The 72,089-nt window shown below is 41.5% G+C and overlaps 2 protein-coding genes across 2 annotated transcripts in view; one reads left to right on the forward strand and one right to left on the reverse strand.

The window, feature by feature from the left end:
- Window positions 1-11,314: 11,314 nt before the first annotated feature.
- On the forward strand, window positions 11,315-55,367 carry trak1b (trafficking protein, kinesin binding 1b). Its single transcript, XM_036590220.1, has 16 exons — window positions 11,315-11,478; window positions 24,137-24,331; window positions 32,819-32,895; window positions 33,241-33,357; window positions 34,211-34,314; window positions 35,457-35,565; window positions 41,161-41,239; window positions 41,608-41,738; window positions 41,816-41,890; window positions 43,411-43,548; window positions 45,451-45,527; window positions 46,812-47,024; window positions 48,620-48,879; window positions 52,191-52,478; window positions 53,413-53,515; window positions 54,162-55,367. Exons 3-16 carry the CDS (start codon window positions 32,845-32,847, stop codon window positions 54,931-54,933), a joined length of 2,517 nt encoding a protein of 838 aa, XP_036446113.1. The 5' UTR covers window positions 11,315-11,478; window positions 24,137-24,331; window positions 32,819-32,844; the 3' UTR covers window positions 54,934-55,367.
- Window positions 55,368-65,017: 9,650 nt separating this feature from the next.
- The window catches only part of cckb (cholecystokinin b), a 13,936-nt gene continuing 6,864 nt past the window's right edge, over window positions 65,018-72,089 (reverse strand). Inside the window, exon 3 of the mRNA XM_036590405.1 lies at window positions 65,018-65,453. Within this exon, the coding sequence (XP_036446298.1) occupies window positions 65,317-65,453 (137 nt within the window). The 3' untranslated portion in view covers window positions 65,018-65,316. The remainder of the gene's footprint in view (window positions 65,454-72,089) is intronic.

Raw genomic sequence — 72,089 nt, forward strand, 5'->3', positions numbered from 1 at the left:
CAGACTGAACTTTGGAGGTGTGTCTGCAGATTCTTTGAGGAACTGAAAGTGAGTCTCCTGAAAAGCATTCTTGTTGAAATAGAGGGGTGGGGTGAAGTGTTGGGGCTACATGACCCTCCAAACGGAGGTTTTTCAGAGACTCACTCCATGAGTTATGAAACAAGAAGAAAACGGTAAGATGCTGCAAAGGACAAAAAAACCCACAAGTGTGAGAATTTTCTCTCTTAAAACTTACGATAACAAGCACAAAAATCACTAGTAGTAGCTGATGTTTGGGTAGCTAGCTAAATTTCCTGTTCCACCTTAAATGGTGCACTGAGAAGCTGTAGAATATCTGACTTCAGCTTCATATCACTGAAGAATTAGGAGTAGGTGATAATAAATAATAGTTCTTTTTTGAAGGCATATGATGCCCTAAATGTTGCTGAACTTTACCCTCCTCTGCTGTCACTGCAGACTGGCAGGGTCGCCTACAGAGCAGCGCTAGTAGCTGTTAATGAAGTGATGCTCTTTTTATTTGAGGGTCCCATTTCATAGAGAACAGTGGTGGACAAAGTACACAAACCATGTACTTGAGTTAAAGTAGATATACTCAAGGTAAAATATTACTCCAGTAAAAGTAGAAGTTCCTCCCTTTAGAGCTCCACTTGAGTAAAAGTACAAAAGTATTTACCTTCAAATGTACTTAAGTATCGAAAGTGAAAGTACTAAAAGATTAATTATGGCTCTGATGTCCTATTAGCATTTTTGTAACAAGACTCTTGATTCATTAACTCATTTTAGGTGAAAGTACTCCAGTGTCACTCTTGGTAAACCAGTCTTTTAATAGTCATTAATTAGTGACACTGATGTCTATTAAAATTATCATAAGCACAAAACACTGAAGGCAAACAATTTCCATTAGGTAGAACCAAGTGGCTCTGAAATAACTTTTTACAAACAAGCAAAGTTTCAGTTTAAGATTTATTTGCAACTTAGTTTAAATAAAAATTAGTTTAAATTTAAATAAGTTTAATTTTAATAAAAACGTGCTTTACAAGCAAGCTAACTCAGGTTCACAAATGAGTTTTCCTTTACTAAACTGCATCTGTAGGTCTCTGTTCATAAACATAAACTAGACGAAACAAATTTACGATAAAATGAATGTGTTTGTATAAATTCAGAAAAAAGAAACACGTCAGCCACAACTGCATATGTGCACATATTTCTATATTGTGGTCTATTTACACAAAGTTTGGTTAGAGTCATGTGTTTCTTCCATCATTTATGTAGGAATAGGCACTCTCAAACTTTTATGCTGTTACACTGTCGTTGAACCGTGTGCTTGCCCTAGGTAGCTATATCCAACAGGTCAAAACAAAGTGTGCGCTGTGCCCTGATTGGTGTTCTTGCTTTGCTTTTTTTTTGTTTTGTTTTGACATGTTGCATTTTTTAATGCACACATAAGCCAAAAGGAATGACAGATTCCACATAATGTTATGGAGTAAAAAGTAAGATACTTGACTTTGAAATGTAGTGGAGTGAAAGTAAAAAGTCACCAAAAATTTTTATATTTCAGTAAAGTACAGATACACGAAAAAACTACTTAACCACAGTAACAAATTATATTTACTTCGTTACTGTCCACCACTGGTAGAGGAAGATTTCAACCACTACCCTGTAACTTAGTTTCAAGGGGCAACACTCGAAAACAAGGGTTAGAAGTAAAAATAAAAAATGGGGCTGGGCTGTACTCTGTATTGTCTTTACTGTGAGTAAACGCAATAGATATGCATTTGTGTCAGTGCTTTTGTATGTTTTGTATCATGTGTGTTCATATTCATTTATAAATATGTAAATATGTAAATATAAGTGCTCTTGGCTCATAACGAGATTCTGTGTCTGTGCAGGAAAGCGACTCTGATTCTGATAAACCTTCACCATGTGGATATCCTGATATCAGGAGATCACAAGATTGACCTGCAGTGATGCTACAGTCGTCTGTGTCTGGGAGTCCAAGAGACAGTTGTACTTGCTCTCTCTGGGCGGGCAGCATGGCCCCCCTTCTCCCCCCATCACTCAGCGTGATGCTAGTCAGCGAAGGCGTCTGTTAGCTGATGTAACCGATCTGGTGGTTAGCGTCTTGTCCGAACGCGTTCAGCTGTCCGATGATGCTGCGTTGGTGGCAGTTTAAAAAGATGTGGTGGAGCTTCACAGAACTCAGAGGAAGCCTGTGTTTGCCTTTGCCGTCCTGGCACTGGTGGTATCATGTGACTGGGGGAATCTGTTCTCTGTAGCTTTTAATCAGTACACATGAGCCATGCCTTTATAAAGTGGTGTTGATGGTCAGTGCGTGTGGTGGTCAGTGAGTCTTTTTGTCCTCTGAACTGTAATGAGCCACTGAAACCCCTGTAAGTGTAACTGAGTTAGAGTAGCACTGATAGGACCTCTCTTTGAACTGAGTGGAATCTGGCTAATGTCTGCGCTGGACACTCAGAAAAGAAAAGACACAACAGTGAGTCCATTAAGGAAATGTAGATCCCACCTGACGGAGCAGTGATGCTTTTAATGATAACATCTGAGTCTGTGAAAGAGCCGGCCGGCCTCTCTGCTCTGCCACTCGACTGAGTGTGAATGGACTCTGTGCGGAAGCTCAAAGTGTATATAATAATAATAATAAAGACGGCTGGTTCATTCAGAAATATTCCCTTAAATATTCATGTTTGGTCAGTAGGAGGATAATAAGGACCCCTGGGACACCTCCAAGACTCCCAGGGGTCTTTAATCTGTCCCCCTCACTCTCTCACTCACTGGACGATCAGTAATAATGAATAATGATGAGGACCGTCTGCACACATACACAGGAAGACTACTGATCAATGAGCTGTCTGGATGATACTGAGGGTAACATCACAGTTTATATCACAATACCTACATTTAGTGTCGGTTATTCATTCAGCCTAATGAGAAACTGTAGAACAGACTTGGTTTATATCACAATACCTACATTTAGAGTCAGTTATTCATTCAGCCTAATGAGAAACTGTAGAACAGACTCGGTTTATATCACAATACCTACATTTAGAGTCGGTTATTCATTCAACCTAATGAGATACCGTAGAACTATAAAGTATGCACTTTGAACTATAAAGTATTCTATGAGCCTGCATTATTCTGGAATTATGAAAATGATGGAATATAGAAGTCTGTATTTTCTCTGCTGTATCTGTTGTTTGACTTTTCTGCCTCTTGTTATTTAGTGAATGAAGAACAGAGTAAATACACCCCAAACACAAACACACTCCCAGATACAGATTAAATATGGATTAAGCTAATTTGCATATAAATTGTATTATCAAATAATATTTCTCAGGATTAATGAGATTTTGGGTTTGGATGACAGATCAGCACACAGTGATTTACTGACAGCTCAGACACCATTAACACTACACCAACACACCACTGAGGAGAAATAGGGAGAAAGAGAAGAGGAGAAGAGGAGAGAAGAGTAAAGACAAAAAGGAGAAAAGAGGAAAGAGAAGAAAAGAGGGAGAGGAGAGAAGAGAAAGGAAAAGAAGAGGACAGAGAAGATAAAAAAGAAGAGGAGAGAAGAGACAAGAAGAGAGGGGAAGAGAAGAGGGAAGGAGAAGAGAAAAGAGGAGAGAAGAGAAGAAAATAGGAGGAAGAAGAGAAAAAACAATGAAGAGAGGAGAAGAAAAGAGAAAAAAGGGGAGAGATTTCTTAATTATCAGTGTACCACCCGGACTCTTTTATTACAGAGCAATGCTTCTGTAATATGTACAGAATGTGGTTTGACATTGTCTTGCTGAAATAATCAAGCCATTCCCTGAAAAAGACGCTGTCTGGATGGCAGATGTGCACGTCACCCATGCCATGTGCACTAATGCCCCCCTATACCATCACGGATTCTGGCTTTTGAACTGTGAGCTAATAACAAGCTGATGGTCCCTTTCCTTTCTTGTCTTTGATGGTGCAGTCTTTCACAGAGTGGTGAACCCCTCCTCATCTTTACTTCTGAAAGACTCTCTGCGATGCTCTTTTATATATCATGTTACTGACCTGCTGCCAACCAACCACCAGGTGGTTTTTTTATGTTTGGTACATATATTTTCAAATTTAGCAGGTAAGTATTCTAAAAGTATTCTCTAAAAATATAAAAGTAACTGAATTCTGAAAACTGCCTTCACAAAATATAGCTTGGACTGAATCCCGTATGCCCTGCGATGGACTGGCGACCTGTCCTGCCTTCCGCCCAATGACAGCTGGGATAGGCTCCAGCACCCCACCGCAACCCAGAAGGATGAGCGGTTTAGATGATGGATGGATGGATGGATGAATCCTGTATTCTGGATATATATTTGGATGGATATGGATATATACACAATACTTGTATTCCATTACATCTCAACCCTGCGTTTAAGTATAGATTCTCCATTACGTAATTTTTTGAGTTTCTGTGCTCAAGTATTTCAGTCACTTAATACTTTTTACTTTTAGTCACTATATTTAGAGAGAGATCTGCTCATTTTCATTTCACAGGTTCGTTAATCTACATATTTGGCTGCTTTCAGGAAAGCAGGAAATGAAAGGAGAAGCAGCAGATGAGACAGATGAGTTTCAAAAACACATCAAAATAAACACTTTTATGGCCTCATTTACAGGAACCATCTGACCTGCATGGTTCAAACCACAATTCTTGGCATCCAACATAAAAAAACAAAACAACAACAAAAAATATTAAAATCTGTCATTTGTTCTTCTAGACATTCATAACTTTACTAAAAACAACACATTCTGACTCTGACTGCATCTCCTCCTAGTAAAAAACTATTAATAATCAATGAAATATTCAGATCTCAGATATTTACAGTGATTCTGTTCTGATCTATTTAAACTCAAGGCATTAACAGATCTATTAATGAGCTAAATACATACAAAATCATCATTTATAGGGTTTTCTATTGGGAGGAGTCTGTCCAAAACCCTAACCTCTAAACTTGCACTTGTGAAAATGCTTTACTTTAGATTAACTTTTTTGTGTTTAAATATAAACATATGATGATTTTCTGTGTGAACAGCTGTTCAAAGCTGTGTTTGCTGGTCATGTACTGTCTGAGTTTCTGAGCTCAAAATGAGCTAAAATTGTCACCAAAACAGTCACTACTGAAACAGTCACGACTGAAACAGTCACTACAGAAACAGACACTACTGAAACAGACACTACTGAAACAGTCACGACTGAAACAGTCACTACTGAAACAGACACTACTGAAACAGTCACTACTGAAACAGTCACTATTGAAAGTCATTACTGAAACACACTACTGAAACAGTCACTACTGAAACAGTCATTACTGAAACAGACGCTACTGAAACAGTCATTATTGAAACAGACACTACTGAAACAGTCACTACAGAAACAGACACTACTGAAACAGTCACTACTGAAACAGTCACTACTGAAAGTCATTACTGAAACACACTACTGAAACAGTCACTACTGAAACAGTCACTACAGAAACAGACACTATTGAAACAGACACTACTGAAAGTCACTACTGAAACAGTCACTACTGAAACAGACACTACTGAAACTGAGGGGGTGGGGTGAGGAGACAGGTCTGAACATGCCTGACTGAAGTTCCCCCTCACCTTAAACCACTCTGATCTCTCAGTGACCTCTTTTAGAGAGTCTTATATATCAGATACACCCCCATACCCCCATGCACCCCTATACCCCCCATGCACCCCCATACCCCCATGCACCCCCATACACCCCCATACACCCCCTATACACTCCCATACCCCCACACCCCCCCACACACCCCTATACACCCCCGTACACCCCCAATACACCCCTATACACCACCCCCAAAAACCACAGACACTCACACACATCCACATCTGTGTGTGCAGATGATCAGAGAGATACAGAGAGAGAGAGAGACAGAGAGAGAGAGAGAGAAAGAGATACTGAGAGATCAGCACTGATTCTGATTTTCAAACTATTACACACCATCTGTCTCTCTCTCTCTGTGTATCTCTTTCTCTGTCTGTCTCTCTCTCTGTATCTCTCTCTTTCTCTTCCTGTATCTCTCTCTCTCTGTCTGTCTCTCTCTCTCTCTCTGTCTCTCTCTCTATCTCTCTCTCTCTTCCTGTATCTCTCTCTCTCTCTCTCTCTCTGTATCTGATGATGATGACCGTGTGTAAAGAATGATTTACAGTAAGAGACCCTTCAGCCTTCCTGAGAAGTTATATTAAATAAATAAATAAATAAATAATACTAATTAATAAAGTGGGTCATGTTTGATCTGAGACATTTAGACGTTTACAGCGTTCAGGGTTTCTCTCATCTGAGCGTGTTCAAGAAAAACATAGAAAATATGAAATATGATCATAAAAATAAAACCTCAACTAGTTAATAAAGCTCTCTATGGTTAAACATGCGACTCAAATCTGCTCACAATGGACTTTTTCTAAAAGAAACAGTGTGCGCCCTCCACTGGACAGGAGAGAAAAAAACACCCAAAAGGAAAAATCCACCAACTCTTCGAAATTCCTCTCTAGTTCAGTGGTTGAGATGTAAAGAAAGTCATTCGGAGTCGTTTACGTCTCACATTGTAACCCTTTAAATATGAACAAATTTTAAAAAATCAGTGGTCTTCCCCTTTAAGCCTAGTCCTGGGCTAAACTGCAGTGCCAATGAAGAATCACCATTAAAATATTCTTCAGCTTAATCTCTGAGAAACTCCGTCATAATGAGGCACCTAAACGCTGAATTCAACATCAGCTGGTAAAATCAGATCATCAGCATTAATCTAGGAATCATTTATTACACAGTGACCGTAACTCTGTCCAGTCTGGGATTTATTTAAAGCTATTTCTCTCTGACGGGTGTGATGACGGTGGTGATGTCACTGAGCAGATCTCCTCCTAGACACACAGCTTCACTGTACGGTCCAATGTTTACTCCCGTCAGTAAAACAGTCCGCAGTGTTTGATTTTTAGACTCAGACTGTTTCACAGCCGCTGTAATGAAGGCCTGGTGAAACTGACCCGCTGAAGGTCCGACGGTCTGAGGTGGAGTTTATGGCTGATGGTTCTCCTGGTTCTCTGTGGAATGTAGGCTGAGGTGAATCAGCTGTGGTGACCTTCTCTATGCAACTAGCGCCACCTGCTGGATATACGTGTGCTTACTGATGGACCTCTGCTCTGAAAAGCCTCCTGCTCTGATTGGGGTTCTGATCGGTGAGTGATATTTAATGGGGGGCGATATTGGGGCAATATGACGATATGTTATTGTTATTGTCATAAAAGGATACCGTTTTCTGAGGGGATCGTGTGCATCGTCTGAAAAAACAGCATGCATGACTAAAACAACAGCCAAAACAGTGAATATAAAAAGTTCAGTAAGTGTATGAACTGTACAGTATCTGTATGAACTGTACAGTAAGTGTTTAAACTATAGTTTATAAACTACAGTAAGTAAACTTTGGAAAATGGGTGGCATTTCCCTTTAAATGAACGAAAATGAGGTGAACCGTGTAACAGTGTAACAGTTCTACTGTGTAGCTCAGATGTTTATCTAGAACAGTAACCTAAAAGCCTGTAACACATTTTGACCACGCCTCCATCCTTCCTCCCAGTGGGGTCTGACACTCTGCAGATGGAGGTGACGTCACGCCCTGCGCTGCTGACGCTGTGTGATGAGAGAGGGAGAGAGAGAGAGAGGGAGAGAGAGAGAGAGAGAGAGAGAGAGAGAAAGAGAGGGAGAGAGAGGGGGAGAGGGGTAGAGGGGAGGAGAGGAAGGGTATGGAGGATTGTTCAGGCAGCTCCGCTCTGTGTTAGAAGGTCACTGTGGAGATCAGTGCGGACAGCGGAGGTTCAGCATCGCTCTGTTGCTGGGAGACCACAAGCAGCATCATCAGATCTTCAGCTCTGTTCTGTTCAGCATCTGGAGCTCAAGCTCTCAGCACGAGGACCCCAAAGAGCTGCTTCACTCCGTTATTTACTTCACTGATCTCCATCAGCGGCCCGCGCGCTGCCCCTGCGGAGACTCACAGCGCTGCACTCTCACTGCACTCACTGCGCTTCACTGCACTCACTGCGCGCTTTTCTGTGCAGGTCTCGGCGGGTTGCGCTCTGGTGAGTGATGGACGGGCGAGTCTCGCGGTGTTTTTGTATTTATTTGCGTTTTTATCGCCTTTTTGAGGCGCTCAGTTTGCACATGCGCACACCGAACCGCAGTGCCGCCGTCGAACACGCCCATTACGGCGAGGAGGCTGGTCACGTGATCGCAGCTTACCTGCTAGCAGGCCAGGCTGGGCCAGGCTAAGTGTTTACACTGTGTGGTGAGATGTAAGAGGCTGATTTTGTGATAAATATCAGAGACGATCAGTTTGTGATCATCTGTCTGAGTTATGAACCCCATAATCAGGATATTACAGCTGAACACAGTTTACAGAGCTAAACACTGAATATGAACCCTGAAAGAGTTTTTACGGTATTTGTTTTAAAGAAATGTTTTTAAAAATAATCGCAAGTGAAAATGTTTTGTTTTTGTATATTTCTATGTTTACAGGCATTTTACATGTTCCTGTAGATCAGGGGTGTCAAACTCTAAAAGGGCCACGTTAAAAAACCTCAGCTAATCTGTGGGCCAGCAGTGTTTTTATTTAATTTTCCCCTAACAGTTTGCCACGACCTGAACAGGCCATTATTAATTTAAAACATGCCAAAGCTGCAACAGAAAAATAGGCACTGAATACTTATTTTAAAATAATCCTAAATAAAAATAAATTGTTTTAGGTAGTTTTTTTTTAAAACTGCCTATTTGCTGAAACTAGACTCCAGGCATCGTTTCGTTGTGCGTAACCTCTGGCCTAGATATTGTTGTTGGGGGTCAGAATGCACACTGTGTTGCAGTGCATGCTGAGGACTGTAGTGCATCTCAGGGTGAAACGGACTAATAACAACAGAAAATTTAAATAGTTTCACAGGCTGAATAGAACTGTGTCACGGGCCTGACTTGGCCTTGTGTTTGACACATGGGCTGTAGACAATCATTGAAGTCCCATAAAAATATTACAAAATAAAAGCTGTCTCCGTTTTTACATGATCTAGCATAGCATCCACATCTTCTTTTTTATTCTTATTTATTTATTTAGTTTTTATTTTTTTTGTAGCATTTACAGAAAAGTAGTGAAGATTGCTGCTGAGAACCTTATGATAGAAACTCTAACCTGAAAAATCACTTTTTTTTGTGCGTTACTGGGTCAAACGTTACAAACAATTTATTAAGTTTTTGTCAAATTGTAGATGATTTCGAATCTGTTTGTGAAACATTAATTTTGGAGTTTGGAGTGTTTTGGTCTCTCCCTGTTCAGAGAGGAAATAACTGACTTTCCTATAGGGACTTTGGTGGCAGCCAGTTTAGCCTGAAATGTTCCCCCATCTCAGCACAGTGTGACGAGCCTGTTCCTCAAAGTTGTTTTACACAAAACAATACATGTGCTGGCAAAACCCATAGAAACCATTAGGCTTAGTGTTTCTGTTGGTTCTTTATGGTTTTGTAATGTGTTTTGTCTTTTTTAATGGGTTGATATCACAGTCTAAAGGATTCTAATGGTTTAACAGGAGACTAGTGGCTGATTCTAAATGCATATTATGGTTTCCTAATGGGATCTAAAGGTGTTCCCATTAGCAAGCAAAACCATTAGATAGATAGATAGATAGATAGATAGATAGATAGATAGATCACTTTATTAATCCCAGAGGGAAATTCCTGTACTGCAGCAATACAAAGTACAATAAAGAGCAAAATAAACAGGAGCAAAGTATTATCTTAGTGTTTACAGATACATAAATAGAAATCAGAGATAAATAACAGAATAAAATGAAATAAAAAGTATACTAAAAACAATGACAGTGACAGTGCAGTGCTGCACGTCCCCTCCAGTGACTGAACTACTGACTGTACTGTTAACAATAACCTTGTTAACAGTTGTGCAATATGACATTTATAGATGCATAAACAAAGTGGCAGTGAAATGTGGAATATGTATAAATGTATAATCAAAGTGGCAGTGCATAGTAATTTGAGTGGAGAGATGTAACGTAGTGTCCAGTTGGCGCCCAGTGAGTCTGTCCTGTCAGTGGCTCAGTATACAGTAATGTCCTGGCACAGTGACGAGGTTCTGTATAGTGCGATCACTGTTGGTACAGACGATCTCCTGTACCGTTTCTCACTATGTAGGAGCTGAATGAGGCTGTTGCTGAAGGTTCTCCGCTGTCTGACCAGTAGGTCATGGAGGGGGTGTGATGTGTTGTTCAGGACAGCAGCGAGTTTATTGAGTGACCTCCTTTCAACCACCACCTCAAAACCATCCAGTGAGCAGCCCAAGACAGAGCCAGCCTCCTTGATCAGTTTATTGAGCCTCTTTGCGTCTCCCCTTCTGACGCTGCCCCCCCAGCAGTTGCTGCAAAGAAGGCAGGGCCCCCAACAACAGACTAGTAGAAGATCACCAAAATCCTGCTGCGCACATTAAAGGACCTGAGCCTCCTCAGAAAGTAGAGTCTGCTCATCCCCTTCCTGTACACAGCCTCGTGTTGGTCCTCCAGTCCAGTTTGTTGTCAAGCATCACACCCACATATTTGTAGGTGTCTATCAGCTCAACATTCTGACCCGTGAGGGTAACAGGACTGGTCATGGTCCTCATCCTCCTGAAGTCCACTACCATCTCCTTGGTCTTGGCTACATTGAGGATCAGGTGGTTCCTCGTACACCACTCACCAAAACTTTCCACAAGGTTCCTATACTCACCTTCCTGCCCATCCCTGATGGATCTAACCACCACAGAGTCATCAGAACAGTTCTGAAGGTGGCAGGGGTCCGATCTGTATTGAAAGGTTTAGGTTTTAACCCTAATGGTTCTAATATTTTTTTCAGGCAGGGTAAAGAGACAAATATTTTTGTAAGAGAAATATGATATTAAAATTATGGAGGACTAAAAAGTGTGATTTCCTCACATGAATGACTCAGAAATGTCCTCCATCGTCCTCTGTTTACTGTGTATTCTGTCATAATGTCACTCACAGAGCTCGTCAAACAGAAATATATAAACGTGTTTGCATAAACGAGTGAATTAATACAGGCCTCGTGTTGTTTCCTCTGATAATGTGATGAGAACTCTGCGGTTCTGAGACTGTTCTGTTGGTTGATGGTGAAAATCTCTAACTTGTGTGCTCTGTGTCATTCAGGCTGCAGGAGGCAAGGTGTCCCATTCATGGCAGAAGTTGGTGTTCCTTGGTGAGAAGTTGCCAAGCTGGACGAGTCGGGCTCTGACGGGTGGAGAACAGATCCAGATACATCTGTCCACCGTGAGTCCACTCAGGAGGAGCAGTATGTAGGGGAAGGAATAGAAGAACCTAAAGCTCTGCCTCCACACGCCGCCTACCGGGACGCAGAGACCATCACAGGTCAGTCTGTGTGTCAGTGAATTTGGTGCTGTTAAAAGTCTGAACACCTACAGTCTACAAAATTAATACTGTTAATTAGTTTTAGTCTCAAAAATAAATCCACTGAATTAATAAACATCATATTCAGTTTAGTCACTGTGGGGAGGCAGCAGCTCCGAATAACAGGAGGATATCAGGCTCAGCTGTTTAACCGTAAAGTCAGTTTCACTAGAAAAGCCATGGACTGTGGACTGTTTGAGGAAACGCCCGTAAAACTGTATTCCTGTCTTTTACTATGATTTAATGATTTGGATCATTGACACAGTGTCCAGTATAACTGCATATGGGGCGAGACACAATCTGCTGTACATCCTGTAATACGCAACACCTTTCGGCCATGTTTCCACACTGCAAAAAATTATATGTAAGCAAGTGAAAACATCTTAAATCCAGACAAATCTAATATTTCTCATTATGAGACTGCTGTAAGAATGTTGTAAGATTGTTTAATTTATTTCTAGACATTTAATTAATTTGTAAGTAATTTGATCTTATGAAAGTGTTGTATTCCAGTAGAGTAGAGTTGCAAAAATGTACCTGAATCCTTCATCTCAACAGAAGAATGGTTTTACATTAATTAAGATCATCCTAACCAGAATTTTCATCCATCGTTAGCATTTAGCAGTTTTAGAGACTGAATTCAGGGCAACGTCTGAGAAATCGCGTCTCTGCTGTGAGCAGATGTTCTGTATTAAACTGTACAGTTGCAGTGCTGTAGTTCCAGGATCTGCCACAGGGTGCTGTTGTTTAGAATATAACAGAGACTCTGCAGAGCTGCACCAGAGCTTATTACTGTGAGCACATATTCATCACATATTATACATAGTTAATATTAATATCTCTCTTTCTGTCTGTCTGTCTGTCTGTCTGTCTCTCTCTCTCTCTCTCTCTCTCTCTCTCTCTCTCTCAATTTAATTCAATTCAAGGTGCTTTATTGGCATGAAAAAATATGCTACATGTGTATTGCCAAAGCTTGCCAGAGATTTTTAAACAGAAATCAACGATTTAAGGTGAACATATTAGATTCTAGGAATAAAAAAAAAAAACATTTGGTCTTAATATGTTAAACATTGCAAAATTGCTAAATTGTAGAGCTGTAATTTTAAAAAGACAGGATACAATAAAATAGCAATACCAAACAATAATCAATGTATGAAAAACAAACATGTATTCGTACGTGTGTGTATATGTATGTGTGAGTGTGTTAGTGTGTGGGTGTGTGTTAGTGAGTGTTAGTGTGTGTTAGTGTGTGTGAGTGTGTTAGTGAGTGTTAGTGTGTTAGTGAGTGTTAGTGTGTGTGTGTGTGTGTGTGTGTGTGTGTGTGTGTTAGTGAGTGTCAGTGTGTAAGATAAGATAAGATAATCCTTTATTAATCCCACAACGGGGAAATTTGCGGTGTTACAGCAGCACAGAAGACAGAGCAGCAGGAAATATACAAACAATATATAAAATAGAATAAACAATAAAAATATAAAGATATATGTATATGTACAAAAATTACAAGAAAAATATACAAAGTATTAAATTTAAATTTAGAAATGTAGAAATGTATGTATTGTAGTGAGTATTGCACAGTGAATAAAATAGCAAATAAATAAACAGTAATAAATGGAGAAATATTGCACTTGACATAATTGCACATAATGGTGGTAAACATATTGACAGTGATCCGCAGTGAATATACTACGCATGGTGGACTGAGATGTTGCACACAGTAAAGTGCTGTGGCAGTGATGTTGAGAGTTCTTGCACATGGAAAGTAATTGTAAACTACTGTCTACTGAGTGCCGTGACTGTTATAGAGTCTGACAGCGGCTGGGAGGAAGGACCTGCGGTATCTCTCCTTCACGCACCGCGGGTGCCGCAGCCGGGCACTGAAGGAGCTGCTCAGTGCTGTCAGAGAGCAGTGCATGGGGTGGGACAGGTTCTTCAGCATGTTTGTTAGCTTAGTCCTCATTCTCCTGTCCCCCACCACCTCCACTGGGTCAAGAGGACATCCCAGGACAGAGCTGGACTTCCTGATGATCTTATTCAGTCTCTTCCTGTCAGCAATGGAGATGCTGCTACCCCAGTACACCACTCCATAAAAAATGGCTGATGCCACCAGAGCGTCGAAGAAGGTCCTGAGAAGTGCCCCCTGCACGCCAAAGGCCCTGAGTCTCCTCAGGAGATGTAGCCTGCTCTGGCCTTTCCTGTAGAGGGCAGCTGTGTTGTCAGTCCAGTCCAGCTTGTTGTTGAGGTGAACACCCAGGTACTTATAGGACTTCACAATCTCAATGTCCATTCCCTGGATGTTCACAGGCACTGGAGGAGAATGTTTGGACTTGCGGAAGTCCACCACCAGCTCCTTGGTTTTTCCTGCGTTGATCTGCAGGCAGTTCCTCTGGCACCATTCCACAAAGTCCTGCGTCAGTTCTCTGTACTCCCTGTCATCTCCGTCTGTGATGAGGCCGACGATAGCAGAGTCGTCAGAGAACTTTTGCAGGTGACAACTGGCAGAGCTGTACTTGAAGTCCGCAGTGTAGAGGGTGAAGAGAAAGGGAGCGAGGACAGTTCCCTGTGGAGCCCCCGTGCTGCAGACCACCGTGTCCGACTGACAGCCCTGGGTCCTCACATATTGCGGTCAGTTAGTGAGGTAGTCCAGGATCCAGGTGGTGAGGTGATGGTCCAGGCCCGTGCACTCCAGCTTGTCCTTCAGCAGTGTGGGTTTGATGGTATTGAAAGCACTGGAGAAATCAAAAAACATGATTCTCACAGTGCTCCCAGCATTCTCCAGGTGAGAGAGAGAGCTGTGTAGGAGGTGGATGATGGCATCCTCCACTCCAATGCCAGGTTGGTAGGCAAACTGCAGTGGGTCCATTGAAGAGCTCACCAGGGGGCGCAGGTGGACAAGAAGCAGTCTCTCCAGGGTCTTCATCAGGTGAGATGTCAGCGCCACCGGCCTATAGCTGCTGAGGTCTTTGGGGTGTGGGGTCTTTGGCACTGGCACCACACAGGATGTTTTCCACAGCTGTGGGACTTTCCCTAACCTCAAGCTGAGGTTAAAGATGTACCCGACCACGTCACACAGCTCGTTCGCACAGGTCTTGAGAAGCCTTGAGCTGATGGCATCTGGACCTGCAGCCTTCCTGATCTTCATCCTCCTGAGCTCACTTCTCACCTGGGATGATGTGAATGTGAGGCTGGAGTAAGGGAGAACAGTGCTGGGATGTATGTCAGCAGGAGAGCCGTCTGATGGTGGCTGTGTGTTGAGATGAAGGGGGGTGGGTGCAGGAGAGGGGGGAGGGCCAAATGCTGGTAGTGCCAGACAGGGAGAATTCAGCAGTGATGTGCCTGTGGTGGGGGGAGCAGGCGAGTGATCAAACCTATTAAAGAATAGATTGAGTTCATTCACCCACTTGTGGTCCCCCACAGCCCGGGAGTCGGGCTTCTTGAGTCCAGAAATAGTTTTGAGGCTATTCCAGACTCCACTGACATTATTCTGCTGCAGCTGGGCCTCCATCTTTCTCCTGTAGCTGGCTTTCCCCTCCCGGATCTTCCTTCTCAGCTCCCTCTGCACAGATCTCATCTCCTCCTTGTCACCTGATTTAAAAGCCCTTTTCTTCTCTTTCAGGAGGGCCTTTATATCAGGATTAATCCAGGGTTTGTTGTTGGAGAAACACCGAATGGTCTTGGTGGGTACGGTATTCTCCACACAGAAGTTGACATAGTCCGTTATGAAGTGTGTGAGGCCATCAATATCTTCCGCATAAGGATCACACATCTCCTCCCACAGTGTTGTGCTGAAACAGTCTTTCAAAGCCTCTTCAGACTCTGCAGTCCATTTCTTCACTGTGCGGGTGATGGTTGGTTCTCTGTGTACAAGTGGTTTGTACACAGGCAGAAGATGAACCAGGTTGTGATCTGATCTTCCGAGGGGAGGGAGGGGTAGGGAGTTATATGCCTCCTTTGTATTGGCATAAAACAAGTCCAGTATTTTATTGTCTCTGGTGTGGCAGGTGACATACTGGGTGAAGGTAGACAGTGTTGAGGATGGAGAAGAATGGTTAAAGTCCCCAGAGATCAGGAGGAGGGCCTGTGGGTGCTGGGTCAGAATCCTGCTCACAGCTGAGTGCAGGACGTCACAGGCAGCATCAGCGTTAGCAGACGGAGGAACGTACGCAGCTATCGCGATAGCATGCGAGAATTCACGTGGCAAATAGTATGGCCTCATGCTAACGGCTAACAGTTCAATGTCCTTACAGCAGATTTGCTCTTTAATAGAGATGTGTCCAGAATTACACCATCTATCATTCACAAATACTGCCAGTGTGTGTGTGTGTTAGTGTGTGTGAGTGTGTTAGTGAGTGTTAGTGTTAGTGTGTGTGTGTGTTAGTGAGTGTCAGTGTGTGTGTGTGTGTGTTAGTGTGTGTGAGTGTGTTAGTGAGTGTTAGTGTGTATGTGTGTGTGTGTTAGTGAGTGTTAGTGTGTGTGTGTGTGTGTTAGTGAGTGTCTGTGTGTGTGTGTTAGTGTGTGTGTTAGTGTTAGTGTGTGTGAGTGTGTTAGTGAGTGTTAGTGTGTGTGTGTGTGTGTTAGTGAGTATCAGTGTGTGTGTGTTGGTGTGTGTGAGTGTGTTAGTGTTAGTGTGTGTGAGTGTGTGTTAGTGAGTGTGTGTGTTAGTGAGTGTCAGTATGTGTGTGTTAGTGTGTGAGTGTGTGTGTGTGTGTTAGTGAGTGTCAGTGTATGAGTGTGTGTTAGTGAGTGTTAGTGTGTGTGTGTGTGTGTGTGTGTGTTAGTGTGTGTGAGTGTGTTGGTGAGTGTTAGTGTGTGTTAGTGAGTGTTAGTGTGTGTGTGTGTGTGTGTTAGTGAGTGTCAGTGTGTGTGTGTGTTAGTGTGTGTGAGTGTGTGTGAGTGTGTTAGTGAGTGTTAGTGTTAGTGTGTGTGTGTGTTAGTGTTAGTGTGTGTGTGTGTTAGTGAGTGTCAGTGTGTGTGTGTGTGTTAGTGTGTGTGAGTGTGTTAGTGAGTGTTAGTGTTAGTGTGTGTGTGTGTTAGTGGGTGTTAGTGTGTGTGTGTGTGTTAGTGAGTGTCAGTGTGTGTGTGTGTGTGTTAGTGAGTGTCAGTGTTAGTGTGTGTGAGTGTGTTAGTGAGTGTTAGTGTGTGTGTGTGTCAGTGAGTGTTAGTGTGTGTGTGTGTGTTAGTGAGTGTCAGTGTGTGTGTGTGTTAGTGTTAGTGTGTGTGAGTGTGTTAGTGAGTGTTAGTGTGTGTGTGTGTGTGTTAGTGAGTGTCAGTGTGTGTGTGAGTGTGTGTGTGTGTTGGTGTGTGTGAGTGTGTTAGTGTTAGTGTGTGAGTGTGTGTGTGTTAGTGGGTGTCAGTATGTGTGTGTTAGTGTGTGTGTGTGTGTTAGTGAGTGTCAGTGTGTGAGTGTGTGTTAGTGAGTGTTAGTGTGTGTGTGTGTGTGTGTTAGTGTGTGTGTGAGTGTGTGTTAGTGAGTGTTAGTGAGTGTTAGTGTGTGTGTGTGTGTTAGTGAGTGTCAGTGTGTTAGTGTGTGTTAGTGTGTGTTAGTGTGTGTGAGTGTGTGTGAGTGTGTTAGTGAGTGTTAGTGTTAGTGTGTGTGTGTGTTAGTGAGTGTTAGTGTGTGTGAGTGTCAGTGTGTGTGTGTGCGTGTTAGTGTGTGTGAGTGTGTTAGTGCGTGTTAGTGTTAGTGTGTGTGTGTGTTAGTGAGTGTTAGAGTGTGTGTGTGTGTTAGTGAGTGTCAGTGTGTGTGTGTTAGTGTGTGAGTGTGTGTGTTAGTGAGTGTCAGTGTGTGTGTGTTAGTGTGTGTGAGTGTGTGAGTGTGTGTTAGTGAGTGTTAGTGTGTGTTAGTGTGTGTGTGTGTTAGTGAGTGTTAGTGTGTGTGAGTGTGTGCGAGTGTGTTAGTGTGTGTGTGTGTTAGTGTGTGTGAGTGTGTGCGAGTGTGTTAGTGTGTGTGTGTTAGTGGGTGTCAGTATGTGTGTGTTAGTGTGTGAGTGTGTGTGTGTGTGTTAGTGAGTGTCAGTGTGTGAGTGTGTGTTAGTGAGTGTTAGTGTGTGTGTGTGTGTGTGTGTTAGTGTGTGTGAGTGTGTTAGTGAGTGTTAGTGAGTGTTAGTGTGTGTGTGTGTGTTAGTGAGTGTCAGTGTGTGTGTGTTAGTGTGTGTTAGTGTGTGTGAGTGTGTGTGAGTGTGTTAGTGAGTGTTAGTGTTAGTGTGTGTGTGTGTTAGTGAGTGTTAGTGTGTATGAGTGTCAGTGTGTGTGTGTGCGTGTTAGTGTGTGTGAGTGTGTTAGTGCGTGTTAGTGTTAGTGTGTGTGTGTGTTAGTGGGTGTTAGTGTGTGTGTGTGTTAGTGAGTGTTAGAGTGTGTGTGTGTGTTAGTGAGTGTCAGTGTGTGTGTGTGTTAGTGTGTGTGTGTGTTAGTGTGTGTGTGTGTGTGTTAGTGAGTGTTAGTGTGTGTGTGTGTGTGTGTTAGTGAGTGTGAGTGTGTGTGTGTGTTGGTGTGTGTGAGTGTGTGAGAGTGTGTTAGTGTGTGTGAGTGTGTTAGCAAGTGTTAGTGTTAGTGTGTGTGTGTGTTAGTGAGTGTCTGTGTGTGTTAGTGTGTGTGAGTGTATGTTTGTGTGTGTGTGTGTGTGTTAGTGTGTGTGAGTGTGTTAGTGAGTGTTAGTGTTAGTGTGTGTGTGTGTTAGTGAGTGTCTGTGTGTGTGTGTGTGTTAATGTGTGTGTGTGTGTTAGTGAGTGTCAGTGTGTGTGTGTGTTAGTGTTAGTGTGTGTGTGTGTGTGTGTGTGTTAGTGTTAGTGTGTGTGTGTGTGTGTGTTAGTGTGTGTGTGTGTGTGTTAGTGTGTGAGTGTGTGTGTTAGTGAGTGTCAGTGTGTGTGTGTTAGTGTGTGTGAGTGTGTGAGTGTGTGTTAGTGAGTGTTAGTGTGTGTTAGTGTGTGTGTGTGTTAGTGTGTGTTAGTGTGTGTGTGTGTTAGTGAGTGTTAGTGTGTGTGTGTGTGTGTGTGTTAGTGAGTGTCAGTGTGTGTGTGTGTTAGTGTGTGTGAGTGTGTGTTAGTGAGTGTTAGTGTGTGTGTGTGTGTGTTAGTGTGTGTGTGTGTGTGTTAGTGAGTGTCAGTGTGTGTGTGTGTGTGTTAGTGTGTGAGTGTGTGTGTTAGTGAGTGTCAGTGTGTGTGTGTTAGTGTGTGTGAGTGTGTGTTAGTGAGTGTTAGTGTGTGTTAGTGTGTGTGTGTGTTAGTGAGTGTTAGTGTGTGTGTGTGTGTGTGTTAGTGAGTGTCAGTGTGTGTGTGTGTTAGTGTGTGTGAGTGTGTGCGAGTGTGTTAGTGTGTGTGTGTGTTAGTGTGTGTGAGTGTGTGCGAGTGTGTTAGTGTGTGTATGTGTTAGTGAGTGTCAGTGTGTGTGTGTGTGTGTGTGTGTGTGTGTGTGTGCGTGTGTGTGTGTTAGTGTGTGTGTTAGTGAGTGTTAGTGTGTTCAGGACCAGCTGAGTGAGGGGGCTCTTGTCTTTGCTCAACTCCTGGTACTGCAGAGCTTTATAATGATATGAGGGGGGGTCACTATTTTTTAGGTGAATCCAAAATTTGATTGCCCTTTTTTGTACTTTTATAATTAATGGGTGTTGACCTAATTCTGCTCTGCATGCATTGTTGGTGATGTTTCTGTGTACTTTTAAAATGTTTTTGCAAAATTCTGCATGCAGAGTCTCAATTGGATGTTTGTCCCCTTTGTCGAATTGTTGATTAGTTAGCGGACCCCATGCTTCGTTGCCATAAAAGGCAGTTGGTTCAATTACTGACTCAAATATTTATAGCCAAATTCTGATTGGAATTTCTACAAAAAATTGTCGTTTTATGGCAAAGAAAGCCCTGCGAGCTTTTTCTCTCAGTTCATTCACTGCCTGATGAAAATTACCTGAAGAACTGATTTTGATGCCTAAATAATTATAGTTTGAGGAGTGACTAATTTGGTTTGTGCCTAACCTAAATGTGTGTTGTTTTCCCTGAGATCTGGATCTTTTCTGAAATATCATTACTTTTGTCTTTTTCAGGTTTACTGCCAGGCCTGCTCCAGCAGGTCCAGGTTCTGCTGTAGGCCCTGCTCTGTGGGGGACAGCAGAACCAGGTCATCTGCAAAGAGCAGGAATTTAATCTCTGAGTCGTGCAGAGTGAGACCGGGAGCTGTGGACTCCTCTAATATCTTCGCCAATTCATTAATATAAATATTAAATAATGTTGGGCTTAAACAGCAGCCCTGTCTCACTCCGCGCTCCTGGGAGATGGAGTTTGTTTGTTTATTGCCAATTTTTATGCCGCATTCAAACCAATCATCTTCTTTTCTGAGTTTGTGTTTTGATCTCTTTTTAAATTTCAGTTTAGCCTTTTCTGCAGTTTTGTCAAAAATCATATTTATATGTTTTACTGCCAGATTGACTCCTTCTTTACTGTGAGTGTATGTGGTGTCCAGAAAGCTGTCTAAAAGTGTTCTCGGATTGCTTTCTGGAACTCCTCTGTGCTGTTTTGGGCCCATCTGTATGGCCTCCTGATGCTGTACAGCTCACTGGGCTGAGTGTGTGCAGTGCTGTTAGTCTCTGTCCTTTTAATGAACACAGTGTTTGGCTGTGGTCAGACAGAGGGGTTAGGGCTTTAACAGTGAATGCACTGAGAGAGAAAGGGTCTAAGTCTGTTATCATATAATCTACTGTACTATTTCCAAGAGGTGAGCAAAACGTGTATCTTCCTAAAGAATCCCCTCGTAACCGTTGACGATGTACAGACCCAGACTGTGACAGAGCTGCAGGAGGTTTTTACCACTTCTGTTGACCATATAATCTTGGTTGTTTCTGTGGGCATAAGGAAGGTTGTCGTTAGTGTGCAACATTTTATTTTTAATATATTTGTCATGTTTTGTGTTTATGAAATCGGGCTGTGTTCCGGTTCTAGCATTTAAGTCTCCACAGACGAGCACATTTCCCTGGGCCTGGAAATGGCACACCTCTTTTTCTATATCTGGGAACATCTCTTCACAGAAGTATGGTGACTCTGCTGGAGGGATATAAATGGTACAGAGAAATATGTCTTTCTTTGAAGACACTAATGTCTTTTTAATTTTAAACCAAACATGGTATTTTCCAGCTTTCACTGTATCTAAAAAGCTGTGTATTTTTTCTTTGTACCATATGATTATTCCTCCTCAGTCTCTGCCCTGAGACTGAGGAGGGACAGTGAGTGAGTGGCCATATCAGTCCTACACCATGTCTCTTGTAAAATAACAATGTCAGTGTTTTTGATATTGGATTGAAAATCTTTGTTTAGACTTTTTAGTCCAAAGACTGAGGAGTTTAGACCTTGAATGTTCCACATACTAATTGAAAGTGAAGCCATGTTCATAGGTCAGTCCCTTTTTTTCTTTAAAATGAGATAAACAATGAAAACTATATCAACTTCAAATATATAACTATGTAATTTTTGTTATTTCATATGTGAAATAGATAAGCGAGTAGTAGCTACGTTAGGAAATTCTTAATAGTTTTAGATCATGAAACAACAGTGTAATAAAAGCATGTGGTATTTACATAATATGTTTTGTACAGATGTATTCTAGTAGCTGTTTGATTTCACTCATCTGTGTAAAGTTCTGTGGAGTTTGGAGGGCTTCAGCGTAGCTGCGCTGTAGGACACTGTCCTGGGAGAGAGGGGCTGCTCGAGGTGTGGGTTCGGATTGATGCTGGTGTGCTGGTCTGGTTGGTGGTGGGCGCTGAGCTAGTCCATATGATAATATATAATATATTGTAATACAGTGTAGCAATTATATTGGTGTGGTTGGATGGGGCTGTAGTGTTGGTCTAGGTGTCACTGGGTGAGCTGGTCCAGTTGGTGGGGAATGATGTGTAGGCTGAGGTGGACCGTGCTGTCCTGGCAGGTGTCGACCTCTCAGGAAGTGTTTATAGATGACTGGGCTGACGGCTGCATATCTGTGGCGGTGTGGCTGCGGTTTTAGGGACTCTGCTCTGTGTTGCTGTACTGTGTAGGAACGCCTGCCATGTGCAACATCTTTAAGTGTTCTGGCGAATTCCTTTATCATGTGCTTGCTTAGGTGCACATGGTCATAAAGGTGGTAGGGGGTGATGGTGGAGTGGTGGGCCAGGTGTACATTGGGCAGGAGGGCACATCCTCTAGAGATGTCTGCGTTGACCCTCTGGATGGTGGCAGGGTGGAAGTCCTTGCGGGGCAGCAAGGTAGAGATGATAATTTTGGCGTAAGGAAAGGATTCAGCAGCTCTCTCTGCTACTCTGCACACCAGTCCTCCGACTCTCTCTTACTCTAGTCTGAGGTCATTGGTGCCAGTGTGGATAATCATGTATTTGGGAGTGCCGAGGTTGGGGTCAGAGAGTATTCTGTGGGCATCTCTTATTTTTGGGCACCAGATTTTCGATGTTGTTTGACCTGGGAAGAGCTTGTCCTCTTGTAGGAACTTTCCACTGGAGTCGATCAGAATAGCGACATCAATGTCTTTTCCTGTAGACAGTCTGCTGCTGTGCTGCTCTGCTGTTTCCTCTGCTGTAGGGTTCCTCACCTTTTTGGGCAGGTCTCTAGGTGTTTCAGAGGGCGGCTCAGGATGGTCTTGCTGTGTGATGGGCAGATTTTGAGTGGTGCTGGGAGAAAGCTGGGGAGCAGTGTGGGGGGTGTTCAGCTGTTTAGTGGGTGTCTCTATCTCTGGCGCAGCTCATCTTTGAGGCTAACAGTCTCTCTTTTCAGTTCCTGTTTTATTTGTTCCAGCTCTTCTGTTGTGTTGACTCTAACGTTTGTCAGTTCATTTTTCAGGGCTTCCTTCTCCTGTAGCAGGTTTTCTATGTCCCCTTTCAGATCCTGTACAGACAACTTTAGCTGGTTTGTGGTCTGGCTGAGCTGGTTTGTGGTCTGGCTGAGCTGGTTTGTGGTCTGGCTGAGCTGGTCCCTGAGGAAGCTCATGTCAGTGCTGGTGCTTATGTGGGTGTGAATGTGCTCCCTCAGTTCCACCAGCTCCACTTCAAGCAGGGAGAGGCTGTTCCTGGTCTCAGCTACAGTGGAGTGGAGGCGTGGGCTCGTGGGAGGGGCAGTGCTGGCTGAGGGGGTGCTGTGTTCTACAGAGACAGTGGGGTGGTGGGGGGCTCTGTTTCTCTCTCAGCTTGTAGTAGTTTGGGCGTGGGGGCTGGACTGTGGGCTTCTGCGCTTTCACATTCAGCTAGAGCTGTGAGACGGGGAAAGGCCCCTTCAAGCTTCAGCAGTGCCTCCTCGCTGCCCTGCACCATCACTGTACCGTTCTGGTATAAATTCACTGTTAGAAGCCGATTTTCAGAGTCTTCGTCGGCATCCTCAAAAATATATATTTGACGGCCTTTGCAGATCCCTCGTTTTGTGGTGTGCGTGAAGTATTTCCGTAGAGCTGAATGCCATGCTGTACTGCGTTCAGTGTAAAAGAGCAGGTTGGTGGTGGTTCTTTTCCCTTTGATTATACTGCAGTCTTTAAACAGAGTCTCAGTGTTTTCTCTCTGTGTTTTCTGTTTATGCTGCTGTCTGCTGCTGTCAGAGCAGATCTCTGTGGGGAACTCTAAAGCGCGGGAGGGCGGAGCTGCTGCTGCCATTGTAATACAGTGTAGCAATTTTTTTTGAAAAATGCCAGCAGCTCGGTCGGCCAATCAGAGGAGGCAGTAACTGTCAGATTAGCAGCCTCTGCAAACTTGGCGCATTTAGCAATGTCTGGTCAGTTTTTCTTTTTCTTTTCCTCTTTATTTCACCTACACCCGTATGGTGTTACGCTCTACTGTCTATGAGTCTCTTCTGGTGTTCTTAAATGTTTTTCTTACCCCTAATGTGAGGCAGAGTTCTGGGGCCGTCTGAGTTCAGACTCCGGGCGTCACTCCGCTCCTGTTTTCTATCTGTTTAGTCCCTGTTTCTTTCCACTGCTGTTCCTTAAAGCATCTTTAAGTTTATTCCAGTAGGTTTGTAGGTCCCTGTTCAGGTTCTCTTCTCTTGTCTCCTATCCTCCCTGTCTTGGTTTCCTTTTCTTCCTGATGCGTCCTGGTGCGTTTGTCTCTTGTGCTAACGGCTAACGGCTGCTCTCCTAGCTAGTCTCCTTTTGTTATTTATTTTCTTTGTTTTTCTGTCTAATTACGTTAACATCAGTTCAAATTCACATTTACTGTTGATAATTTGTTTATATGTTGTTTGTTTTCTGTGATTTATCTCATTTTAAAATAAAAACTTGTAAAAGTTTTAAGAGCTCTCTCTCTGTGTCTCTCTCTCTGTCTCTTTCTCTCTGTCTCTGTCTGTCTCTCTCTCTCTCTTTCTCTTTCTCTCTGTCTCTCTCTGTCTGTCTCTCCCTCTCTCTCTCTTTGTCTCTCTCTGTCTGTCTCTCTGTCTCTGTCTCTTTCTCTCTGTCTCTTTCTCTCTCTCTCTGTCTCTCTCTCTCTGTCTCTCTCTCTCTGTCTCTCTCTGTCTCTTTCTCTCTCTCTCTTTCTCTCTCTCTCTGTCTCTCTCTCTCTGTCTCTCTCTGTCTGTCTCTCTCTGTCTGTCTCTCTGTCTCTGTCTCTTTCTCTCTCTTTCTCTCTCTCTCTGTCTCTCTCTCTCTCTCTGTCTCTCTCTGTCTGTCTCTCTCTCTGTAGATGTGTGTAACAGTACTGATCTCCCGGAGGTGGAGATTATCAGTCTGCTGGAGGAGAAGTTGCCGGTTTACAGGCTGAGAGCCGACTGTGTTTATGGATATGATCACGACGACTGGCTGCACACTCCACTCATCTCTCCGGACACGCGCATCGACCTGACCACAGAGCAGATCGAAGAGACCCTCAACTACTTCCGTAAGTGACATTCTGCACTCTGAGCTACTGACCGTCTGCAATGCAGCTCACATCTGCTCAGCACATCTGAGAGTGATTACTGAATATAGAAGTTAATCAGTAATTCATAGTTGATACTGAATAATTAATAGTTGATGCTGACTAATTCACAGTGGATACTGAATAATTCATAGTGGATACTGAATAATTCATAGCAGATACTGAATAATTCATAGTAGTTACTGAATAACTAGTAGTAGATACTAAATAATTCATAGTGGCTACTGAATAATTCATAGTAGTTACTGAGTAATTGATTATAATGAATAATATTAATAATAAATTATAAAAATTAATAATAATCTTAAGATTCAGATTGAACTGTATTCCAAACACAATAACATGATGTAAGCTCTATATATTGATATTAATATAGTAAGTGGATGTTCAGCTGTGACCTTGTAGATTAGGGTTAACCTAACTTTATTTATTTGTTTATTTGCACAAAGTTTGTTTTCTATTTTTTTCTCACTCTGAGTAGAAAACAGATAACAGTGTCCATCATCTCTGCATTCAGAACTCAGTCCGTTCTGACTCTGCAGGCTGAGTGTTTAAGCGTAATCAGCTTTGTACTATATATAGAATATAAAGCAGTGAGATTTAGAGTTTAATGTGTTATAGTTTAGTTAGTTCAGTTAGTGTTTATGATTTATATAGTTTATTATAGTGTATAATTGGGATGCTGCAGAGTTAATAAAACCCTCATTTGATTAAACAGGTCATGACCCCTTTATACAGCTCCAGATAGAACTTTGTGCTGGTTCCTCCACAGTGGTGTGAATTGATTGGGCAGTATTGACTCAGGTAATCAATGTTATTGTTGAATAAACGCTGCTGTGGTGTTGCTTGGTCATGAGCCCTGAGATCTGACTGTTTGACCCCCTCGTTCCACTCAGAGACCTTGATGCTTGCAGGAAGCTTGATGATCTCGCTGATGGTTTATTAAAGTGTTCATTAAACTGAGTCAGTAAATCTGAAGTGCAGTTGGACTGTTATCTCTTTGTAAATGTCTGACGTCTGAATTTGCTCCTGTGTGCAAACAGATCTTCAACTCTCAGCTTCATGCACAACAAATTGGTGTTAAAAGCTCATATCAAAGCTCTTTTGGTCCAAAGGTGCTTTAAACACCTGAAAGGTTTGAGAGCTGAAGAGTGATGACATCACAACAAGGGGAGAAAGTGGGCGTGGCCTCTGGTTTATTCCCAAGCTCATGCTGTCACAAATATTACCATAAATATGTAGATATTGTTTTCTCTAAACAGAAACCTTTGCAGACAAAGATAAACCAGCTTTCTACACAAAACGAAAACAAGTTCATTTATTAAAAACACTGTGTTCCTAAACTTTTGACCGGCAGTGTGTGCTGCACATCACTGGGAGATCATCTGGAGGTTCAGCGTCATTAGGTCTGAAGAAGCATTTTCACTGCCTAATTACTTTGTTAGGATTTAATTTAGATTCCAGACAATTTGATAAGAGAAAATATTAAATTACTGTGTGCAGCATGATTTGAATCTGCCTTCCAAAATGTCCTTCACAGTGAATCTGCAGTACAGTTTATAAATCAGTTGGAGAAATATGTCTATAAAGAGCTCCTGTTTTAAGTTGTATTAAACTAATAATTCATGATTAGTTTTGTTACAGTGGGTAATTTATCTGTGTATTCAGTGCTGATACAGTAAGTCAGCTGCGCGCTGAGCGCAGATCAGTCCACTTTACATCTTTATAGATCAATCATACATCCATATACAAGCTGTAACATGGACCTGATATTGATATGAATTTTCCATGTTCGTGCCAACCTCTTTCACAGTGTGCCCCGAACTTTTTAACACAACTTTGAATGCACTGCGTTGCTTTTTCATTGAAGATTCATATGAAATTATTTTAAGATCCCACTCTGAGTCTGAGGATGTGTTAAGAGTCTGAGGACAGGTTTGGTGTCTGAGGACGTGTTTGGAGTCTGACGACATGATTGGAGTCTGAGGACATGACTGGAGTCTGAGGACATGATTGGAGTCTGAGGACGTGTTTGGTGTCTGAGGACGTGTTTGGAGTCTGACGACATGCTTGAAGTCTGAGGACATGACTGGAGTCTGAGGACATGATTGGAGTCTGAGGACATGATTGGAGTCTGAGGACATGATTGGTGTCTGAGGACGTGTTTGGAGTCTGAGGACGTGTTTGGAGTCTGACGACATGCTTGAAGTCTGAGGACATGACTGGAGTCTGAGGACATGATTGGAGTCTGAGAACATGATTGGAGTCTGAGGACATGATTGGTGTCTGAGGACGTGTTTGGTGTCTGAGGACGTGTTTGGTGTCTGACGACATGATTGGAGTCTGAGGACATGATTGGAGTCTGAGGACATGATTGGTGTCTGAGGACGTGTTTGGTGTCTGACGACATGATTGAAGTCTGAGGACATGATTGGAGTCTGAGGACATGACTGGAGTCTGAGGACATGATTGGAGTCTGAGGACATGATTGGTGTCTGAGGACGTGTTTGGTGTCTGACGACATGATTGAAGTCTGAGGACATGATTGGAGTCTGAGGACGTGTTTGGTGTCTGAGGACGTGTTTGGAGTCTGAGGACATGATTGGAGTCTGAGGACGTGTTTGGAGTCTGAAGACATGATTGGAGTCTGAGGACGTGTTTGGAGTCTGAGGACGTGTTTGGTGTCTGAGGACATGATTGGAGTCTGAGGACATGATTGGTGTCTGAGGACGTGTTTGGAGTCTGAGGACATGATTGGAGTCTGAGGACGTGTTTGGAGTCTGACGACATGATTGGAGTCTGAGGACGTGTTTGGAGTCTGAGGACGTGTTTGGATTCTGAGGACATGATTGGAGTCTGAGGACATGTTTGGAGTCTGAGGACGTGTTTGGTGTCCTTAGTTTGCTTCTTTAGTTTTAGCTCTTAACTCTATTAGCTCTAAAACGGCTCTTCATTAGCTGCACTGTTCTAGATATTGTATATTATCTCATTTTTTGAAGTTAAATTTTATTCTACCTTTTGATGAAATAATAAACAAATATTGTGTTATGATTGTTTAAAATCGTCTGTATAATTTGTCAGCTGTTTAGTTTAATAAGTAGATTCATTTCGAGAGGCAGGGATCACAACAATCATGAGAGTCAGACAGGCAAACTGTACACACTTAAACAAGATGGTTCTTCAAGGGTTCTTCAGTAAAGGCAATGGTTCTGTTTAGAACCAAGAGTTCCATATAGAACCTTTCCCATGGTTAAATGGTTCTGCAGGTTCTGAATAGAATCTTTACTTTTATTAAGGGACACTTGAATAACAATCTAGTGTGTAGCAAATCCATCAACTGGTCATCTAACAAAGTCAAAAATCAGAACCTATGAGCCACACGTGGAAACACGGCGGAGATTTACACGAAAACCAGAACGAAGGACAAAATCAGAGACAAGTCAACACAACAAGAAGCAGGTGTTGGGGATAATGAGGGGGTGGAGCCGGAATGTTCCACAAGGGAGGCTTCTGTGAATTTCAGCTACAGTGTCAACATCCACATATTTGTTTACAAGACAGAGAGAGAGAGAGAGAGAGAGAGAGAGAGAGAGAGAGAGAGAGAGAGAGAGGGAGACAGAGAGAGGGAGACAGAGAGAGGAGAGAGAGAGAGACTGAGAGAGAGAGAGAGAGACAGAGAGAGAGAGAGAGAGAGGGAGACAGAGAGGGAGAGAGAGAGAGACTGAGAGAGACAGAGAGAGACAGAGAGAGAGAGAGAGAGAGAGACAGAGAGAGAGAGAGAGAGGGAGACAGAGAGGGAGAGAGAGAGAGACTGAGAGAGACAGAGGGAGACAGAGAGAGGGAGACAGAGAGAGGAGAGAGAGAGAGACTGAGAGAGAGAGAGAGAGACAGAGAGAGAGAGAGAGAGAGAGGGAGACAGAGAGAGGGAGAGAGAGAGAGACTGAGAGAGACAGAGAGAGAGAGAGAGAGAGACAGTACTTAATTTACAGATTAAATCCGCTCAATGCGCGTCGGCTCTCAACGCTCACCCAAAAGAGCCGATTCAATAAGTCAACTTGTTCATGAATCACTAACAGTGACGCATGTCAGATCACACGCTCAGGCCAGAGCGATCAATCACAGCATTGATTAGAGGATCCGAGCTCTGCTGCTTCTGATGCAAACACACTGAGATAAACAGATCAGCTGAAGCCGCTCTGAGTGAGTTAGCATTAGCATTAGCCTGTTTCCACTCTGTTAATAGGTTTGTGTTTTAGGATGGTTTCAGCTAAGAGTCAAATCAGTGAATAAAACATAAACACCAGATCGGCCGAGTCAATGTTACCAATGATCAGCACAGATTAGCCTGAGTTATGAATTCTAGCAGAATAGCTGCCACATTTTCTAGCATTTCTTTTCTTGTCAACCTGTTTTGCATTTTCTCACCTGTTTTGCGAGGATCTCATGAGGCAGCATTGCTAATCAAAACTAACACAACAAACTTGATTACTGTCCTAAAACAGTAACAGCTGGAAATGCGGCTCTTTAGCTGACGTAACAGAATTAGCGTTTAGCGTTCACCTCTGAGCATGTTGAGCTCTAGTGATGTTGCATTAGCGGCAGTTTAAGAAGCTTCACTCAGTAACTCAGTGTGTTTTGGTGATAAACTTGTTTTGAAAGTTGCGACTGTAAACTCGGGCGATGGTTCGGTCCTGCTGGTGTGGGTTCACGACTATTTCTTCTCTAATTGATGAACACTAAAGCAGCTTGTGTGCTAATAGCACCCCTGCTGGAGATACTTCAGACTGCTAGATGAGAGTTTTAAAGCCACGCCCACCTGCTTTACATAATAAAAAACAAGGAGTTTTTCTGTTGTTCAGCTTTAGATGTCTTTAGGAAAACATATTTTCATAATTTTTCAACTTCTAGTATGTAATATTATTTAACTTTAGAGCAGAGCAACACAGTAAAATAAAACCAATTTTGATCACTTTCACTTTCTCTAAAATTTTTTGGTGTTCATAGTGATCAGGAGGTGGAGTCTGTGAATGTCCCACCCACATCACCACTCTGGTAACAGTTTATCACAAATTCGTCCCTCTGCAAACGCAGCTCCATCTCTGAGAGAACCGGTTACACATCTTACAGTTTCATTTACTAAAATGTTTAACAGCACAGTGACAGTCAGACAGTCACAGTCAGACAGTTACAGTCACACAGTCACAGTCACACAGTTACAGTCACAGTCAGTCACAGTCATAGTTACAGTCTCACAGTGAGTCTCACAGTGACAGTTACAGTCACACAGTCGCAGTCAGTTACAGTCACACAGTCAGTCACAGTTAGTCTCACAGTGACAGTCACAGTCACACAGTCGCAGTCAGTTACAGTCACACAGTCAGTCACAGTTAGTCTCACAGTGACAGTTACAGTCACACAGTCACAGTCAGTTACAGTTACACAGTTAGTCACACAGTTACAGTCTCACAGTGACAGTCAGACAGTCACAGCCAGACAGTTACAGTCACACAATCACAGTCACACAGTTACAGTCACACAGTGACAGTCAGACAGTCACAGTCACAGTTACAGTCACACAGTGACAGTCAGTCACAGTCAGACAGTTACAGTCACACACTCTCTCTATCTCTCTGTCTCTCTCTCTGGCTATAGTAGTGGTCTCTCTCTCTCTCTTTCTCAGAGCGGTTAGCATTACTGTACAGTGTTATTAGAGCAGCTATAGCCTCCATTCTCTTTATATAACAGCCCCTCCCTCCACTTTCACTGAGGCCAACAGGAGAGAGAGAAAGAGAGCGTAATGGACAGAGAGGATGGACAACACTGTGGAGGATGAGTACTTTGAGCTGGAGTGGTTCTATGAGGAGTTCACTGATGGTAAAGTGTGTGTGTGTGTGTGTGTGTGTGTGTGTGTGTGTGTGTGTGTGTGTGTGTGTGTTGTGGAGCTCTGTAAAGACTATAACTTTGTAGTTTACTGTCTCTCTCTGTCTCTCTCTCTCTCTCTCTCTCTCTCTCTCTCTCTCTCTCTCTCTCTCTCTCTGGGGTTTATTCATGTGTTTGTGAGTCATCATTTTTTATTATAAGCGTTAAACTCTATAATGAGGAACAGAGTGTGTTGTTGTTATTGTTGTTGTGAGGATTTTTCCACTCTGAGGAAACTGAATGCACCTCAGTGTTGACCATGTAGACATTAATACAGTCTGCTGTTATTAATGGAGAGGGTGTATCAGTGAGGGTCTCCATGGTTACAGAGGTGATATAATCAGAAACAGATGTGATGTGATGTGATGCGATGTGATGTGGGAGGTAATAAAAGAGTGAATGTGCTCTGATCCTGTAGCAGCGCTCTCTCTGACCGTGTGCTGTGATGTGATCTGTGTAGCTCTGTAGTGAGTTAGTGTGTATTTGGGGTAGTGATTGAGAATTTTAAAGCTTCCAGCTAAACTGTGTTTAGCTTAAACATTTTATAAACATTAACCTGTTAATGAAAGTCTAATAAAATTACTTGTTACATTATATAAGTAGTTCCATCTTTTTGTGAATGAACTGATTTACCACTCCTTTTTTAAACACTTGTATTTATGAGCTCCTGCTGGTGTGGGTTCATGACTCTTTATATGATGCACACAACAGCAACTTTCCATGACAACAGTGCCCCCTTCAGACTGCTAACATGTGTGAGTGTATGTGTGTTAATTAATAATTCCTTTTTAAAGCGACATCTGACTGTTTTTCGGTACTGCCACGTTTGTTAATGAATCAGCTCAGACTGCGCCCCCCCCCTTACAAAACCAGTGAAGTATTCAGATATTAGATATTTACAGTCATTATGTTCTGATTTGTTTAAACCCAAGGCATTAATATAGATATTAATAGGATAAATCTAAACAAAATTATGATATATTGGACTTTTCATTTGGAGGGGTCTGCATCTTTAAAATTTTTATTTAAATTATTTTATTTTTTAAAATATCTTTTTGAATTCTTTTAAAGTTGAAGGTTTTGGATTCATCATAAGTTTAATTCTTAAATAAAATAACATTTCAAAAAATGCTGTCCCATGTTTTCATGCCACTGCTGACAAAGAGTTTTAGTCTGTAGGCGGAGCCTTATTTAAGCCACACCCCTGCATTTTAGAGCAGGAAGTGAGTCTGCGTCCCTGTAACCCTCATGGCCACATGGTGAGCAGTTAGATCCCATTGTTTTGAAGTAAATGTGTCCCAAAGTCTGAAAATCAGTGTGGAACATTAAGAATCGGCATATTTTCTGCAGTTCAGCACTTTTTAGTGTTTTAATGTAAAATATGATGATTTTCTGTGTGAACAGCTGTTCAAAGCTGTGTTTGCTGGTCTGTACTGGCTGAGTTTCTGAGCTCAAAATGAGCTGAAATTGTCACTGAAACAGACACCACTGACACATTTGGTAACGTTTGGTAGAGTTATGATTGTTTTGGAATGTTCAATCATTAGTTTTAATATAATAAACATAATTAAGGTTTAGAGGTTTTAGTCTAAAGTCCAAGATCAGTTAAAAGTCTAAAATGTTTTTCAGCTCTGACTTTAAACCAGTTCAGCAGAATCATCTGTCTACAGTAAACAAGATTTATTGGCAAATTTTTTATATTCCTATATTTCAGTATCAGACAATACTGAAGGTTTCAGTATCATAATCAGAAAAAAAGTAATATTACTGCCAAAAAAATAAACTGAAAGATTAAACTGTGTTCATGTAATACTTTTATTAATGTGGAAATGATGTAGACATTTTAAACCATAGAGATCTGATTTAAACCAAGTTAAATTCAGTGCATGATTTTCTTCAGGCCAGGTGTTGCAGTGAAAATGTTCCTATTACACTGAGTGTCCTTGAACCAAACGTTCCAGCAGCTTCACACCTACGTTCACAGCAGATCCGTTAAAGAGCCATAAATAATCTGTACATCTGACCTCACATTGTTTAAACATATTTACTTGTAGTGTCAGTGAAATATGTAGTAAATAATTCAGAGCTGTAGTCAGAAAACATGGCTCTGTGAGGCTGTTCTGAGTTTCTGAGTGTGTGTTGATGAAACACTGCAGTGAGCTGATCTGATTCTGGCTGACTGTGGATGCAGTCGCCAGTCACTGAAGTTGTCATGGCAGCGGTTGCCGGGGTGATCTTGCCTGATTGAGCAGGGATGTTGGTGTTAGGAGGATAATGTAAGGTCAGCCGGGGAACGGTCAGTGTCTGTTCACGCAGGCCAACTTTCTACAGCACCCAACTCGCTAAAAAACTGATTTTGTGTTAGAAATGTGTTCATAACAACCAGAACGGTCTCCTGATATGGCGCTGTATCTTCTCAAGGCTGGAATTACATGTGCAGCCTTGAGAATGTTGCATATTTCCTCCTGAGAGTAAAGAGCTTCATTTTAACCCTCTGTTCTTCTGTACATGTCTGTGCTTGACCTTCAGTGCTATGTGCTGAACGAGTGGGCCAGATGACTAAGACCTACAATGACATTGATGCCGTCACCAGACTTCTGGAGGAGGTGAGCAGCCAGTCTGGCATTCATTCACTCTGAGATGCACAGCTTTTTATAAAAAGCCAAGCAGCTTTAGCAGCATTGAGAAGTCTGGACACCTCTACTCATAGACAGTTTTCCTTATTTTTACTCTTTTTCACATTTTAGAATAACAGTGAAGATATCAAAACTATGAAGTAACACATATGGAGCTACGCTGAGACCAAAAAGCGTTAAATAAATCCAAACTTCTATTTTAGGGTCTTTTTTTAACCTAGGTAGCGGCAGGTTTAGTGTGCTGAGTGAAAAACAGCAGTGAGTGTATCTGTGTCAGTAAAGATCACAGGACTGAGCGAATCTTTCACTGTGCAGAAAGAGCGAGACCTGGAGCTGGCAGCCCGGATTGGCCAGTCTCTCCTGAAGAGGAACCGGGCCTTGTCCGAGCAGAACGAGTACCTGGAAGAACAAGTGGGAGCCATCAGAGAGGAGGTGAGAAAGGCTGACCAATCAGAATCCACAGTTCCCTGAAGTGGAATTCAAGCCTGCGTCCTAAACATATATGAAATATTACGTCAAAAATAGAGCACCATCGTTACAAGTATAATCATTAGTGTAGTGTAGTATAGTATGGCATAATATAGTATAGTACAGTATAGCATAGTGTATTGTGGTATAATTAAGTATAATTAAGTATAGTATGATATTGCTTAGTATGTAGTATAGTATGATACTGTATAGTATGGTATGGTATAGTTTGCAATGATATAGTATATTATGATACAGTTTAGTGTGATATAGTATAGTATGATATGATACAATATAGTATGGTATAGTGTGGTATGATATAGTATTATGCAGTACAGTATGGTCCATTGTGGTGTGTTATAGTATAATATGAAACAGTATAGTATTGTATAGTAAGGAATATGACAGTACAGTATGGTATAGTGTGGTATAGTATAGTATTGAACATGCACTGGGGGGGCGGAGCTGTATAAATTAGACTTTTTGCTACATCATCACTTTAAGCCCAGCCCACATGTTGCCTTTTGACCCCGCCTTTTAAATACGTACTCTGTGCATGACTGTAAGAAGCAGCTTTGTGGATGCTGTTACTGTAAGAGGGGCGGAGCTTAGAGAGGAAACTGATCGATTGAGCACTGATATATTAGCTGAGCTCTGACTGACTGACTGACTGTCTGACTGACTGACTGACTGGTGCATCTCAACTAACTTTAATATTATTTTAGTAATTATATAGAGTAAATCTAATGACAGTTTCTCTCTCTCTCTCTCTCTCTCTCTCTCTCTCTCTCTCTCTCTCTCTCTCGCTCTCTCTCAGGTGGCTCAGCTCCATCATGAGTTAAATCTGAAAGATGAGCTTCTGCAGTTCTACACTAACGCTGCAGAGGAGAGTGAGGAGGAGGCAGTGTCTCCATCGTCCTCGTCAGTTCACTCCCTCACCAGACGTCCATTTATTTTAAAAAACTATTAGTCATTAGTGAATCAGTACTGCAGTACTGAACACTCTATTAGTCATTAGTAAATCAGTACTGCAGTACTGAACACTCTATTAGTCATTAGTGAATCAGTACTGCGGTACTGAACACTCTATTAGTCATTAGTAAATCAGTACTGCAGTACTGAAAACTCTATTAGTCATTAGTGAATCAGTACTGCAGTACTGAACACTCTATTAGTCATTAGTAAATCAGTACTGCAGTACTGAACACTCTATTAGTCATTAGTGAATCAGTACTGCAGTACTGAACACTCTATTAGTCATTAGTGAATCAGTACTGCGGTACTGAACACTCTATTAGTCATTAGTGAATCAGTACTGCAGTATTGAACACTATTAGTCATTAGTGAATCAGTACTGCAGTACTGAACACTCTATTAGTCATTAGTAAATCGGTACTGTAATACTGAATACTGTATTAGTCATTAGTAAATCAGTACTGCAGTACTGAACACAGTCATTAGTAAATCGGTACTGCAATACTGAATACTGTATTAGTCATTAGTAAATCGGTACTGTAATACTGAATACTGTATTAGTCATTAGTAAATCAGTACTGCAGTACTGAACACAGTCATTAGTAAATCGGTACTGTAATACTGAATACTGTATTAGTCATTAGTAAATCAGTACTGCAGTACTGAACACAGTCATTAGTAAATCGGTACTGTAATACTGAATACTGTATTAGTCATTAGTAAATCGGTACTGCAGTACTAAATACTGTATTAGTCATTAGTAAATGAGTACTGTAATATTGAATACTGTATTAGTCATTAGTAAATCAGTACTGCAATACTGAATACTGTATTAGTCATTAGTAAATCAGTACTGTAATACTGAATACTGTATTAGTCATTAGTAAATCAGTACTGCGGTACTGAATACTGTATTAGTCATTAGTAAATTAGTACTGCAGTAATGAGTACTGTATTAGTAATTAGTAAATCAGTACTGTGATACTGAATACTGTTTAGTAATTAGTAAATCAGTACTGCGGTACTGAATACTGTATAAGTTGTGTGTTTCCATGGTAACGTGTTGGTATGTGTTGTTCTTGGGTCAGGGGTCAGAGGAGCAGGGTAGTGGGGACGATCTCCAGCGGATCTTCACTGGACTTCCTGCAGAGGAAGCTGAGAGACCTGGAGGAGGAGAACATCTCGCTCAGATCAGAGGTTCAAACACAAAACCACTCACAGAGACACTTGAGACTCGCAGTTTAATCAGTTTAATCAGTTTAATCACAGTTTAATCAGTTTCATCACAGTTTCATCACAGTTTAATCAGTTTAATCAGAGTTTAATTGGTTTAATCAGTTTAATCACAGTTTAATCAGTTTAATCACAGTTTAATCAGTTTAGTCACAGTTTAATCACAGTATAATCAAAGTTGAATCACAATTTAATTGCAGTTTAATCAGTTTAATCACAGTTTAATCACAGCTGAATCACAGTTTAATAACAGTTTAGTCAGTTTAATCACAATTTAATCATAGTTTAATCAGTTTAATCGCAGTTTAATCACAGTTTAATCAGTTTAATCACAGTTTAATCAGTTTAATCACAGTTTAGTCAGTTTAATTGCAGTTTAATCAGTTTAATCACAGTTTAGTCAGTTTAATCGCAGTTTAATCACAGTTTATTTAGTGTGATCACAGTTTAGTCAGTTTAATCACAGTTTAATCAGGTTAATCACAGTTTAATCAGTTGAATCACAGTTTAATTGCAGTTTAATCGATTTAATCAGTTTAATCACAGTTGAATCACAGTTTAATCACAATGTAATCAGTTTAATCACAGTTTAGTCAGTTTAATCACAGTTTAATCACAATTTAATGATAGTTTAATCAGTTTAATTGCAGATTAATCACAGTTTAATCGCAGCTTAATCACAGTTTAATCAGTTTAATCACAGTTTTATCAGTTTAATCACAGTTTAGTCACAGTTTAATCAGGTTCATCACAGTTTAATCATAGTTTAATCATAGTTTAATCAGTTTTATCACAGTTTAGTCAGTTTAATCACAGTTCAGTCAGTTTAATCACAGTTTAATCAGGTTAATCACAGTTTAATCAGTTTAATCACAGTTTAATAACAATTTAATCAGTTTAATCACAGTTTAATCAGTTAAATCACAGTTTAATCAGTTTAATCAGTTTAATCACAGTTTAGTCAGTTTAATTGCAGTTTAATCAGTTTAATCACAGTTTAGTCAGTTTAATCGCAGTTTAATCAGGTTAATCACAGTTTAATCAGTTTAATCACAGTTTAATAACAATTTAATCAGTTTAATCACAGTTTAATCAGTTAAATCACAGTTTAATCAATTTAATCCGTTTAATCCGTGTAATCAGTTTAATCACTTTTTAGTCAGTTTAATTGCAGTTTAATCAGTTTAATCACAGTTTAGTCAGTTTAATCGCAGTTTAATCACAGTCTAATCAGTTTAATTGCAGTTTAATCCATTTAATCAGTTTAATCACAATTTATTCACAGTTGAATCACAGTTTAATCACAGTTTAGTCAGTTTAATCGCAGTCTAATCAGGTTAGTCACATTTTAATCATAGTTTAATCACAGTTTAATCACAGTTCAATCAGTTTAATCACAGTTTAGTCAGTTTAATCAGTTTAATCTGTTTAATTGCAGTTTACTCAGTTTAATCACAGTTGAATCACAGTTGAATCATAGTTTAATCAGTTTAATCGCAGTTTAGTCAGTTTAATCGCAGTTTAATCACAGTCTAATCAGTTTAATTGCAGTTTAATCCATTTAATCAGTTTAATCACAATTTATTCACAGTTGAATCACAGTTTAATCACAGTTTAGTCAGTTTAATCGCAGTCTAATCAGGTTAGTCACATTTTAATCATAGTTTAATCACAGTTTAATCACAGTTCAATCAGTTTAATCACAGTTTAGTCAGTTTAATCAGTTTAATCTGTTTAATTGCAGTTTACTCAGTTTAATCACAGTTGAATCACAGTTGAATCATAGTTTAATCAGTTTAATCGCAGTTTAATCAGTTTGCTTATAGTTTAATCACAGTTTAATCAGGTTAATCACAGTTTAATCATAGTTTAATTGCAGTTTAGTCAGTTTAATCACAGTTTAGTCAGGTTAATCAGTTTAATCGCAGTTGAATCAGTTTAATCACAGTTTAGTCAGTTTAATCCAAGTTTAATCACAGTTTAATCATAGTTTAATCAGTTTAATTGCAGTTGAATCACAGTTTAATCAGTTTAATCACAATTTAATCACAGTTGAATCACAGTTGAATCACAGTTTAACCAGTTTAATTGCAGTTTAATCAGTTTAATCACAGTTTAATCATAGTTTAATCATAGTTTAATCCGTTTAATTGCAGTTTAATCAGAATTTAATCAGTTTAATTGCAGTTTAATCAGTTTACTCACACTTTAGTCAGTTTAATCACAGTTTATTCACAGTTTAATTATAGTTTAATCAGTTTAATTGTAGTTTAATCCATTTAATCAGTTTAATCACAGTTGAATCACATTTTAATCAGTTCAATCACAGTTTAATCAGTTTAATCACCGTTTAATCAGTTTCATCACAGTTTAGTCAGTTTAATCAGATTAATCACAGTTTAATCTGTTTAATCACAGTTTAGTCCGTTTAATCAGTTTAATCAGTTTAATCACAGTTTAGTCAGTTTAATTGCAGTTTAATCAGTTTAATCACAGTTTAGTCAGTTTAATCGCAGTTTAATCAGGTTAATCACAGTTTAATCAGTTTAATCACAGTTTAATAACAATTTAATCAGTTTAATCACAGTTTAATCAGTTAAATCACAGTTTAATCAGTTTAATCCGTTTAATCCGTGTAATCAGTTTAATCACTTTTTAGTCAGTTTAATTGCAGTTTAATCAGTTTAATCACAGTTTAGTCAGTTTAATCGCAGTTTAATCACAGTCTAATCAGTTTAATTGCAGTTTAATCCATTTAATCAGTTTAATCACAATTTATTCACAGTTGAATCACAGTTTAATCACAGTTTAGTCAGTTTAATCGCAGTCTAATCAGGTTAGTCACATTTTAATCATAGTTTAATCACAGTTTAATCACAGTTCAATCAGTTTAATCACAGTTTAGTCAGTTTAATCAGTTTAATCTGTTTAATTGCAGTTTACTCAGTTTAATCACAGTTGAATCACAGTTGAATCATAGTTTAATCAGTTTAATCGCAGTTTAATCAGTTTGCTTATAGTTTAATCACAGTTTAATCAGGTTAATCACAGTTTAATCATAGTTTAATTGCAGTTTAGTCAGTTTAATCACAGTTTAGTCAGTTTAATCAAAGTTTAATCACAGTTTAATCATAGTTTAATCAGTTTAATTGCAGTTGAATCACAGTTTAATCAGTTTAATCACAATTTAATCACAGTTTAATCACAGTTTAATCACAGTTTAACCAGTTTAATTGCAGTTTAATCAGTTTAATCACAGTTTAATCATAGTTTAATCATAGTTTAATCCGTTTAATTGCAGTTTAATCAGAATTTAATCAGTTTAATTGCAGTTTAATCAGTTTACTCACACTTTAGTCAGTTTAATCACAGTTTGTTCACAGTTTAATTATAGTTTAATCAGTTTAATTGCAGTTTAATCCATTTAATCAGTTTAATCACAGTTGAATCACATTTTAATCAGTTCAATCACAGTTTAATCAGTTTAATCACAGTTTAATCAGTTTCATCACAGTTTAGTCAGTTTAATCAGATTAATCTGTTTAATCACAGTTTAGTCCGTTTAATCAGTTTAATTGCAGTTTAATCACAGTTTAATCACAGTTTAATCATAGTTTAATCAGTTTAATTGCAGTTTAATCACAGTTTAATCAGTTTAATCACAGTTTAGTCAGTTTAATCACAGTTTAATCAGTTTAATTGCAGTTTACTTAGTTTAATCACAGTTTAATTGCAGTTTAATCCATTTAATCAGTTTAATTGCAGTTTAATCACAGTTGAATCACAGTTCAATCACTATTTAATCAGTTGAATCACAGTTCAATCACAATTTAATCAGTTTAATCATAGTTTAATCACAGTTTAATCGCAGTTAATCACAGTTTAATCAGGTTAATCAGAGTTTAATCAGTTTAATTCCAGTTTTATCAGTTTAATCACAGTTTAGTCAGTTTAATCACAGTTTAATCAGTTTAGTCAGTTTAATCACAGTTTAATCACAGTTTAATCAGTTTAATCACAGTTTAATCAGTTTAATTGCAGTTTAATAAGTTTAACCACAGTTTCGTCAGTATTGGTGAATAAAAAGAACAGTCCGAACAGATGATGGTTAAAAGGTGAAGAAACTCAGAGTTTGGGTCAGAAGAGAGGACAGAGGAGCAGAGAGAGAAGCCCTCAGCCTTGGAGAGACCTGCACACCTAGACTCTCTCTCTCTGTCTCTCTCTCTCTCTCTCTGTCTATTACATGTTATATTTAAAAAAGAATTCCAGTTATCTTTCCTAAATTCCTCCATAATTCAGTGTGTGAGATGTAAAGTGGTTCAGAGTAGTTTGCTGTGAAATGGTTCAGATGTCTTTACAGTGGTGGTGATAGGAACCAGGGGTCACCATGACTACAAGACAGATATAGACATTTTATTTACTATCCAAAACCACCAGTGAACCTACACGAGTCTTCTGAGTTTATATGGAATGTTGATGATGGAAAATAGTGGAAAATTTTGTCTCACTGCACCCTGCATGTATCCCTCCACCATGAATGGAGTTTAAGTTCTCTAAACTATCATAAAACAGTGTCTCAGTCATCAGGCAGTGAATTCATAACCATTTTCCTTTCTGTGAGGGAGCTTTTAGAGGTGGACATCTGGTTCCTATCACCACCACTGTAAACGATTCTGACTCGGTAAGTTTCTCTAGAACAGAGCGTTTCACACCAAACCTCTCTGAACCGCTCTGTTTACATCTTAACTGCTTAATTACAAAGTTTTGGGAAATTGGTGGAATTCACCTTTAAAACACTATGAATAGAATGGATGAAATGAATACATTAAATAAAGTACTACTATTAAATACAGGATACAGACCAAACAGTGAACAGTGGACAGTAAACAGTGGACAGTAGGATTGAGCAAATATAAATGACTGCAGTGATATTTCTATATAAATTATAAAAGTATACAAAATTATATAAGCTATAAAAATATTCAGTGTTGATTATAGTAGTAACAGTAATAGTCTTAAAAAACACAGTAAAAATGCTGACCGCGGCAGAGTGACGTGTCCTGTGAGTATGACATGAACTGTAATACACACACACACACACGTCATCTAAATCACTTATCCTTCTTGGTCGTGGTGGGGTGCTGGAGCCTATCCCAGCTATCATTGGGCGGAAGGCAGGATACACCCTGGACAGGTCGGCAGTCCATCACAGGGCAGATAGACAGACATACACATTCACACACACATTCACACCTAGGGGCAATGTAGCACGTCCAATTGGCCTGACTGCATGTTTTTGGACTGTGGGAGGAAACCGGAGTACCGGAGGAAACCCACGCAGACACAGGCAGAACATGCAAACTCCACACAGAAAGGACCCGGGTCGTCCGGCCAGGAATCGAACCCAGGCCCTTCTTACTGTGAGGCGACAGCGCTACCCACTGCACCACCCTGAACTGTAATATGAAATCTTTTTAAAGTTCCAGTTCTGAAGGCCACAGAACTCCAGCGCTGATCGTGTTTCATTGCTCCAAACTTATAACTGTGATCTGTGTGCAGGCCAGTCATCTGAAGTCGGAGACGGAGACGTACGAGGAGAAAGAGCAGCAGCTGGTGAACGACTGTGTTCAGGAGCTCAGTGAGTTAAACAGTTAAACTTTAGTTTAAATACAACAATACAACAATACAAAACACTGTGTCCACCCTACAGCAGTTTAGCCCTGCCCATTCAGATTGATGTTATAAGGAATGTTTCAGTCTGGACGTTTTTTTGAAAGAGGCACAATGCAGAGCAGCCAATCAGAACAGAGCTCATTTACCTATATAAGTCTGAAAGGCACAGTAACAAAATCAAACTGTTTAATTGTTTAAGGGATAAAGAGTTAAAGTACGCAAACATTATACATGGACTTAAAGGGGCCGTCTAAATACTTTTGGGCATACAGTGTACATGCTGTTTCTTTGGTCTTACTATAACTCTCTCTTTCTCTCTGTCTCTCTCTCCAGGGCAGTCCAGTCTCCAGATCTCCACCATAGCAGAGGAGCTGGCCAGAAAGACTGAGGACGCCTCTCGGCAGCAGGAGGAAATCACACATTTACTCTCTCAGATCGTTGACTTACAGAAAAAAGCCAAAACTGTGAGTGTCTCTATAAACAGAGAGAGAGAGAAATCACCCAAAGGACGAGTTACACTAATGAAATGTGTTATTTTCAGTACGCGGTGGAGAACGAGGAGCTATCTCAGCATCTCGGAGCAGCTAAAGATGCCCAGCGGCAGCTCACAGCCGAGGTACCACACTCAGAACGGTTCTGCTGGTCTGACCTGGGCTGACCACACTGAGCCGAGCCCAACAGGGCTAATATGCATACTGCAAAGCCGCTCTTACTTAACTGTTAGTTAACTGTTCATCATAGATGGAATAAGAAATCTCTCTGAAGGAGAACCATCTAAATCAGGAACACTGTAATCTGGTTACGTACAGGATGTGCTCTGAAATCAGGAGGAATAACACGCCGTCTCTTTAGCAACAACTGCAGCGAGTTCTTCTTCAGTCCAGTTCAGTCAGAGTAAACGCTCAGCTTTCAGATTAGAGTGCAGTTTTAGTTCTGCAGGGCAGGTTTCGGTTCTGTCTCACTCTGACCTGTATTTAAAGATCTAACTCTGAAGTAGGAGAGCTTTAAGAGTGTGTGTGACGTTTTACTTTTAATTACAGTTTAGTATATTAAGCAGTGCTGTCCAGTAGGTTAATCTGTGAGCTGGTTTAAGGCAACACAGACGGGTTCATTAACAGAACATAATCAACTCAGTTACATTTCACAGCTGTGTGAATGATATGATGAGCAGTTCCTCAAAAAGGCCTGGTAGTAAACTTTTTTGTACCTACAGTTCATTTACTGTCTATCAACTCGAGCTCTTTGCAACAAACTAAAGCCTGTAAAACTCTAAGATAATCCATCTCTGTTTGTGCCTGCGAGCGGGTTTGGGTTTTAATAGCACCAGTTGGGTCAGCTCAGGCTTTAATGTCACACAGCAGACCACTAAGTCTCTCACAGAGTACAGACTGACTTAAAGGGGAACCTTAACCGTTTTTTCTTTCTAATTAGGTTAGTCTTGCTCTTGTGTTCTGTGTGTTCAAGTCAGAGAAGCTAACGACCAAGCGAAAGCTAACCCAGCAAACATGACAGAGCAATCAAGCTGTAAAGTTTCCTTTATTTGTTTGTTCAGCTGGTCACTCCCTGGATGAAGGTCCAGCAGTAAAGTGAATGAGAACCTTCTTTAAGGTTCTCCATATGAAAGCTGGACGATGTTTTCAGTGAGTAAACGCTGTTGGACCAAAGCGTCGTGTTTCCAGTGTGGTGTGATCAGAGAGGGCTGATCAGCGCTGTTATCATATTTCTGTGTTCTGTGTTTTACTTTCAAACTGCTGAGTGTTAATATAACATTCATATTTATACGGCTCTCTGTGACTCTCCAACTTGGGTTGGACAGTATTGTGCTTGTTAATCATTATTGCTATATTGGCATTTTTAATACTGATATCACAAAAAGCTGCACTATGCAAATGAGCCCTCTGACCAATCACAGTGTTTCTACTGCATGCTGTGAGCATCCTGACCAATCACAGGTCCAGATTAGGGTTCTGTGGGTGTTTTGCGGAAATCGAGGAATTCGTCTGATCCAAAAAACAATCAAAAATGTTTTATGATATTTTTTCTTTTCCGTGCTCATTAAATCTGTTCTCCAGTGAATGTTGATGAAACAATATGTCACGTTTGAAATGTAGATAATATCTGTCATTCTGTTTGAAGCTCCAGGAGCTGGAGGAGAAATACTCAGAGTGCATCGAGATGCTGCATGAAGCTCAGGAGGAGCTGAAGAACCTGCGGAACAGGAGCGTATCTGCAGGAACGCCTCGACGCTACCACCCCCTCGGACTGTTTCCTATGGTAAACACAGATACACATGAGCGCAAGCTGCACACGGTGTGTTTGGTTTAGAATCTCAGGACCGACCAGCGTTTTACACACTTTGAATACACGTTAGTGTTTTTCAAATGAGTAACAGAACAATCGTCCTCGGAATCACCCTTAAAGGAGCCTCAGAACACATTAATTCAGTATTTAAGGTTGTTCTCTGGTGTCTCTGTGACTTTGATCAGGGTGAAAATGTCCATATGTGGTTTTACACGCCCGTTTACAGCCCTGTGATTTGGCCCTAGAATAAAACGAGCTGTTTCCCCTTTTTTGGGGGCTCATGAATAATGATGAGCTCTGCTCTGATTGGCTGGTTTACAGTGAGGCAGTGCAATGTCTCACACAGAAGCTACATGTGGAAACAAACACAGGCAGGAAAATAAACTGACCCTCCGTGTAAATCAGCTGGTCCTCATACTGTTTAGTTAGCTATGCTAGTTACTCTGAGCTCGCTAGTTGCTAACGTTAGCTACACTAGCTGTCTCGACAAAAACACAGTAAATTAAAGCTGTTCTCACTATGAAGCTCTCAGTTTAGGATCATCTGCTTCATCAGAAAGCTGATAAAGTCTCTCAGCAGGGCTGCTTACAGGCTGCTGTTGGGGTTGTGATGCTAATAAAGGTGGAACTGCGTCTCTTCAGGGTCAAACGCTGAGCGGAGCTGCTCGATGCTGTCTGAGCTTTGAGAAACTGTCTGAAATGAGCAGAGAAACTAACAGCTCTGAGTTAAAGCTGTCGGGATCCTGTTAGAGATGTGGGAGCTAAAGTTCCTGTTCTCCAGTTTGGTTTGAGGATTTTCTGTTCTGCCTTAAATGGCACTGCAGTTACATTCTGGCACCTGTACAAGCTGTAACATTTAGGGTGGAACAGAACATTCGACTAAGAAGCTGTGAACAGGAAGCCCCTCAGCCTGGATTAAAGATGGTCATCAGCCACTGACAGTTCGGTTCTTGTGAAGGGAATGAAAAGAGCCGACGTTCCTTCACAGCCTGGAGCTGCGTTTCTGCACACAGTCTGACTTTTTCATTGCTGCTGCTCTGTTGTTTCGCTGGTCTAGAACGTTGGCTGGGGCATGTAAATTTTGGATGTGTGTACATTAATGAGTCAAGACTGTTACGTAACAGTTTAGGGTTCTGGAATCTGCCTGTTTACTGCCTTTTTTACAAATGTAGGGTTTGTATGTGAAGAAGGAGACAGCAGTGTTTGAGGTTCACGGTGTGTCAGTTCCACGTACTGAACTCAGTTCGGCTGTGCCAATTAAATACAGTTCTCCATTCTATGGCACTTTAAAAACAAAAATTAGTATTTATTTCACAATTAACCTAAATTTTAAGTATGTTCATTACCGCAACATAGATCCAGTAGTCAGCAATAGGGTATTAGCAGTCAAGCTGAAACCAAGCTGCAGCTCAATTTGTGCTGCTCTGACTCTCCAGAGGGGGGAGCTGGAGTGACCCACTGCAGAACAGTGCAGGTGCAGAGGGGAGACACTGTGACATAATCACTTCTATCACTTTGACAGCATTTATGAGTCACATATGGAGACAGTTCAGTCTAAAATCACAGAAACAGACTGTTTCATTGTCAGATTTAAAGAAAATTAATTTCTGTTGTACATAAATCCACACAAATATTCTAAGTTGGGAAAAATAAAATACAAGAACGATTTATTTTAGCCTCCAGTTTTTGTGGCTTAAAAAGCTTCTGAATATTAAATAGAGAAATGAATAACAACGTAACTCTCCAGTATTCAAGTTAGTATGAATTATTATATACAGCTCTATTAGACACACATCCATATATTATATATGGTTATTATTTACATACTAATACCTGTGTGTGTGTGTGTGTGTGTGCGTGTGTGTGTGTGTGTTAGGACTCTCTGGCTGCTGAGATTGAGGGAACGATGAGGAAGGAGCTGAGTCAGGAGTATCCCGAACTTGACGAGCAAAAGTATATAGGTTTTATTTATTTATTTATTTATTTATTTATTTATTTGTCTATCTCAGCTCTGCTCTTCTCTGCTGCTTTAATCACTCTGTTCTCTGTTTATTGTGAACGCCCTCTCTGACCATCTCTCATTTTCATTTCTGAAGTCTCTGAATCAGGAGAGCTGAACGTTCTAGGACAGAAGATATTTTATGAAATACAAAAAGGAAAGTTTCATGAAAGTAAATGAAAAACTGACTGTTTGCAGAAGAATGATTGACACGCCTCTCAGCCAATCACAGCCATCTCTAAACGTTCCTCCACCAAGTGTAGGAAGACCTCCTCAGAGTGAGAACGTCTGCGGCAGTTAATCAGTCATTAGAGTATTAGAGTAAAATTATCAGGGAGAGATTATCAGAGTGAGATTATCAGAGTGAGATTATAAGAGTGAGATTATAAGAGTGAGAAATGGTGGAGCGTGTAAACCGACTCACTCTGTCTGATCCTCTGGAGGACAAGCTGCTTTATTTCGTTCCTGAAGTTTAACAGACTAACAGCTCAAACACTGTTATCATGCTCTGGACTTTATCTGAGTTTCTGCATTTACTAAAAATCATTTCACTATGATGTCTAACCAAATTAGCTTTATTTAGCTTAGCTGCTGACAGTTCTGGTGCTGAATCAGTCAGATTAAACACACAGATCGCGTTACTGAGTAAAACATTCTGTGTGAAGATAAATATTGTGGCTAAGCTCTATGTCTGGAGGTGACCGTCCCACCATCCTCACCGTTACTCTGCTCGTTCCAATAAAACAGCAAATTCTTGAGCAGAAATTCTCTGGTTGTCCTCCTCAGCAGCTGACTGGCTCTGACTAGCTTCAGTGTTAGCTTTAGCATTAGCTCACCTGAAGGGACAGCTTCCGTCCCTAAAACCTCCTCCTCGCATTTATAGTAAGTGGCTAAACCGTTTCCCTGCTTTAATTACTGTAAACATGGATTTTGTTCCCTTAAAATCGACCTACATTCATATTTTATCAGTTCTCAAACAGGCGTGTCGGCACTGAACATCCAGTAAAGCCAGTTTGTTTTTAAACTGTGGTTTTAAATGTTCTCTGAGCTTCTGCATTTTCCTTTCTGCTGCTGAGCTTTTTAAGCTGTTAGCTCACATGTTAAAGATGCTATCAGAAGTTTGACAGACGTAGCGACAGTAACTAAGGGAGGCGGGACTTTAGAGTTCCGCAGACGGTCAGTGATATAACAGGTTATACACTGACCTTGTGTTTTTTCTGTATGTGTGTTTTTTGCAGGGTCCATCATAAACGCGCGTTTGAGATGGTTAAGAACATTAACCAATCAGTGAGGCAGCGCCCATCGGCTCCGCCTCCTTCAGCTAACATCCCAGGGTCCAATCAGACACTCTCCTCCCTAAGCTCCGCCCTCTCTGACAGCAATGGAAACACACCTACTCTCGACAATCGTGCTCAGAGCATGTTATTAGAGGCGGAGTCAACAGACCGCAGGTGGGTGGGGCTTAAAGTTGAAGTGCTGAATGTATATAATACCTTTAATCAGCCTTTGATAGCTCATCTACAGGCACCGGCCACTTTATCAGAAACCCCTCTCCTGTAGCTCCACCTCGCTGGTGTTCAGTTAGAGACTGTAGATCATCTGCTGATGGACACTTTGATATTCTGCAGTTTAGCCCCACCCATTTAGCCTACAGCAGTGTAGCCCCGCCCATTCAGCCTACAGCAGTTTAGCCCCACCCATTCAGCCTACAGCAGTTTAGCCCCACCCATTCAGACTACAGCAGTTTAGCCCCACCCATTCAGACTACAGCAGTTTAGCCCCGCCCGTTCAGACTACAGCAGTTTAGCCCCACTCATTCAGACTACAGCAGTTTAGCCCTACCCATTCAGACTACAGCAGTTTAGCCCCACCCATTCAGCCTACAGCAGTTTAGCCCCACCCATTCAGCCAACAGCAGTTTAGCCCTGCCCGTTCAGCCTTCAGCAGTTTAGCCCCACCATTCAGACTACAGCAGTTTAGCCCCGCCCGTTCAGGCTACAGCAGTTTAGCCCCACCCATTCAGCCTACAGCAGTTTAGCCCCACCCATTCAGACTACAGCAGTTTAGCCCCACCCATTCAGACTACAGCAGTTTAGCCCCACCCGTTCAGGCTACAGCAGTTTAACCCCACCCATTCAGCCTACAGCAGTTTAGCCCCACCCATTCAGACTACAGCAGTTTAGCCCCGCCCGTTCAGCCTTCAGCTGTTTAACCCCACCCATTCAGACTACAGTTAAAGGTCTTAAATGCTCAGTAACGAAACCGTTTAATAATGAACCATGCTTAACTAATTAAATGTGTGTAGCTGTGGCTACTGACACTAACCTCACTGTGTGTTTGTGATTGTGTGTGTGTGTGTGTGTGTGTGTGTGGGTGTGTCTGTGTGTGGGTGTGTGTGTGTGTGTGGGTGTGTCTGTGTGTGTATGTGTGTGTCTGTGTGTGTGTCTGTGTCTGTCTCTGTGTGTGTGTGTCTGTGTCTGTATGTGTGTGTGTCTGTCTCTGTGTGTGTATGTGTCTGTGTGTGTGTGTGTCTGTGTGTGTGTATGTGTGTCTGTGTGTGTGTCTGTGTGTGTCTGTGTCTGTCTCTGTGTGTGTGTGTCTGTGTGTGTGTATGTGTGCGTCTGTGTGTGTGTGTGTGTGTGGGTGTGTCTGTGTGTCTGTGTCTGTCTCTGTGTGTGTGTGTCTGTGTGTGTGTATGTGTGCGTCTGTGTGTGTGTGTGTGTGTGTGTGGGTGTGTCTGTGTGTCTGTGTCTGTCTCTGTGTGTGTGTGTCTGTGTGTGTGTATGTGTGCGTCTGTGTGTGTGTGTGTCTGTGTGCGTCTGTGTCTGTGTGTGTGTGTGTGTCTGTGTGTGTGTCTGTGTGTGTGTGTGTGTGTGTGTGTATGTGTGTCTGTGTGTGTGTGTGTGTGTGTGTATGTGTGTGTGTGTGTGTGTGTGTGTGTGTCTGTGTGTGTGTGTGTGTGTGTGTGTGTGTATGTGTGTCTGTGTGTGTGTGTCTGTGTGTGTGTGTGTGTGTGTGTGTGTGTGTGTGTGTGTGTGTGTGTTAGCGTGGACGTCTCTGAGAAGCGCTCCTGTTCCGAGGATCTGAAGCTGGCTCTGCGGCGTCTCTCTCTGCGGAGGCAGAACTGTCTGAGTGAGCGCCGTTTCTTTGAGGAGGAGCGAGAGAGGCGTCAGCGAGACCCCCCGGGGCTGCAGGATGGAGCCCACCGCTCTGGTCTGGTGCCCAGCGAAAGCATCATGTCACTGGGCTCGTGGGCCAGCCGACCCTACCTGCCCGACAAGCTCCAGATCGTCAAGCCTCTGGAAGGTGACCGAAAGTTGCGGCGCTGGCCGTCGCCTCAGCGTCGCCCTAAGCACCGCCCCCCCTCCATGATGCTCTTTAACTCGTTCTGGTCGCTCATGCACCCCCGCAAACACTCCTACTTCAGGGAGCCACGCCCCTGGTTACAGTTACCATAGTGCTGCACACTCACATAGTTACCAAGGCTTCTGTCAGACCAGCCAAAGCATCAGTCACAGTTTACAAACCTCACTGAAGCATGTTTTCAATAGGAAACACACATTAATAATAATGATAATGATAATGATAATGATAATAAATAATAATAATATAATAATAACTAATGTTGATTTCACTTTCAGGCCAATAAAGTAATAAAACTGGTGTTAACTGTAGGGTTGGGGTTAGATTTTAGATCATGAATTGAAATAAAGCACATTGGGGATCAGCAAACACTGGAGATACAAATATAAAAATATAGATTTATTTACTTTTTGATCAAATTAGCAGCTGATACTGTTACTGATGTGTTTACAGGCCTGTTTATATTACAGAGATGCATTAACGCACAGTAGGAGCTCAGTGATTTTAATCTGACACCTTCATTAGGGACGTCACTACTGATTACTGTAATTGAGTAATTAACTAGCAGTTATTTGGTAATTAATTAAGTAACCCATCTGTGTTTTTTAACAGGATAAGCAATAAAAACAGGTTTAATATAACAGCACAGTAGCAAAGCCTGTCAAAATTTCCAGAATACTTTACTAAAAAAGTTAAAAAGAATCCTTTGAAAATAAATCATATATAAATAAATAAATAAAAATGCATAAATTCATTTAAATGTGTGTAATCAGTATCTGTTTTACTGTAAAAACAGCAGGACAGTTTAAAACATGCAGTATCGCACTGCAGGAATCGGCTAATTCAGGTTGGAGCGTTTTTAAGGTCATTTTTATTGCTGCTGTGACTGTCAGTATCATCAGCTGCTCATGTTGATATGCAGCAGTGTTTAATTCTGAGTAGCCCTGAGACACGACTGCCGTAATGCTAATCTCTGCTAGCGCCTCTTTGGGAATTAGCGGCTAGCGGTGGCGTTCACAGACCGTTCTGAGTTTAACGTTATGGTCAGCTCTGCTGGAACTCGGACGTTTGAAGCATTTGAAGCTGTAACAGACATTCAGGTTAGAGATGCACCGATACCACTTCTTCCTTCCCGATATTGATACCTGATCCTAAATATATGATATATGATACTGATACTAACTCTATCTAACCTAACTAAACTGTCCTTTATACAATTACGTTTTTAAATATTTTATTTTGGTTAAATCTGTGTTCATCACAAATAAAAATAAAACACACTTAACTAGATGGCATTTTTTACGTGTTGTATTGTGTATATTATATTACGCTTAAGTTATATATTATACACGCTTATATATAAAGTATCTGTTATTATATAATTAGTAATGAAAACCATGTTCAACAATATATGTAAATGTAAAATATCTCTATAGTGTAAAATAGTTAAAAACAGAGCTGAGCAGTATTCAGATAAACCTGTGGTGTGAACACATCAGCGCTGCGTTTAAGCGACAGTATTAGCACTGATACCAATACGGCATCAGTATCAGTGCAACACTAATTCAGATAGCATATTATTTACTTTCTGTGTTGTACTTTTACATAACTCCTTTATTGAAGCGTGATATTATTAGAGTAGCGTTAGCCTGTTAGCTGTCTGCTGAGCTGTTCAGATCAGATTAAGTTAAACAAAACCTTTTACTTCACATTTACTCAATATGTAACAATAAACATTTTAATTTGATATGAAATGTGTTATTACAGATGTATGCTCATTAGTGAGATCCTGCTGGTGTGGGTTTCCTCTCTTTTAGTGATGAATATAAGTGCTAACAGCTCCACCTTGTAGTGAATCTGCTGAATACAGTTTTATATAAAGCCTGTTTATGATTCACACTGCAAACCAATCACTAATCTGATTCAGTGAGAATGTAGATTCTAAGTGTATATATATAAATAGATTAACGTGTTTAATCTAGGAATTGTGACAGACACCATTTGATTTAATGTTTCTTGTTAAATTTTTTGACGAACCTGATAAAATCAGTATGTCACGTTCAGCAGTTCCTGGTTATGTTACGGTGATGATGCTCAGTCCTGCTGTTGGAAACATGGTTCACGTGTTTGAGTAGAAGATGACGACAAACTAGATATTTTATAGTTTTCAGCAGAGCCGCTAGCGCCAGCGGCAGCAGACCTCAAGAGTTCCGCTGTGCCAAATTTTGTTGTTAACAGCAGCAATGAAATAAACCAGATGTTGATTTTTTGTGGAGCCGTGGACGCCAGACGTCTCTTAGTTGAACTCCAGATGACCTTAATATTATACAACACAAATAAAAGAGTGCACAGCGTCCCCTGCCTATCTCCACCTTAAAAACACTACGCTGATAGAGCTCTGCACTGAAAATCGCCCTGAGCACAGTGATGGAGAAGGTGTGTGTGAGGAGATCACTGTACCTGCAGGACTGGAGCTGGGGGATCTCCAGAGTGGATCTCCAGAGTGGATCTCTGATGTTCTGATAGATTCAGTTTAGGGTCGTTTCTGCAGTTGTAATAATTGAGGTATTGTGTGTATAAATATTCTGTATGATGATATTTTCTCCTGTTAATGTGTGTGTTGGTGGTTCCTGAAGGTGTTGTGTAGTTTGTTTGCTGCCACCTGCTGGCAGACCGAAGGCACTGATCTGACTCCGCCTCCTTTCTGTCCTCTAGTCACAGTGACATCATCTTTCCTTCTGTTCATATTAACCTGTAACTGCATATTACATGTGTGTGTTTATTTTCATCTTCAGTGACATTGTTTACTCCATTATTCAGTGGAATAAATTAAACATCTTACAAACGTCCCATTTTCATTTGTGTTTCTCTCTTTTCCATCTGATTATTTTACATTAATATTTCATTTATTCTGTATGACTCATTTTTTATTTTCATCTTCAATAAAGTCTTTCTGTCATTTACTCCATTATTCACTGTCCTCATTCCTTTGATCTTCCTTTCTGCTTCTCATCTGTTCAGGAGTTTAAAGATCAGCGTGTTTGGGTTTAGTTCCACACTTTAACCACACAATACATCTTATAATAATGTAATAACCTATTACAATCCTCTCTCACTTTCTGTATCCTTTCTCTCTATACTCTCTTTATATACTCTGCCTGTTCTTTTTCTCTCTCTCTCTCTCTCTCTCTCTCTCTCTCTCTGTCTCTCTCTCTCTCTCTCTCTTTCTTTCTTTCTTTCTTTCTTTCTCTCAGGTTCTGCGACTCTGCAGCACTGGCAGCAGTTGGCTCAGCCTAATCTGGGGGGGATTCTGGATGCCCGTCCCGGTGTGGTTCCTAAAGGGTTCCGTCCTCTGGAGCTGGATCTGGAGGAGGTGTATCACTATGCCGACTACGAGGAGGACGAGCCGGGAGAGCAGTACTTCCAGAACCTTCCCACCACAACCGCGGCCAATCCCAACGTGCCTCCTGGCCTCAGCCACGCCTCCTCCGCTTCCCCCTCCCCCTGCCTGAGCACAGGCCACGCCCCCGCGGAGCTGCCAGGTGAGGCTGTGTGACTAATGAAGGCGAGAAAGAGACAGAGAGAGAAACAGAGGGAGAAAGAGAGAGAGAGAGAGGGAGAGAGAGACAGGAAACTGCAGTACCAACATTAAACTGAAAGCTGATTGGTTGATTTGATGCGCCAAGTTATTAAAAACATTGTACAGGTTATTAAACAATCCTTGACTGTTATGCTGCTTAGCAACCTTAGCCATGTGTTATAGGGAAATTCCACCGATTTTTCACAATTCCTCCATAATTCAGTGTGTGAGATGTAAACAGAGAGATTCAGAGTGGTTTGGTGTGAAATGGTTCAGATGTTTTTACAGTGGTAGTGATAGGAACCAGGGGTCGCCATGACTACAACACAAATATAGGCATTTTATTTACTATCCAAAACCACCAGTGAACCTACACGAGTCTTCTGAGTTTATATGGAATGTTGATGATGGAAAATAGTGGAAAATCTGAAATAATAAGTTTTCTTTGGGGACTATTTTGCCTCACAGCGCCCTGCATGTATCCCTCCACCATGAATGGAGTTTAAGTTCTCTAAACTATCATAAAACAGTGTCTCAGTCATCAGGCAGTGAATTCATAACCATTTCATGTAGGAACTTTATGTGAGGGAGCTTTTAGAGGTGGACGTCTGGTTCCTATCACCACCACTGTGAACAGTTCTGGCTCGGTAAGTTTCACACCAAACCACTCTGAAGGACTCTGTTTATGTCTAAACGATATAATTATAAACGATTAAATCTTGGTGAAATTCCCCTTTAATGAGCTCCATGGCTTGGTGAAGTTCAGCTTATTGAGATTAATTATGAATAATAACTTTATGCTCAGTCAGATGTGTATAAATCAGTCACAGAGTGAGATGTGACTGTGAGGCGGTTTATAAGAGTTAGTCGTGAAATCTAATTGGTTGTGTTTTCAGTGTACTATCCAGGTAAGTGCATGGCCCACACCAGCTCCATCTACACTTTCACCACCTGCAGGATCCTCCACCCTTCAGACGAGCTGACCAGAGTCACTCCCAGGTGAGTGACCACTCCTCTCTCGCTCTCAGACTGGAGACGTGTTTAAAGGACAGATTTCTCAGTTGACCCTAAGTGCAGTCAGCTGAGACGTGTTTGGCGTCTAAAGTTCTCTTCTTTGGTTTAAGCACTGCAGCTACGAGGCTAAATATGACTTAATCACCATACATGGGTAAAGATTGACCAAATATATTGTGATTTATTGAAGTTTGTACTTTTAGCTACAAATTATCTCTTTGTTTTTATATTTGCATGTTTAGGGTTAGAGTATGTGTTTGATGTGTTTAGTATTTGTGACGGTCCAACTGTACCTGATGATACCACCACTGACAGAAAGCTGGACCTTCCCTTAGAGAAACACTGCTGGGAATCAAATCAAATAGAATTATTAAGCAGTTTAATAATAAAATAAATAAATAGAACACCTGAGTGGGGAAAGACAAAAAGATGAAAACAATACTGGAACAATAATAGTAATGATAAAATAATAAAATGCTAAAAAAACATAAAATACATGACAACAATGATAAAAAGATCAGTTGTGAAGATCGGGTGATTGACAGGAGCCAGAGATTATTTTCAGTGTGTTTGATTGTTATTTGATCTTCACTCTTTCTTCTCCCTTGCTTTTCTCTTCCTCTGTTTCCAGTCTAAACCCCGCCCCCACCTCCTCCTGCGTGATGTCATCCAGTCTTCGCTCCACCCCGGCAGCCACACCCTGCACGCCACGCCGCTTGAGTCTGTCCCAGTCTCAGTCCTTCACCAACCTGCGGGACTCCACCAAGACCTTCAGCACGTCTCTGGGGTTGGTGCGTCTCCTGCAGGAGCGGGGGATATCTGCGGCCGTCTACCAGCCCCAGAGCTGGGACAGGGTCAGCGGAGGGGGGGTCCTTTTCTCCACCTCTGTCCTGCCCCAGCCCCCTCCAGACCCCCAGAGACCCACTACGCCTCCCAACTCGCCCAGCCGCCGAAGCCCCAGCCCTCACACCTCCTCCATGGATGAGAACCCCTCCGCGGCCTTCTCCTTCAAAAGCCCCTCCTACGAGAACTTCCTGGCCTCCAAGCCAGCGCGGTCCATCCTGAAGGAGGTGGCGGGGGCGACCGGCACTCAAGCCAGAGACTGCGAGAGCCAGACGGATGTCAGCGTCTACAACCTCAACCTGGTGGATAAGCTGAGGAGGCTCGGCCTGGCCAGCCCAGGGACCTCCGGGGCAGCCGTCACAAGGCCTGGCCCCATTTTGGGACCTCTGGGTGGCCTGAGGAGGGCGGGGTCGCCTTTTACCCCCCTGAATGAAGGCATAAGGCGCAATCGGAGCTACCCGGCCGTGGTGGGGGCGAGCATGGCCATGAAGGGCCCCGGGCCCCAGGGGGACGATCTGCTCCTGGCCCCAAAGCTGCCCAAGCAGTCTAGCCTCCAATAACACCGGATGATACGACATGCCTACATTCACTCTCACACCCATTGTAGTGTACATTACTCTCTGTAAGCCACACCCACAAAACTAACACCGCGATCAGGCCTGTCAGTTATTACATCATCACCATAATCATAGTCATTTTGCAAAGATGATAGCTTTCATAATCATAATCATACGCGTTCATCACAAAAACAGAATTTAATTGGGTCTATTGGTTTTCATCAGTCTGACTGAAGTAAATATGTGAAGGGTTTTATTCTAAAACATCTTTCTCTCTTTTTTCATCACACAGCTGATGGTCAGTGTTGTTGTTGATTTTCTTAGTATAAATAACTTACACATCTACAGAAAACACACTTAATATGGCACTTTTATGCTAATTGTAATGCACAATTTCTATTTATTTGAAAAAATAAAACAAGCTGTGGAGAGTGCTGTAACTATTGCACAGGCCACATTTAATGTTTTATTTGATTCCCGATGTGTTAAATTGAGTAAATAAACAGTAATTGTGTATTAAAGTGTGTAGAAGTGTGTCTGTAGATGTGTAACTTATTTACACTCAGACAATAAACAACAACATGTAAACTGACCTGGGGTGCAGAGTTTTGCAAATGGCTGTGTAAGTTGTTGGAAATGAGCATCACAACGGAAAGAATTATCAATGATATTTTATGATTAATTTCATCTAAATTAGACAAATAATTTTACAATGTAGGTGTGAAAGCATCCTGAGACGAGTCAACAGCAGCAGCAGTTCCTGATTTGGTGCCCTGTCACCTGTAGAGGGCAGCACTGAGTCATGTTTGTTTATTTGAGCTGTTTCTGTTGCTGCGACGTATCGACAGCTAGGAAGCGAGACAGCTAATCCGCCGCATTATGACTGTACTTTGATATGATTTAAGTGTCTCTTTTAAAAAAGACAGTGAAGTTGCTGTTATTTGCACAGCGTTTCACTGTCAGCTAAAATATGGTGATCGTGACGAGTGAAGTGAGACTGCAGCACCAGTTTCATTGTAGTAAAAACACTTTGGTACCTTCATGTTTGTTCACTCAGACTGTTTACACTGTTCATCCTCACCACTGTATATACAGTCCACAGTCTGACACTCTGATATTATACTGTATATAATAATATCTGTGTAAAGTTTCTCCTGGAACACCCAAAGCGCCCCCCCTCCCCCACACACACTTTTATCCTCACCGTCCAAATATGAGGTATTATAATAAATATCACAGCTGACTGTTGATTACTTACAGTGGACAAACGCGCTTGTCCCATTTTAACACCTCCATTATATTAATATGTAGAGTTTACATTCAGACCAGCATCATCACTCAGAGTCACACTGTAGACGGCTGGAGCTGCTCTAGAGGCTTTATTATGTGTTATTATGACATGAATTATGTTTATTCAGGATTTCTGCAGCACTATTAAACACTGCTGTAAACGCTGCATCAAATAAGAGCTTTAGTTCCAGTTCATCACCGAATTAAAGTAGATCAGTCCTGCATACGGTGCAGTGACCATTAATCCTCACATGCTGATCTGGGTGCAGTTCACACTGATTTACACTGAAAGAATTATATCTTAAAAAGTGCAAACATCTTACAAACATACAAACAGCTAATATTCCTCATCATTGATGATGCATTATTAGATTATTCTATGTATTTCTAGACATTTTTACTATTTTTATGTAATTGTATCTCTTCAGTCTGGACGGCTCTGAGGAGATTATGCAATTATCTCCCTTATTTTGAGTAATTATATCTTGTGTTTTATTCCACAGTCAGATCATTTTACTTGTTTTTAAACATTTTTGTAAATAAATAAAATGATGTGCCAGTGGAATAAAACGCTTTCATAAGATAAAATTACTCAAAATGAGTTAAATGATCTGAAAATCTCCTCACTGGAGTCTCTTAATGAGACATATTTGATATATTGACTACCTTTAAAGGTGGTTTCACTCGCTAATAAATCATTTTTTGCAGTTTAATTAGAGCAGCGATGCTAAGAGGAATATGATCAGTAAAGCTGCCACCCCCCCCTTTCTCTCTCACTGCTTTTACAGAGAAGAGGACTGTAAACTCTCTGTAATATTAATAATGTACAGTGCAGTAGCTGCACTGTCACAGCTGAGCAGACGCTCTTCATCCTCTTCAGATTCTCCACAGAAACACTGAGTTTAATAAACACACAGTATCAGTAATGTAATATTGTTCACAGCAGAGCGTCATCACATCTCTTCACTCGGCCAGACGCTAAACTGACACCTCACGCTGATGATGATGGACATAATGGACATACAGAGAGACAGAGCCTGAATTAGGATTGTTAAAGCAGTGCCTGAGTTAATTCTATATTATTATTATTATTATTATTATTATTGTTATTATTATTAGCAGTAGTAGTGGATGAGGCAGAAATGCTGCAGAAGGACCTGAACACATTTAGTAGATGCACTTTACATTATTTATTCATTCATTTGTTTGTTTGTTACAGATTAATATACATGTTGTTTTAAATCCACTGAGTAATTTTATGAGTAATTAATGTGGTTATGAGATATGAAGCGTTTATACAGTGTTATTTAAATGTTCGTATTGATTTCATTTTTCTGTTCTGGTCTCAGGTAACAGATGTACAAGGTGGTGGCTATTCTGAACGGTCAGTATGCAATAACACTGTAAAATTTGCAATAAACAAAAAACATCTAAACCTGGATCAGCCTGCTGTGTGCTTTCTGACCACTAGAGGGTGCTGTGTGATCACTCTCTCACTTCAGATCAGCTCTGTGTGAGTCTGCTGTGAGATTTTTAACAGAATAAAAGTGCAGAAATAGTGAAGTACAGTAATTATATGTGATTATATGACATACAGACTCTGGCTGAGTCTAAAAGCTTTTAACCCTCTTCTGCTCTCATTAATGTTTAAAAAGGTGTGACTCACATTTCCTGTGTAAACTGGGTCTTAAAAAAACTAAGGTCTCCATGTCCAATGCCAGCGTGGGGGTATAAAGAGGGGTATAAAGCCCCCCAGCATTGGTCTGTGGAGCAGTGGAACTGTGTTCTCTGGAGAGATGGAGCTCTATCCAGGGATGAGTTGGAGTGACCCAGACCTGACCGTCCAACATCAGTACCTGACCTCACTGATGCTCAATCAAATCCTCACAGCAATGTTCAACATCTAGTGTAAAGCCTTCCCAGAAGAGTAGAGGCTGTTACTGCAAACTCAGTATTAATACTCATTTCAGAAGCAGCTCTGGAGTCGACAGACCTCTGGACTAATCATAATGATGGGACCATTTTAATACACAGATCAAACGTCTAAAAATAGTTTAATATTAAATCTCTGGATTCCTTGTTCCCTGTGAGTTCGGGGAGAATGTGGAGCGTCTGCGTCACTGAGTGGGACCTGAAATACCAGAAGTAATTGCTTGTTGATGCTGTTGAGTTTTGGGCTCCAGTGTGAATGTGCTGACCTCCTACCTGCTCTTTCATCCCACTATCCCTTCACTCATTCATGCTCAGGTTTTATAGTCTAAAAGCTTGTTTATGCTCCCTTTACGTTCAAAGAAGAAATGATGGAGCCGTTACTGCCCACATACTTCCACGGGTCCTTTACGTTGGTATGGACGTTAAGCAGTACATCCACTAGAGGGCAGTGCGGAGTCAAATGTTTCTGACAACAACAAGCAACGGTGCAAGTGGAGGAGCCACAATAATGTACCAACTACGAAAGAGCTGACAGATGCAGTGCAGAGTCTCTGGAGTCTGTGAGGTCATTAAATACTGTGACATGTAGATGGAGAATTCAGAGCGTTGGATTACATCATTAAGTAGGCCGCGTCTCCATGTTGGTAGGTGAACGACCACAAACACATGGACAGATATGTGGAAGCTTTAGATGCGTCGCCAGAGGAGATGATCAGCTGATCGGTGGATCTGTTTAACCTGCACATCTCCAGAGTTCAGAACATTCCAGAGAGATTTTATAAAAACTAATAAAAGTGGCGACTAAAACTGCCCAAACTCTTAAAATATAAACTCATACACAGAAATAAAGACGAAGCTTCTTATTCACCAGCATCTCATTTCAGTTTTCTGTTCCACCTTAAATGGAGCTGCAGTCACTCTGAGGCGCCTTAAACGTGGAACAAGTTACAAAAGTTGGTGACAAAGCCAAAATCAGCTCAATAAACACATTAATTTACCTCAATAAAAGCTCCATAATCAATAAACCCCTCAAACTTTCTCTTGGAGGTGTTTAATGAGTAGCTACCGAGCAGCACAGCAGAGTAGCTGTTGATCGCGTCCCAAATCACACACTTCTGTACTTCACCTACTGCACTAATGAGTGCACTTCTAACGGGGTAAGCATTATTTTATGTACACTAGTTAGTGAGCTGGTATTCTGTTTGGAATGTGGAAATAATAACGCAGCAGGAAATTTCAGCCATTTAGATTTATTAGAAAAGTCAAATTAAACCAAGTCAGTACATCAGATACACTGGATAATGTGCTTTAAATTTAAAAAAGTGTTTAAAACGTGTTTTAGTGCCTTTGCTGGATCAGTTGTGGCTTCATCTCATTACAAACAGCTGCAGCACTGCTGAATGAACTTGAAGTTAACGTCCAAAATGGGGGCAGTGCAACTGTGACGTCATCAGAATACTATCAGTTATTTTCACTTCTGTTACCAATGAGAGAAGCTCCTGGACAGCAGCATATATCGGTCCACTGGCTTGATGAGGTCAGCATCCTACTGACTGTTTGCCACTGCTGGTCCCCCTCGGACCTCGCAGATTACTGTCCTGCACACAAACTTTAACTAGTTTTAATCTCTTTAAACAGATTTTAAAATGCACAGAGACTTTTATTTTGGAAAATAAACTATGACAAGTATTACAAACAACTGAGAAAAAAAAGTGACAAGGCCTGATATAAAATGATTTTGTTGAAAATGTTGCCGACACTGAGTTGGATTAAACTATTTACTACACTCATTTACAGAGTATAACTAAAGAAGGAGGATAAATCAGTAAACTGGACTGTTAGTGGAAAATGAGTGATGAAAAGTGGAATTTTCTCTAATACTCTGAACCCCGGTGGGCCGCCCAGAAAACACTGATCAAAACACCAGTGGACCACCAGCTTTACCATCAGCTGGCTGACAGTGGCCCACTATCCTCTTACTTTTAGGGCTGACATCGTGTCTTGCATGAATTATTGGCTACATTATAGGATACAATACAGGAGTGGCACCTTTAATGACCCACTGAAGTTCTCAAAATTGGGTATCTAGTACTTTTGCTCCTGTAAGTAATTGTTCTTCTCCGCTCATATGAACATTAACAGCGGTTCTAACTGCTCTTGTTTGTGAAAACTGGAGCCGCTCAGTAAATACGCGAACGCAGAGTCACAGATAATTGATCTGTCAATCATGTGTGGCCGAATCCAATCAGAAGGCCGTCTGCGGTGTTGCGTGTTGTTCTGAGCTGAACGTGCTGATATTTCAGAAACGGTAATGAGATTAACATTTTCTTCATATTGCCTCTATTACATTACAGCTATGGTGTGATTAGGCTCTTATTAAAGGTCAGTGGAGGAGATGACCGCACGCTCAGCTGCAGAATCCTCAGCGCTGTTCAGCTGGAGCTGAGTGGACTGTGTGGGTGGACTGCAGGGTCGGTTAGCACTCTGTACTGTCTCCTTCATGACTGCAGTCACTGCACCATCATATCACTCTGAGGAGCTTCTGCCTCTCAGAATCTCAGACAGCTATTCCTGCTCTGACTGACCATCAAACTGCAGCAGAACTTCAGTGGAGGAGAAACTTCATCTCACCTCACCTCAGCACAGCTCCCTCAGACTGACAGCGGAATGAATTATTAAAATAAAAACGAATAAAAGAAGTTCATAAGGATAAATAAGTCTGAGGTGTAAATATGGTAATAAATAATCTCACCGGACAAAAATGAGTCAGCTGTGACCAAAATGTACCTAATAGCACATAAAACCTCCATGCGCACCAATAACAGCTGCAACTTGATTTGGCCTGGACTGGACGAGTTTCTGGATGTAGGCGACATCAATGTTCAGCCACTGTCGCATCACAGAATTGTGCAGTTCGGCCAGATTTCGTGGAGCCTTCCCTGGTATCTTACTCGTTGTTCCAGGTCGTCCCACAGATTTTCAAGAGGATTCAAATCTGGGGATTTTGCGGGCCGGTCCAGATGTGTGAACACTCCTGAATGTTCATCATGCCGATCAGTCACATTTGCAGCCCTGTGAACACGAGAACTGTCATCTTTAGGTTCCTCGGTAAGATGATGAGCAAAAGGCAAAACCTGGTTGTCCAGCAGCTCAATGTCGGCACTGTGGTTCAAATTTACTGTCACCTCAGCCAAACGACCCCTTTCCACATAATTAAAACACCCCCAGAACATCACAGAGTCTCCAGCTTAAACCACACCTGCACACAGTCCTCACTGAAGGCTTCCTGAGGTCTACGATGAACACGACGCCGAGCATCATTCACTGCACTGAACCACCTCATCTCAATCTATGAATCCCGTTGCACAGCCAGCAGGTATTTATAGCCCAGTCGTCCCATGCAGCGCCATCTGCAGGACCCTGAAGTCACTACCACCTTAAACCTTAATTTTATTTTTGTCTGGGGAGCTTATGAGCGTTAAATGAATATGGATATGAAAAAATACTAATACTAATATTAATAAAACAAACAATAAGGTAAATATGAAAAATTGAATAGTACACCTGAACATGATGAGTCAGAAATCTGTCTGTCTCTCACTCTGTCTGTCTCTCTTTTCCTCTGTATCTGTCTGTCTCTCACTCTGTCTCTCTCTATGTATCTGTCTGTCTTTCACTCTGTCTTTATCTCTCTCTCTCTGTATTTGTCTGTCTCTCTGTCTGTCTGTCTCTCTCTTTGTATTTGTCTGTCTCTCTGTCTGTCTCTCTGTCTGTCTGTCTCTCTTTCTCTGTATCTGTCTCTCACTCTGTCTCTCTCTCTATGTACCTGTCTGTCTCTCACTCTGTCTGTCTCTCTCTCTCTCTCTCTCTCTCTGTATTTGTCTCTCTGTCTGTCTGTCTCTCTGTATCTCCTTCTCTCTCTCTCTCTCTCTCTCTCTGATTGGCTGATTGATCTGTGCTCAGCGCTGCTGTGTGTTGTTTTTGGAGTCGTGTTGGTCTGTGAGTTGTGAAGCTCGTCATGGTTGTGACCTCACTGATCTGATCTCATCCACACAGTCTCGTCTGATCATCACACTCATCTGAACTCCATCATCCTGATATTGATCACGTTCAGCATCATATTTTACACACACTCCAGCAGATGCGCCTGAACCAAACAGACAGTTTTACGACCTTAAAGACGTGAAGATCTTCAGGAATAAAATAAGATTAAATTCACTTCTGAGCTGAATATGAACGCCGACCTTTGACGTCTCCACACGGAATTAATTCCTAAACAAAGGAATATTATGTGTGTGTATGTGGGTTCTTTGTGCTGGAGAACAGTCTCACATGGTTCCTCATGAAGCTGCTTTAGAGAACACTAGGAAGGGGAAGGGGGCTGGGTGGGGGTTTCTAAACCTCTGTAATGAAGGAATAACTTACACTGAAGTTTGTGTAGTTTCTGTGTAATAAGCTTTAGGAGGACTAAAGAACTGTTTTTGTGAATGTGATGTGTAAGTGTGAAGAACCTTTTTAAAGTCCAAAGAACTAAAGGTTCTCAGTCTAAGAATCATTTAGGAATCTTTATTTTTAGAACGTGTGCATTGTGTGGATTTTTTATTAACTTTAACAAAGTCCTTCATGCTCATATATCTCATTTACATCAAAACGTTCTTCAAGGAACCAAGAGCGGTTCTGCTATCAAGTTGCGTTGTAGAGCAGTTCTACAGGGACATCACTGTTATATGGAGTGGAATGTTACTGTGGATCATCTATAAATGCTGATAAAGCTGTTGATCAGCACTGCTGAGTGATGTTAATATAGGTGATGCTTTAGTGCTGATTGTGCCAAAATTGTGCTGTCTGTCCTGCGATGGTCAGTCAGGGTGAATGTGCTGTCCAGATGTCCTTTAGAACAGTAAGAAGGCAGAGAGTGAGTTATTTCCTCACTAGCTCCTCGTGCTCCACTCTTATGGAATCATCTAAAGTAGGTTTTGTGAATGGATGAATTTTATTTTGGTGGACATGTCCCAGGACACTTTGTTTCAGGGTGAAGTCACGTGTAGGTCTGTTTAACCCTGGATCTACCAGACTGACCACAGGCTGGACCAATGAGATGGAGAGGACCAGGAGTGTTTTTTGCAGGGGTGCTAAAACTCATCACTTTCAGGACAAAAACTCGTATCTATGCTTATGTCAATTTTCATTTTTCAGCATGATTTAAATTTGGCAGCTGCCCTTCATGATTTGTGAGAATCCCACTGTGAATGGAGCTGCAGAAACGGGGCGAAACCCTATGAACATCTATTAAAGTGGAGAACGATGTTCTTCCTCCTGTAAAGTTCCCTTTTCTGGTGAGGTTTTGTTCCGATGGTGATGAGACGAAGAGGTGCTGTAACTGTGTTTGTTGAGGTGGCAATATGTGAAAACCCTGGGGTTGGCAGAGTGGGAGGGGCTGGGGTTACAGGGACCCCTAATCAAGCAGCACACTAATTTCAGTGCGGAGGGGATTCGATGTTGAGGCTAGTTTGGGTCTTTGTGATGTATCAGAGCTGGTTAATGAGGAGTCTGCCCACTTCCTGTTTCCCTGTTATGTCAAAAACAGCACTGATGAACAGCAGAGGGCGTCTGTGAGTGAGTCCTCAGTGAACGGGAGTGAATGAAGCTAAACGGCTAAAAACGAAACAGTAAAATCGTTTCTAATCTCTAAAAACACAAAGAAGACACAGGAAACACACTAACATTACTGCTACTGAGTGCTGATTGGTTAACATTACTGCTACTGAGTGCTGATTGGTTAACATTACTGCTACTGAGTGCTGATTGGTTAACATTACTGATACTGAGCTCTGATTGGTTAACATTACTGCTACTGAGTGCTGATTGGTTAACATTACTGCTACTGAGTGCTGATTGGTTAACATTACTGATACTGAGCTCTGATTGGTTAACATTACTGCTACTGAGCGCTGATCGGTTAGCGTTACTGCTACTGAGCGCTGATCGGTTAGCGTTACTGCTACTGAACGCTGATTGGTCAGCATTACTGCTACTGAGCGCTGATTGGTTAGCGTTACTGCTACTGAACGCTAATTGGTCAGCATTACTGCTTCTGAGCTCTGATTGGTCAGCATTACCGCTACTGAGCGCTGATTGGTTAGCATTACTGCTACTGAGTGCTGATTGGTTAGCATTACTGCTACTGAGTGCTGATTGGTTAGCGTTACTGCTACTGAGTGCTGATTGGTTAGCATTACTGCTAACTCGAGTTTTTATTACTCTTCTGTGAGCACTGTCACTGTATTGTAGCCAATCAAAATCATTACACTCTGTGACAGCTCCGCCTTAGTTTCACTGCTTAGCAATTGAGCAACTGTCTGATCTGAACTCGGTTATGTTGTTTTCATTTTGTGTGGTGAGTGGACGCGTGATTTACAGTGAAGGAGCTGCAGGGTTGGTTGTGTTAATGTGAATCCAGTAATTCGGTTGATGGCTGTTGTTTGGTATCCCTATAGGGGGCGCAAGTGTTGGAATAGGGCCGTTTGGTCAGTCGGTTTTATATTACAGTGTAAAACTGGACAATAATGTGTTACAGTTAATAATAAGTGGTTTGACAGCTTTGTGGAAGTACATTAGAGGAAGTTGGGTTCCATCGGTGTCTGAGCTGCTCTCCGAAGCTCTGAGAGCCTTTACTGTTCTGAATGCGGTTCGGTTCATTTCCTTCCATCTGGGCTCCACCTTAAACTACTTTGTAGCCACATCCTTTAATGTGTCCTGCGGTCAGGCTCTTTGTTCTTTCTGCGGTCACCTGCTCCTATTAGAGCTGGTGCTTGTGGGTAATGTAGTGTGGGTGAGTTTGATGGACAGATGGTCAGAGTCCACAGCGTTTAAGGCCAAAGTCGAATGCTGACCTGATTTATTGTAACACATCAGAGAGGGGCGTGGCTTAAGCTGGACTCTTCCCTGGTGACCCAAAGACAGAACATCAACGAAAAACACTACAAAAACGTGGAGAGGAACGTTTCTGGAAAATTTGGCATGAGTGTATATTGCATCATATCAATTTACAAACAAATGTACATCAAATACATCATCATCATCATTGTAAGAAGAAGAAGAAGAAGAATAGTAATAAATATATGATTTATTTGTGACGGTGAGTCGGGCCGCCGCGCTGGTTCCTCATGAAGAGTATTCATACTCCTCAGCACTCCGGCGGCCAAAGTCCATCCAGCCCAGGTAATCCCGGTCTTTTATCCGGTGGTTGGCGGTCAGCGAGCCGGCCTTGCTGTTCACCGTGGAGTTACGACGAACGGAACCTGAGAGAGAGAGAGAGAGAGAGAGAGAGAGAGAGAGAGACATGAGCCCTTAAATGCCTTCAGATGCCTGATTATTTCACTGAAACAGGAGAAACTGGATTCTACGCCTTCAGTCTGCGTCAGTGAGGAGACACTTCATTATTGTTTGAATTTGAACACAAGAGGAAGTGTGTAATTGTGAATGACATCACGGCTGTGATGTTATTTGTGATACGACACAAACTTGAGTGTTCTGTTGCTTTTATACAACAGTTTTTACAAAATAAAGACACAAAATAAAACAAAGAAGTCCGGAATTTCATACTTAATTTACTTTAATGCTGAGAAAACCTTCTGCCAAAAAGTAGTTCCACAACAAATGAGTTGTTGCTGTCCAGTGGTAACAGTTTCCCGCCTACTGAGCCTGTGGAGACCTGTGTACAGTCCAGTATAACTGCTGGACTGTAAGACTCGGCTTCTGTGGTGCAGATGGAGCCACAGAACCGTAGAAATATCAGGTTCAGCTCAGTTCATTTTGTAACAGCCAGTCTGTAAAGCACCTTGTGGCTCATCTTGTTTGCTGAATTGTACTCTGTTCATTTGTCACTGCAGTCGACCAGACAGTTTTTTTATGGTAACAACTCAGAGTCTGATGTGCGTCTGCATTCACTGTCTTATTCAGAGTCGGACAAACGGGCTGCAGCTTATTGTTTTGTTTGAGCACAAATGCAAAACAAAGGTTTGTGTGCATAAAGCTGGTCATTACTGCAATACAGTTTAGTGTAAAAAGCCATGTGTTATCACAAATACCAGCACAGACAGACACTTCTCCACCAATCAGACTGTGAGGGCTGTATAAGGAAAGTCATTTAGTTTCTGTTGAGAAACGACGCAATTTAAACCTGATGGTTTTGCTTTCTAATGGGAATTGGCTCAATGGTTTCCAGTAGAGACCACTAGTTTCCTGTAGAACCCCTTTAGATTAGGAAACCATCAAATGTATCTGGAATCAGCCACTGGTCACCTGTTAATCCAACAGGATCCTTTACACTGTGATATCAACCCATTAATAAAGAAAAAAAACACATTACAGAACCATCAGGTACCAACAGACACACTTAATGGTTTCTGTGGGTTTTTTCAGCAGGGAGCTCCAATGAAGACGTCTGATGAATCAGTCAGTGAAATGAAATATAAATTTCATGATATATGAAATATACTTTCCGAATATTCAGTGTTGGATGTGAATCTGAGTGTAAATGAGTAAAACAGACTGAAATCAAACTTCAACTTTAATTATGATCAACCCTTAAAGCAGCGTTTGGGGAGAGAGCTCAGCACAGAAAACAGGTTATTAAATCATCTAAAATACAAAGATAAAGATTAATAATATCAGCTGTTTATGAGCTGCACAGAGGAGCTCACTGCTGTTTAAAGGCACTCAGAGAGAGAGAGAGGCATATATCTGATTTCTGTCTGAGAGCTGATTAGATCTGTAAGTCAGCCGTGACTCTGAGATGGATGGATGCAGATTTCATCTGTCAGATTCGGTCCATCAGATGAACATCTGCTCCAGATGTTTCAAATTCTCCAAGTTTTCAAAGCTTCCAGACTCTCTCACTCCCTCACGTCTCTGTACATCTGACTGGTGTAACGCAGCGTCTGGTTTCATCGGTGGAGTCTGTGGACGCCTGACCGTGATCGTGTCTGAAACGTTAGGATCTCCTCAGTTCACTCAGCCAGAGACTACTGGATTCGGCACGACACATTTCTAACATCTGACTTTACGTTTGGAGTCCCGAGAGCCTCAAGGCTGATGCTTTAGCATTAGCTATAACACAGTTGCTAAGTTAGCCTAGTTAACCTTAGTAGCTGTAACTGGCAGCTGACAGTAAAACCAATATGCACTTAAGCTCTGAAGTCAAGTGGTCATTCTGTAGTCGGAGTCGGCCTCATGAGGAGCTCCAGGACTGAGCTGAGTTTCTTTATGGTGAAAAAAGTGGAGTTTCTGAGAGTCACTGCTGTCTCAGCCTGAGGTTCACTAATGTTCCCACCACCAAACGTTCTGACTGTACATTTTCCTCTGAATTATGAGCTGGTTAAAAAGACAAAATATGAATGTTGCTACATGTTAGCTAACATGGCTGCTAGCACACTGACGACCTCATCAGGCTGACCTCACCAAAATGCCCCAAACAGTCCAGCAGGTTCTGTCCAGAGTGGTAATTTAGAGGCATTTCTCAGGTTTAGGCTGCAGTTTGAGTTTAACAGTAGATTCTCTTTCATGTGACGCTATTTCAGTGTGCAGCAGTGTTAGCCTGCTTGTAGCCTGGGGTTTATACATAGGACAAATCACATTGTAGTTTCCTCCGGGTGAGAAAACAGTGATTTTCATTTTTCCCTCAGAGATAAACAGCTCAGATGTTTGTGAGGGAGCAGCTCACAGCAGAGTCTCAGACTCAGAGTCTCAGCGAGAAGATTTTACCAGCAGCTTCAGAAGTTTCCTGGCAGCTTTTTGAGGCACCACAGAAATGAACCATCACAGTGAACAGCTCTAATTAACAACTAATTAACATCTAATTAGCATCTAATTAACCTGGATGGCACTCAGAGAGGTAATTTGGGCACATGTTTAACAGCTTGCAGAGCACAGTTACACAGGACGACAGACAGAGGCTCAGATTTCTGCTCTCGTCTGTGCGCCGCTGATGAGCTTCGCGTTCTGCGGATTTTACACTCAGAAGATTCTGTTATTGTTGGGGATAAAATTATGCTGTAAATTTATATGAATTATTTCTCACATTGTGAGTAGAAGTGTATACAGTGTTGAAACATCCTTTGCATTTTTTCATGTTGTTGTTGTTTGACGGCGTTACAAAGAGAAAAAAGTTGAATGTTCAGATTCGAACCTGTCCAGACAGAATATACGATTAATATATACATTGATCATTTATTTTGTATGCACTAATTCATGTGATTATGTAATAATATTTAGACAATTTAGCAGAGTTAAAGGGGTGGAGCTCCTGGATGGTCAGTGTCCAGCACTAGATGGTCCTGCACCTGATTCAGCTCACCTGTTATTTACTGCATTTAGTGGGAGTGTTTTAGCAAGACGCTGACCGTCCAGGACCAGAACTGGACACTGCTTTAAAAATTATTCTATGAGTAAGTCAGTAGTGTTAGCGTAGTGTTAGTGTAGTGCAAGGGTCAGCAAAATGTTAAGAAGAGCCATTTTGTCTAATCTAACCACCTTGGGGGCCACAACATTTTATGTCCATTTTATTAAAGTAATGTTTTACCATCTTGGCTGTAAAACTGTCTCAGTATGTGTTAATGTACTAGTATAGACTAAAAATATAATATAAACGAAAATGCAGACTTACTCTGCTCTGCTTTCAGCTTTAGGTCAGCTGCTTTTCTCACATCTCAGGCAGGAAACTTTTCCACAAAAGTAGAACAGTTTCTTGTAAAATGTCTCTCAACTTTCGACTTTTTACGAGGCTGAAGTCTTTCACCAGCTTCTTGTTCAAATTTTCCCATTCCACCTTAAATGGTGCCTGGGGAGCCAGAATGCAACTGCTGCACCATTTAAGGTGGAACAGGACAATTCTAACAAGAAGCTGGCGAATAAGAAACTGACTTCAGCTTCATTCATTTTTAGTGTTTCAGTTTGTCGTTGCAGATTAAACGTATCAGGAAACCAGCTGGAGTGATTATAAACACAAATAAGTCCATTCGTCTCAAATGTCTCACAATTTATCGATGTTCGTCTTAAATCTCTCTCTTTGCTGTTTCGTTAGCTACTAGCTGGGTGAGATTGTTGTCTGTGTTGCTATGGTGACCAGCAGTCTGTGCTGATCTTCAGGGTTAAAGGGTGAATCAGCAGTTCTACATTAACTCCAGAGTTTATGACCATTTATTGTTAAACTGTGTTGAACGATCAGCAGAGCTTTATTTTACTGTAAAGGAGGATTATTTTATTTTTACCCACAAATCTGATTCTGCTGTGGAGCCACAACAGGGTAGTAAAAGAGCCACGTGTTACTGACCCCTGGTGTAGTGTTAGCACAGTGTTAGCATATCGTGAGCGATCATGTCCAGTGCACACTGCCTTTGATACAGCTCTGTATTGTAAACACTTCAGACGGGATTATCAGCTCTGTTTTGTCCTTTTCTTTTTTGGCTAAAACTGTTTTATGGAAGTTTAAAACTTGACAGCTCAGCAGTTCTGATTTAGAGCTGAAATTACAGACTTTCACTGCTGTTCATGTCAGACAAAAGCCTGATCATAACACTGTCCTCCACACAGTGTTAGCCAAGGTGTGAAATACAGGGGGTCTCGGGGGATTTGGGACCCCCTAATTAACCTCTTGGACATCCTGAATGTCTCAAAATCAAAATTCTGGGGGAATATAAACTATTATGATGTTCTGCTTTCTGTTAGAGAAAAACAGACACTCAAATCCAGATTCAGTGAAGCTGATTGTTTATCTGCTTCCCCCACAATCAGCTTCTGTCTCTGGTGTTCTTAACTAACTAGAGCTGCAGCACTGCTCTGCCTCAGGGTGGCGCTGTAGCAGACTGGTTCACCCAGTTGTTCCTTCATAGCCTAGAAACTGTAACTCTGCCCGGATTCCTCTGAAACACTTTACAATGAGCTGCAGCAGATCTGTAAATCTGAAACTCGCCCTGTTTCCCAAGAGTTTGGAGTGAAGAGTGACTGTTCCTCATTTCTCACACTGAAGACAGAAGAGGAGACGAGGAAGATCTCAGTTACTGTGAGGAAGAGCGCAGAACCGCACTAGAACAGAGACTCTACAGAAGAGGAGACGAGGAAGATCTCAGTTACTGTGAGGAAGAGCGCAGAACCGCACTAGAACAGAGACTCTACACAAGAGGAGACGAGGAAGATCTCAGTTACTGTGAGGAAGAGCACAGAACCGCACTAGAACAGAGACTCTACAGAAGAGGAGACGAGGAAGATCTCAGTTACTGTGAGGAAGAGCGCAGAACCGCACTAGAACAGAGACTCTACAGAAGAGGAGACGAGGAAGATCTCAGTTACTGTGAGGAAGAGCGCAGAACCGCACTAGAACAGAGACTCTACAGAAGAGGAGACGAGGAAGATCTCAGTTACTGTGAGGAAGAGCGCAGAACCGCACTAGAACAGAGACTCTACAGAAGAGGAGACGAGGAAGATCTCAGTTACTGTGAGGAAGAGCGCAGAACCGCACTAGAACAGAGACTCTACAGAAGAACAGCTGATAAAACAAACATTTACTGACACTGAAGCATCAGCACAGGAGCTGCTCTACTGGGCCAACAAGATCATCAGGTTTTAGTTTATTATTACTTTAAATATCGTTCAGAATGCTGTATACTGTGTGTGTGTGTGTGTGTGTGTGTGTGTGTGTGTGTGTGATTGGAGTGTATTAAATGACACTTCACTCACACACACATGAGAAAAATGCTCTGTGAATAAAAAAGTGGGTCAGTTCACTCCGGACACGTTTCTGCAGCATTTTTAATTCTGACAGGTCACAATAGCTACATTATAATCGGCCAGTGTGGACGGAAAAGGCCTCCAGTGTGAACTGGCTGTAGATGAAAGTTTCGGTTCTTCAGTTTGAGGATCTGTTCCTGATCTGAATCTCACTGTAAGAGCTGAATTCACTGAGTTCTTCATGTTAAGGAGATTGTTATTGTACATTTTGTTCATTAGGGGGGCTTTATTTATGTGGTCAGCACGGTGGCAGCGTGTAGTGCCAGCGGTGGGTGGCAAGTGTTGCTGAAGCTGCTATCGGGGGTGTGATAGTGCCACAGCAGATGGGAGACGTTCCACCAGTGGACCCCCACTGAGCATTCGAGTGAGAGTTCTAGACTCGCTGTGACACGTGCAGAATTCACACTGCCCACACGGTGAGCTGAGTGTTACTGTACATTAGCGCTGCTTTCTACTGAGCGCTGTTGTCTTTCGGCCCACATTAGACTCTCAGAGCGCATTTACACCCACAGCACATAAACACTGACCACCTGACCACCTGACCGCAACCCCTCTGCAGCACAGACCCCATTAACAGAGCCTCTCAGTGGGCAGTGAGCTCAGTGTGATGGTGTTTGTGGCTGCAGTAACTCCACTGAGGGACGAGCAGCAGCTTTAATGATTTTAGGGCTGCAAAAAGAGGAGCTGTTTAACCCTCTGGGCTCCACAAATTCACCCGCACGTCAAATTCTCTGTTTCTATATCTGTGTCTGTATCTTTGTGATGATCCAGCTCAGAAATCCAGTTCAAACACTTCCTGAATCTGTAGAGTCGCCCTTTCCATTCCATCTTATCACGAGATCATACGAGACTCACATCCGGAGTTATGAGCCTATGAAGAGGGGCTGAGATACACGTCATCTGCCTCTCACCGTGTGGAACTGGTGGATTGGTGTGTCCGTCTACATTCTGTGTGAAACTGACCAATGGACACTCAGGAAATCACGTAGGACTGACCATCACGCCAGAAACCCTTCATTCTTCATTCAGTCCACATCGGAGACTCATGTGAAACGGCGTGCAGAGAGTTTACAGCTGCTGAAGCTGCTGCAGCGGTTTTGGAAAGTAGTGATGAAGATAACGGAGCATTTAGATATGAAACATATGAGGAT

Source organism: Colossoma macropomum, unplaced genomic scaffold (assembly GCF_904425465.1).
Source record: "Colossoma macropomum unplaced genomic scaffold, Colossoma_macropomum, whole genome shotgun sequence".
NCBI lineage: Eukaryota > Metazoa > Chordata > Actinopteri > Characiformes > Serrasalmidae > Colossoma > Colossoma macropomum.

Bases quoted from the DNA above. Each gene is read 5' to 3' on its own strand.
- trak1b (XM_036590220.1), top strand. From the start codon at position 32,845: ATGACTAAGACCTACAATGACATTGATGCCGTCACCAGACTTCTGGAG. The intron at 41,240-41,607 runs GTGAGTTAAACA...CTCTCTCTCCAG, and splicing joins CGACTGTGTTCAGGAGCTCA to GGCAGTCCAGTCTCCAGATC. The intron at 53,516-54,161 runs GTGAGTGACCAC...CTCTGTTTCCAG, and splicing joins CTGACCAGAGTCACTCCCAG to TCTAAACCCCGCCCCCACCT.